The following is a 71603-nucleotide window of genomic DNA, read 5'->3' as shown; positions in this document are numbered from 1 at the left end:
TGGAAAAACATATCAAGCAGAGGGAACAGCAAATGTTCAAAAAGCTATGAAGCAGGAATGTGTTTGGCATGTTTGAAGAAAGCAAGCAAACCAGTGCAGATGAGCTATAGCAGCAAGAAGAAAAGTACTAGGTTCTGAGGTCAGAGAGAAGGCAGGGACCACAGTAAAGAAGACCTTGTGGGCTCTGGTAGGCAAGCAAGGAACCTGGATTTTATTCTAACTATAAAGGGAATGTTGCTATGAGCGACAACTTCTCAGGAAGCCAAAGGAGCATGGAAAACAAATGGTACAGTGTCCATAAAGAAGAAAGCATCTACTCCAGAGGGGCACAGATCCTCAACAGTACATGTAAAGTTTTAAAATACACTTAGTTTTACATATGATTTATGCTGACAAAAGTTTATTTCCAACTTTGTGTGGATAATGTGTGTACCCTCAGCCCCAGGTCTAGGTTTTGTTATGTTGAATGTGATAGTTTCAGGATTTGTCAGTATTCCCCAAATTATTTATTCCTAAAAAGGTAAAGTGGCTCTCAGTGCATGGAGCAGGAGGCTAACCCCTCATTCAGATCCCAAACCAATCCCTTTTTTCTTTAGCTAAGTCCTTTTATGTATTCCTGGAAAGGGTTACTTCTCTATCTCTAAGAGTAGAAGACAACAATAATGCTCTGCACACACTCACTTTAGGCAACAGTGGGTAGACATGAGGAGCACAGTCTTTAATTAGTCTACCCAGATTCAGACATGGGCCTGCCACTTCCTATCCGGGAAGGTGTTTCCCTTCTCTGTGTCTTCTTCATATGTAACCCCCAACGGGTTATTGTGAAGATTAAATGAGAGAATACCTGTAAATAATACATATAAAACTGTGGCAGGGCACCAAGTACATGAAAAGCACGTTTGTAGTGCTGTCATCATTACTGTTCTTTTCCTTAGGTGGAGGAATTGGAGAAATGTGATGGTAAAACCAAAAAGCCTGATGGAAATTGGTCTCATGCTTGGTTTGGGACTTTAAAGTGACCTTCTGAGGCTTTGGATTTGAATATTTAAGTTTTTAACATTAATTCTATGTTCCACAAATGTGCCAAAGAAATCCTTTCAAACATATACTACAGAGAATAGTATAGTGAATCCCCATGTAACTGTCACTCAGCTCCAACGATTACCGTCATTTTTCTCATCTTGTTCCATATAGCCCCCTATTTTTTTCTTTTCCTCTCTTTCCTGAAGATTTTTAAGGCAGATATATTCCAGTCGTTTATCATTTCATTTGAAATAGTTTAGTATAAAATAAACATCAAATGGTCCCACTTTGGGTCATTTGGATCAAGGCATAAGACCTATCCCATGCTGCGGTCCGAGTGTCCTGAGCCAAGGCGGCCCCTGCTGTTCTTACAGCATACCTCCTCCAGTGCTGAGTGCTGAAGCTGAGGGTCCGTTGGAGACTCTGAGTCAGTGGCTCTTCTCAAAGCAGGTGATGCCTTCTGTTGCGGATCTGGGTGACTTCCCAGAAGCTGCTTTGAGATACCAATTTTAGCTTTGAGGCAGCCCATTATTTTTGGTAGCTTGCAAGGAAGTGTCATCCTGTCCTATTAATATTATGAACATTTTTCGAGTTTGAGTGGGGGGGGGAGTGTGTGCTCCGTGGTGGATAAGGCCAATAGGAACAACACCCGGGGCACACAGAGAACCAGCTTTTGAATGTGAAGAGGGAATTATTGTTAGAATTTTCCATTTTAGTGGAAGAACCCAACTGAGCCAAGTTGAGCATTTGCATTCCCTTCCCCTTAGCTTTCCATTTGTATTCTAGATAGTGCTGTCTACTACCAAAAGACTTGGAGGTGGTTGGTTTATAAGCATCACTGGGATCATGTCACTTAAGAATGAGAGCACTGGGGCGTCTGGGTGGCTCAGTCGGTTAAGCATCTGCCTTCAGCTCAGATCATGATCCCAGGGTCCTGGAATCGACTCCCGCGTGGGGCGCCCTGCTCAGCGGGGAGTCTGCTTGTCCCTCTCCCTTTGCCCCTCCGCCAGCTTGTGTTCTCTCTATCTCTCAATAAATAAGATCTTAAAAAAAAAAAAAGAATGCAGAGCTCCTCTGAGGAAAGTAGAATAAGAAGTAAAAAGCGTGGTAACGAATGCTATCCTCTGCCTCCTTGGGGCTGTGTGTGATTGTATTCTTTCTTCTGCCTGGCTCAGCTCAGAGGATGATCCGTTCCTTCTGTATGCCACACTGCACTCGGGGAACCACTGCAAATTTATCACAAAAGATCTGATGCGGGACCACAAGGCCTGTCTACGTGATGCCAAGACCCAGCGCCTCTTCTTTAAGTGGCAGCAGGGACATCAGCTAGCAATTATTAATAGGGTTGCAGGATCAAAAATAACCTTTCAGGTATGTTATTTGTTCTCTACATAATGTCAACAGAGTGTGGCACAGTCAAAGAATGTTGCTACTAGTTGGAGGTTTTAAATGCTTTATTTTTCTCAGCTGTAGGTTGGTATTTGGAATTAGCCAGTTCCTGGAAACAGAAAGTCGGCCAGGGTAAAAGTTTTCATAGACCAGCCCCATATTAATTGACATAGTGAAAACATCTGAGATGTCATCAGTTGTGACTTCAATTATGTCACTGATTATAACTTGTTTTTTATTTTCATACATATTTTTTATTTTCCTATTTATTTGCGATAGCTGAAAATTCCTTATCCTTTCTGGTTCATCATATTTCTGCTAAGCAACTCCTTTTTCCTGTTAATCCGCTTCTGCAGCATGGTCTCAACTGAGTTCTCCTTTGATTCTAGTTTAGATTCCTGCAAATACAAGGAATGTCTCTTGTGTGAAGCAAAGGGAGAAAATCCAAAGGCGAGTTATTATGGAAAAATACACTAGTCAATGGTAAATACGGTCCAATGGTCAAAAAACATACAAAACAACAGATCTATACAAAAAAATCAAGACTTGGGAAACGATATAGGACAACTGGCTTGGTTTTCTCAACAACAAAAAATTACGAGAACAGAGATGAAAAGTAAAGCACTATTTAAAATTAAGAGATAGGTTAGCCTGGTGATGGGTATTAAAGAGGGCACGTACTGAATGGAGCACTGGGTGTTATACACAAACAACGAATCATGGAACACTACATCAAAAACTAATGATGTAATGTATGGTAATTAATGTAACATCATAAAATTAAATTTAAAAAATAAAATTAAGAGATAATTCAGTCATAACCTAATTTCAACTCCTGTTCAAAGAAATCAACTGTAAAAATACGTGTATGCACATGTAATAATTGGGGAAATGTGAATAGTAGATATCTGATGATAAGGAATTATTAACTCTTAAGTGTAATAATAGTATTGAACTTTTATTTATAAAATGGATCTTATCTTTTAAAGGTACATATTGAATATTACAGAAGAAGTGATATAATATCTGAGATTTGCTTCACAATAATCATGGGGGGTAGTATGGATGAAATAAAATTAGCCATGTGTTGGTAATTGTTGAAGCTGGGTGGTACCTGGGAGTTCATTATACTGTTTCTCTACTTTTGAATATATGAAATCTTTCTCTCCCATACAAAGCTGATAAAGGCAAGTAAAGAGATGCTATCGCCTATAAATGTAATACTATAGAGAATCTTTAACCTTAAAAACGAACCCACCCCCAAAAAAGGGACCCCTAATTCTAGGGTTCATCTTCACAGAGCTAGCTGCTCTCTGAAAATCCATTGTTAAGTAAGAGAGAATGCTCCTGAAGCAAGCTGAGAAATTGTCAGAAAAGAAAGGGAAATGGCCAGGTAACCCCTTAGTGTTGTTCTCAATGTTTGGTTCCCTTTTTAATTCAACAGCATATCCCCTGTTATGACACAGTGGTACAAACAACTGGAGACTCGTGGCACATACCATATGATGAAAACACGGTGGAAAGATACTCCTATGAAGTGCCAACCAAATGGCTTTGCCTTCGCCGAAAGACGTGAAGACTCTCCCCCATGCTAAACTTGTGTTGGGGTGCCCTTCTGGTTGGCGTCAGAGCACTTCAGTTGATGCTTGTTTAGCAGTGCTCCTGCGTGATCCACTCTGTCCTGTTTGGTCCAGTTGGTTTGCATGTCAACAGATTGACTTTTTTTAATGAAATAAAATATAAAATCTTTTCATAACCAGTTGCATTTGTTTTTGGAGACTTATCCAGACTTGGGGAACTCAAGGCAGAGTGAAGCCTACGTTTCTGCTGGTGGGCCGGCTACTCCACTTACTTGGGCAACAAGTGCTTCTGATATCCATTTTGCTACTCCTGACCTTACCTTCCAGGTCCCCCAATAGCAGAATCAATGCATCTAGGCCCAGGCTGCTCATGTTGTTGCTAAACTCCTCCCATTTCCAATATCATCTCATCCTGTACAGATTATCTCCTGCTCACACTGAATCACTTAATGTTCTCTGTGATAAACTGGCCAAGGTATCAGAAGCTTATTAGCGACTTACTTACCATCCAATGATTTGGATTGGAGGAAAAGGAGCAGTTCATTCTCTTTAGCCTGTGGTCATTTGTTCTTCATTCTACAATGCCTTTTTCAAGTTGGTTCAATAGTTTGTGAACACTATTAATTCCATCACTCAGTATATGAGAGCTTTTTAAAGGATACAGTTTTTTTTTTTTTTTCATTTAATCAAGTTTGACTTAGTTTAACAAGTCATAACTTTTCATATTTTCCTCTGTTTTACCTGCTTGCCAGCCATCATACACCTCACTGGACCTTGATTTTAACTGGAAATATTCATGTCCCAGTACTTGATGTTCTTTACTTAATCATACATACATACTGTATGGTTTAATATTCAAGAATAGGCCAGGGGTGCCTGAGTGGCTCAGTCGTTAAGTGTCTGCCTTCGGCTCAGGTCATAATCCCAGGGTCCTGGGATCAAGCCCCGCATCGGGCTCCCTTCTCTGCGGGAGGCCTGCTTCTCCCTCTCCCACTCCCCCTGCTTGTGTTCCCTCTCTCACTGTCTCTCTCTCTCAAATAAAATCTTTAAAAAAAGAAAAAAAAAGAATAGGCCAAATCAATCTGTGGTGATAAAAATCACAATAGTAGTTTCCTGAGGCAAGGGCACAAGAGAACTTTCTGGAGGGTGATAGAAAGTTCTATATATTGATCTGGATGATGCTAACTTAGGTGTATATGTATATTAGTCAAAATTTATCACACTAAATACTTGAAATGGATGTATTTACAACAACATATCAAAAAATATTAACATTAAAAAGGTAATCATCTGGGCGCCTGGGTGGCTCAGTTGGTTAAGCGACTGCCTTCAGCTCAGGTCATGATCCTGGAGTCCCTGGATCGAGTCCCGCATCGGGCTCTCTGCTCGGCAGGGAGCCTGCTTCTCCCTCTGACCCTCCCCCCTCTCATGTGCTCTCTCTCTCTCTCTCATTCTCTCTGTCTCAAATAAATAAATAAAATCTTTAAAAAAAAAAAAAAGGTAATCATCTAGGGGTGCCCAGGTGGCTCAGTCAGTCAAGTTTCCGGCTCTTGGTTTTGGCTCAGGTCATGATATCATGGGCATGGGTCTCATGATGCATGGGTCATGGGATTGAGCCCTGTTTCTGGCTCCTCACTCAGCAGGGAATCTGCTTGAAGATTCTGCCCCCACCCCACTCACTTGCACATATGCTCTCTCTTTAGAGCTCTCATAAATAGATAAATCTTTTAAAAAAGAATTATTTACATGAAATAAACAAGTAAATTACCTCATTTACATAAAACCGTCTACACAAATATAAGTAGGATGTGTAGTATGCAGAGAGAAACTATCCAGGAAAAACACAGGAGGGGATGTTTCATCTCCTTATCCATTTACTGGATCCTACACTGCTGCATGCCTAGACAAAATAGCTCTCCAGGAAAGTGTTTAATAAACTGATAATACTGAAGATGCTGAGGCTCAGAAAGTTCTCATAAATCCAATCTGCTTATTTTCTAAATTTCATAAATCACATACTTAGAAAACTGTGCTTTCAGTGAATTAAACTTTTTCTAAAGGCACTGTCCTAGTTTTCAGAAAATTTTTAAAAAGAAAAAAGCATTTGTTAAATCTAAAAGCCTAATGCAAATACCTCACAAGGAGCAAATGTAGAATGGGGGAGGATACAAAAGGAATCCTAGAACTTTAGAGTAGGAGTGAAACTTGAAGAACATAAAGTCCAACAGTAGCATTTTATAGAGGAGGGACAGACCCAGAAAGATGTAAAGGCTTCTGTGGATCCCACAGCTAGTTAGGAAAGACATTTCAACTGTAACCCACCTCTGATTCCCAGCCAAATATTCTTCCTTCTGTACACTGATTTAGGCTAGAGTAGTTCATAAAAATTCAGACTGAATGGTGGAGCATCCAGTATTTAGATTTAGGAACTTTGTTAGCCACATAAAAGAAAGGGGGTAGAATGAGAGCAAAGAAACAAGGGAGTACCTCTCTAAAGGGCCCACGTTTGTAAAATGGCTTATCAATGTAGAAAATTGGGTAGGGAAATTACCTTACTTTTGAACTCTTTAATACTATTCAAAAATAAAACCCTAGGGGGCGCCTGGGTGGCACAGTTGGTTAAGCCTCTGACTTGGTTTCAGCTCAGGTCATGATCCTGAGATCCTGAGATGGAGCCCTGCGTAGGGCTCCACGCTCAGCGAGGGGTTTGCTTGAGATTCTCTCTCCCTCTTCCCCTGCCCCTCTCACTTGTGCTCTCTCTCAAATAAATAAATCTTAAATCAGACAAACCAACCAACCAACCCTCGGGCTCCTGGCTGGCTCAGTCGGAAGAAGATGTGACTCTTGATCTCAGGGTGGTGAATTCAAGCCCCACATTAGGTGTAGAGATAACTAAAGAATAAAATTTTTAAAAATCCTAATTTCTGCTTGACAGGAATTGAGGTGCATCTGTTCTTTGTCCAGGAGTAGGGGAATTCTAGGACTGTTTAGGGTAAATCACATTGACACAGGACCCTCGCGAATGCAGAGATGTGAAGGAAGGAAGGCAGCTGGTACCCAACACTTAGGCTGCCTTTTGTGTTCTGATAACCTGAGTGGAAAAGAAAAAGCTACTTGTCAAGCAAGGTCCGAGACAACGGGAAGAGGAATTCTTTTAAAAGCTGTGCTCTGAAGAAAACAAAAAAAGGAAAGTTGTGCCCTGGATTGACAGTATCTTTTAAGTCAGCTATGAACAAATGAAGGCTTTGAGAGGGCATTGATTCTTACCACTGAAAAATACTTCTGAAGTGCTTTGTGCTTCCCTCTGACATGCTCCTGAATTTATACTCTCTTTTCCTTGCTGCTGTTCTCTGGACCCCAGAGCGAGAAGATCTCAAAGGGGAAGCCTGAGTTAACGATTCACTCAGGACTACATTGGCACTACCTCACCTCTAGTGCCTCGTTCGTCATGTTAAATTAATTTTTGTCTTCAAGTTTGCGCTTCAATAGAATGACTTGCTCTTTGGTTCTATAACAGGTGTGTCACTTTTTAAAAAATTGTCCTAATGCACCATAAAATGCGTCGTGTATGTTCACGTTAGATTTCTTTTTTCCCTAATAGTTTCATTGTAAAGCAGGAATGGAAAGGAAGATTGTGTTATATGGGCACCTGAATTCTGGTCCATCAGGGCGAGTCTTACATTCATTGGCTAAAAATTAATATTATCAGAGTAATTGAGGGCAAAGCTAAATGGAGTTCAGATCTGGTATTTCAGCTGTCCTTCAGTAATTTGGAATTCCTAGAGTGAAAGACATCTAAGGGTGCCCCTGAGGGAATGAGGAACATACACCACTGTGATGAAATGGTGATATTTAGATTTGGGTATTCATCTAGGCTGGGACTTAAGCAGATAGAGCTCTCAGTAAGAGGGACCAGGCAGCTGTTAGAGCCACCTGTAATCCACAGGGTTGAGAGCAGGGTTCCCAGGTAAAGTACAGGACTATGAGTTAAATTTGAATTTCAGATAAATAACATTTTTTTAGTGTAAATATGTCTCAAGTATTGCAGGGACAGACTTATACTAAAAATATTATCTATCTGAAATTCACACTTAACAGGGCACCCTGTATTTTTATTTGCTACATCTGACAACCCTTGGTGAGAATTAAATGAGAGGGTGAGCAGTAGTGGGGAATGAAGCATCGAAATAGCCCAGTAGTCCTACAGGAGGGGAACAAAGAGGTGAGTAAAAGGCACCTGGGTGGGGAAAGAAAGGCAAGAAGACCAGCTTTTCCCTGGTTTGTCCCAGCCAGTGACAAGTAGTCTGCTTGAATATATACTCTATAAGCAAAGAGACTTCATTTAGAGATCTACTTAGAGAAAGCCATAGAAAACAGTGAGATGAAAAAACAAGAGAATACCAATGAGTAAATGCAATAAATCTTGAGAAATAATCTTTAATTTCTCTTATCATGTCTATTTCATGGTGTTTCAAAATTCCCTCAAGCACTTTCTCCCGAGGTTTGTTCTTTGTTGGCAATATTCAATCTGATGGGTGCTTCCAGAGACCCCACATACACCACTTGCGTTCAACTGGGAATTGAAATAAACAGGAAGACAATTATCTAGTCACTGATGGCAGCTAAAAATAGTTTGTGTTGCTACTAGAGTACTCTCAGTACATTCTTACCAAATGGATTAAGTTATTAAGGTAACCATAATTTGTTGTAAATTGCAGTGTCATATGAAGGGTTTTTGGTAGTTTCTGACAAGAAATGTGACATAAATTTCAACCGCATTAAAATAATTACCCCTGGGGCGCCTGGGTGGCTCCATGGGTTAAGCGTCTGCCTTCAGCTCAGGTCATGATCCCAGGGTCCTGGGATCGAGCCCCACATCGGGCTCCTTGCTCAGTGGAAGCCTGCTTCTCCCTCTCCCACTCCCCCTGCTTGTGTTCCCTCTCTTGGCTGTGTCTCTGTCAAATAAATGAATAAAATCTTAAAAAAAAATAAATAAAAATAATTACCCCTGTCTTCTCTTTGGTGTTTGTTAAAATCCGCCCCAAAAAGCAAATACTTGAGAAATCACTGCTAGGGACTTTGATTTCTAATATGGTAGAGACATAAATTCATTTTTGAAGAAACCAAGTCAGATTGCCCTATCACTCTCAGCTGGACTAGAACATACATTACTTGCTATCAGGTTGAGTTCACGTCAAAATACTTAAAATCGATTATTAAAACAGATTTCTCTTGCTTTCTATGACTACATTAGAACAGAGAATGTCAGTGTCCTAACAGGTGCCAATGGAATTCCCTGACAATTCTGCTGTTCATTTGGCTGTCTCAGGCACAGCGGTGACCCAGCCTGGGAGAAGAGAATGGGCCTCCACACCTCCGGGAAATAGGTTCCTTTGGAAGTGGTTATGGCAGGTCTTCCCAAAGGTAAGTCCCCTGCCCAGACTTGTTGCTTAAGATGTACTGTATATACTCTTTTTTTTTTTTTTTAACCCTGAGATCAAGATGCATGCTCTACCAACTGAGCCAGCCAGGCGCCCCTATGACTAAGTCTTTAAAAATAAATTATTCTTGGGGCACCTGGGTGGCTCAGATTGTTAAGCTTCTGCCTTCGGCTCAGGTCGTGATCCCAGGGTCCTGGGATCAAGCCCCGTGTCTGGCTCCTGGCTCGGCGGGGAGCCTGCTTCTCTCTCGCCCTCTGCCTCTCCCCTGCTCATGCTCTCTCTCTGTATCTCTCTTTCTCAAATGAATAAATAAAATCTTAAAAAAAAAATTATTCTTATAGTTTCTTCCTCTTTTCAGTGACCTTAGAATCCAAAAGATTCTAGAATCCAAATCCAAAGCCGCATTTAGAATCCAAAGCCGCATTTTTTTTTCTATCCTCCGCCCCAAAGCTGAGCGTCTAGACTTGCTATTAAGTTTTTATACATATATTTATATGCCTGTTACATATATATAATTTTTTAAAGGATCATTCTCTATAAACTCTTATAACTTTTTTTTCACCTGAGAGAAAAATGAAAACTTCTTTGTTTGTATTTCTACCACTTCTTCTTCATGTACTCTAATCATAATAATGTATATTCCTAAAGCGAGGCAGCCAAGTTGAGCCGGGGCATTGTTGTATATACCATAAAATACTACTTGCAGGGCTGTGTACTCATAAACTCCTTAAGCCTTCCTTGTCTTCAGAAGGAAATTTGTGTTCCAGGAAGCTGTCAGTCTGATAATATCTACTGGTTCAAATGAAGGGTCATGTCCTTTGGCATTTAGTCTTGTTCTGGCAGGCGTGGTTAAATCTTTGAAGAAATGAATCTTTTCCAAGTTAGGCCCTCTAATGCCCAACTACTAAAGAAATAAACTCTAGTCAGACCAAGTTTTTGAAGAGAGGCTCAGGAAGGATTGCTGCTTTACACAGATAAAGAGCTTTTTATCTTTTAAGGCAAATCACATGGCTCTTTTTGTTCATTGACACACCAAGGGAAGTTTATGTGAGGAAATCAGCGTCGAACAGTTTGTGCTTTGTAAGTGTCAGTAGATTTTTTATTCCTACCCACTGCCGTTATCCCCAGAGATTCCAACACCACCCGTATTTTGGTCTCGTTTCTTTTTTTTTTTTTTTTAAAGATTTTATTTATTTATTTGACAGAGAGAGACACAGCGAGAGAGGGAACACAAGCAGGGGGAGTGGGAGAGGGAGAAGCAGGCTTCCTGCCGAGCAGGGAACCCTATGTGGGGCTCGATCCCAGGACTCTGGGATCATGACCTGAGCCGAAGGCAGATGCTTAACGACTGAGCCACCCAGGCGCCCCGTAGTCTCGTTTCTTAATCTCTTAAATTTGGGTCATTTTGGCCCCCTGTGAGATGGCCAACCTGGACCTTTTAAATTACTTAAAAGTGTTCCAGCTTCAGAATTTCCAACTCTCAAGTTCGTCATTTTGACCACAACTCTTTACTCGCCCTACTCCTTCATCCCAACAAGCAGCTCATTGGTGTGTTCTGAGGCCCATCCCTTCCTTACTTTAAAGGCCTCAATTGTCAATCCCCATTTGGGTTTGCTTTCCTTCTTCCCCATCCCACTTTTGGTTTTTTTTGTTGTTGTTGTTTTTGGTTTTTTGGTTTTTTTTGAAAAGCACTTGTTAGCATTTAATGAACACCACCCCACCCCCACCCCCCAACGTGGTTTCGAGCTACTAGAATGCAGGCGCCCCTGACTGTTAATCTTCTCCTTTGCTCTTCTACTGAAGAATTTGGTCTTCACCATGACAGGCTGTTTTGGGAGTTTTCCCTTTCCCAAAACTTTGTAGTAGCCCGATCGCACCACATCAATGATAGGAGCAGCTCCAGTCTTGTTTTTGGCGGCATTTACCAGTGTCTGCTCACTGACCAAGGTCCACAATTTATCAAGGTTGACAGTTGGACAGAAGCTCTGGTTCCTCTTTAAGTGGTAATGTCTCATACCAACTTTTCCAAAGTAACCTGGGTGGTATTTGTCGAAGTTGATCCTGTGGTGATGCATGCCACCAGCATTACCCTGGCCTCATGGGTGCTTCCGTTGCTTGCCAATGCGGCCGTGGCCGTGGCTCACGTGGCCCCGAAGTTTCCGGGTCTTCCTCAGTCTGGATGGCATGTCAGCAGCCCAGACGGAAAAAGCCAATAACACTGCAGATTCTTTTACTCCTTTCATCTCCTGCAGTGCCTTATATACCTCATATTTGGATAGCCCCAAACCATTCCTCTTCATTCCTACACACCAGTATTGCTAAAAAAGTCGTGAAATTATATAGCTGGAACTTCACTCCCATTTAAAGATTCTTGTTTTCATCATCATTGAATTCCCATTAATTTCCTGAAGGAGCTCTCTCAACCTTTGCAAAGTTGACTTGAAAAATAGCTTATCTCCTGGAACTTCCATTTCCTTTTCTGTTAAGTGGGGAAGATGGGCTACAGCAGTACTTCTCAAACTTTAATGGGCATAGGTCATCTGGGATCTTGTTTAAAATGCAGATTCTGATTTGGGTCTGGTGTACCTAGTGATGCAATGCTGCAGACCATATTTTGAATAGTATTTTGAGTAGTGGCAAATGAGCTCAAGCTTACTTTAAAATAATAATACAACAACACTTTTGAGTCTAAGTCCTGAGTCATCACCTCACCATTCTCACTGTAAGCAGATGACTTAACCAGGATCTACAAGCCATCTGTTCTGAGCCTCTTCAGCAATTTTTGCCCTTTCCAATAACTTTCCTATCCTGACACTTTCTCTCTTTTCTTTTCTAGGTTACTTTTTCTATTTGCCCCCATTCTGTCCCTTCTTGGAGACTTGAGACCTTGTTCTCTTCAGTCAATCCCTTTCCGCTGGGTCTTTTCCCATCTAACTGCAAACACCATTAGGCTTGTAGCCCGACAAAACCATGCCTTGCTGGGGTTAGTTTAATAGACAAGTGTCTTAAAGGAAGGTGCCATCTCTACCCCTGGTTTCTTCCCAGTTAGGCATTTCTACCTGGGTGGCCTACAGACCCTCAAACTCAAGCACTTTGTAAACCACTCATCTTCACCCCCAACAGAGCAACTTCCTGCCTTACTTTTTTACTTTTTTCTTGTTCCTTCCCCCTTACTTGCATACTTATTCAATTAGCAAACTGTGTTGATGTCTACCTTTAAAATATCTGTTGTGGGCTTGTCAACTCTTGACTACGTTTCCAAAAGAAAAAGTTATTTTTTAAAAAAGCTTTGTACATGAAGATATCCATAATAGTGTTATTGATAATAATAATAATAGCATTGTAAATAGCTAAATGCTCAAAACAAGGGAATGAAGAAGTAGATATAATTTTAAATGTTACAGTGATTAAAATGATTCTTTGTGTGTTGGCATGGGTTAAATCAAAAAGCATCTACAAAATGGTATGTCTAATGTGATCCCATTTTTTAAATAGGGAGGAAGGAAGAAAGGAAGGGAGGGAGGAAGGAAGGAAGGAAGGAAGGAAGGAGACACCTGGAGAAAAGTATCTTAAAGAAATAACATTTTTTTGATTCTAAAATGTTAATAGGTATCTCTGGGTGTTAGAATTGTGGATATTTTTACTTTCTTCTTTTGTCCGCATAGTCTGAAAGTGTTACAATGTATGTGCCATATTCCACTGAGGCACAAATATAGTAGATACTAAGATGCCCAGGTGAGTGTGAGGCACATACCCCACAGGCAGATTTTACAAAAAGAATAAAGGAGAGGGCGCCTGGGTGGCTCAGTTGGTTAAGTGACTGCCTTCGGCTCAGGTCATGATCCTGGAGTCCCGGGATCGAGTCCCACATCGGGCTCCCTGCTCAGCGGGGAGTCTGCTTCTCCCTCTGACCCTCCTCCCTCTCATGCTCTCTGTCTCTCATTCTCTCTCTTGCAAATAAATAAAATCTTAAAAAAAAAAAAAAAGAAAGAATAAAGGAGAATCTGCCTCACAACCTCTGGCCCCTTAGGCAGGCCAAAGCTGTAAAAGAGTCTGAGGAAGGAAAAAGATAAAGAAGTTTCTTTGGAGAGAGCCGTTGCCAGTCTGAGTTCCTTGAGTGTCCTCTGATCCCAGGACCCGAAGAAAGATGCCTCAGTAGGAGGACTTGGAGATCCTCCTGCAGTATGAGTGACCCAGAGTGCTGGTGTCTGAGAACACTGAAGCTTCTGTGGATGGGGCCTGAGTGTACCTGCAAATATAGAAGATGACAGAAGGGCTGACGAGGGGCATCGGAAAGGGAACCAGAGAGAGCTCTGCCTTGAAAGGTCTGATGGGGGCCAGATGTGGGAGGGGGAGAGGGTTGTCTGGGGCTGGAGGGGAACTTCTGGCTGCCCAGGGGTTTGAAGAAGGAGCTGCAAGTGGCCGCCAAAATATCAAGATATATGGGCCCAGCAGAGAACCACTGAAGGGCCTAGAAGAGTGGCCAAGAGAAGAGCATCAGCTTTAACCATCTGCCAGGCTCACCAGAAACACCAGCTTTAAACATCTGCTAGGCCTAGAAAGTATTAAGCCACCCATTCTGACCTACCCTCCCCATCCTAGCCCTCCACTGCCCATCCTCCACCTTGGCTAGGGACAATTTTGAGCCAGGAGTGATTAGGGAGGAAAGGCCAACCATGCTCCCAACCTCTTTCCACTGGAGGCTTTAATCTGAAACCAACTTAAACTGGCAGATTAGCAATGATGCAGAGCTGTTTGGAATTTTTATTGTTCTGGAACTGTTTCTGGATTGAGACTGCATTTGTTATTTAAAGTGACCATAGCACTGCATATTATCTAAGGAACAGAGAAGTAATGGGACCTGCCAGTTTTCAAGTAGAGGCAAGAAAGAGTGGGAGAAGAATAATCACATTGTAGTTTTATCAGTCTGTTCATCATGCCTGTTACTAGAACCCAGATGCCTGCTTCCATCATTTCTTGCCTTGCCCCCACAAAATTAACCACTATCTAATCCTCTAACAGGATAGATTCATTTTGCATGATTTTGTACTTTATATAAATGGAATCATTCAGGATGTGCTCTTCTGTGGCTGGCTTCTTCCTTTCAGTCGTAGGTGAAGTCCATCCATAGTGTTGCATGTAATTGTATTTCATTCATTTTTGTTATTCTACAATATGTTGTAGTGTGGGGCACCTGGGTGGCTCAGTCGTTAAGCGTCTGCCTTCGGCTTAGGTCATGATCCCAGGGTCCTGGCATCGAGCCCCGCATCCGGCTCCCTGCTCAGCGGGAAGCCTGCTTCTCCCTCTCCCACTCCCCCTGCTTGTGTTCCCTCTCTCACTGTGTCTCTCTCCATCATATAAATAAAATCTTTAAAAAAAATTTTTTTTGTAGTGTGAATGCACCACAAATTATTGATTGTGCTGTTGATGGGCATTTAAAAAGCTACCAGTTTTTGCCTATTACAAATAGCAGTGCTTTGAAGAGTATATTACTTTTCACAATGGGTGGAGAGAAATTGAAAACTCTCTTACAAATATTCTTTCCCTTCCGTTCTCATGCCTGCTACCCCAGTTCAGGACTTCAGAAACTTTCACTTGGACTATTAGCAATAGCCTTCTGATTGATATCCCCATGTATAGTGATCATAAACACTGCCACCACGTTTATAGTCCCAGAGCACAATTCTAATCATGCTGCTTCCCTAACTCAAAACCATTCGATGTCTCCCCATTGCCTTCTAACCAGAGCCTCTAAGTTCCTTAGCTTAGGCCATCAAGTCCTCCTCCCTGCATTTGTATCCTAATCTAGAACGTTTGTGAGTCCTAGTCAAGCTAGGCCATTGCCATGTCCTAAACACAGGCTCTTTTTTCTTCTTCTGCTTCTGTTTTCATGCCACTCCATGTTGCATCGTGGTGCCACTCCCACTGCTCCTAACCATTAACACACTTGTCAGAGTTCTTGTCCTCCTAAGCTGAGCTCAGATACACTTCTTCCAGCAGGCAGCTTACATTCCCTATGGCCCAACGTGATTTCCCGTTTACAGTGCTCTGTTGGACTTGACCTTATGTATCATGAACTGCCTCATGGTAGTGTTGCTTTCATTCATGTTTCATCTTCCCCGCTGAACTCTGGTGTGGCCCCCATCTGGTTCATCTGTGTGTCTCCCAGAGCAGCCCGCCCAGCTTCTTATGCATAGAAGGGGCTAAATACATGTTTGTTGAATGACTTTGGGGAAGTTGTCTGAAAATGTCTTCCTGATTTTCACCTCCAGTTCCCACTTCTCTTTTGAGTGAATTCCCCTCTTGCTCCATGGTAATTTGTGTGTGAACTGGCTAACTCAAGAATATAGTCTCTGGTGTGTGACGCTTTGGCTGATCTTTAGGAAATAATAATTTCTCAATGCCACCCTCTGTAATCATTACCATTTAAACCCCCAATGTCTTAAATGAATTCAATATTTATTAGGCATCTACTATGTATATGGCACTGTGATAACTGGAATGAAATTTGTTCTACACCTGTAAGACATCATTCCAGAATTTTCTGTCTTGAAAATGTTTTAGATCTGTTGTCTGGTTGATTTTTGAAAGTTTCCTTTGTTTCACCACTGTGGACGAAATGCACTCTGGGTGAAGTCTGGGGACCTCAGCTGAGGTTCCTCATGTCATTTCAAAGCAAGGAGAAAATAAGATTGGAGCACTCTCTTGCTTTCCCGCCAATAATTAGCTTCTTAAGAACTAGTTCCTAAATTAATGACTGAAGATATTGTTTAGAATGATCAGAAATCTCACTCATTTGTTCTTTCCCCCATTACCCCAACGAGAGCCTGGCTCTTTTAAGTCAGAGATGACTTAATTTTGTGGTAAGAAAATAGGAATTAGAGGAAGTCAATTAGGAAACCTCAAGGAAGAGGAAGTGTCTTTAGGCTAAAGGGAAGGCTGTTGAGTCTTATTTCCTCTCTGTTCTTAACTCACTCTCTTGGTACCTGGCCAACTTCTGTACCTCCCTTTCCCCACCTGACCAGGGGGCTGGAATGAGGGTAAGGGTGAAGGTGGTGAGCAGAGTGAATAAAGTTAAATAACATTCATAAAGACCCCAAGAGGATGGGCATGAAAATCTTATCAATGAACTGATTGATGCTTACAGTTCCCATCCCCGTCCACAGCCGTGGGTGAAGCTGCATGTGTATGGGATAGGGTGGGTAAGAACTGGCTGCTTTCCAAGCTAAGAAAATAGACTTTCACTTCTGAACAATAGCAGAGTCAGTGCAGGTTGGTGCGGTACTTGGTTTCCTTCTGTACTAGGGAGAAATCAAAGCAATAGCCAACAGTCCAGTCCTTATTCACCAGTGCCCCCCCCTTCACAAAGAGAGCTCTAAGCTGAGTTCAAGTCTATTAGGTGGCTTATTTTCACTGCAGTGGTTAATTTTTTTTTTTCTCTATGCCTTTAAGGTGTGTACAGCATGCTTACCTATTTGAGAGGAGAAACCGAGGTTCATGGTCATCAGGTAGTCTGTGGCAAGGCTCAGATTATAATTCAGTGCTTCTGACACTCAGAGCAGAGCCTGACCATGTTCGAGACTCTGGCCCCTCCCTTCCCCTTCTGATTTTTCACTGGAACGTTTGCTGTTCTCTCAAGCTATGAAGGGCTTCCTGTGTTATCATGTCTAAGGGGAAGTTGTATGTTAAAAACCACCAACGGTTAAGCCCAAGCCAGCTGGGGTCTTCCATTGCTGCTTCCAGTATCTGGGGAGACCTGTGAGAATGCTCAGTTTTTCTCAAGATCTTTGGCTTCCAGAAACAAGAGATCAGTCGAGCATTTGGTCTTCATTTAAGGGGAGTTTGGGAAAACGAGAGAAACATCCAAAGTTGTAAGAGGATACTACTGAAGTTGTTACAGCTAAAAATCAAGGGTGAACTGAAAACTAAGGGTTTTGGCTCTAAAAAAAAAACAAAAAAGATTTTGCTCTATAGGAGGGGAGAGGGTTCCTGGGTAGTTTTAGTTAAATGTCCTTTGGAGGGGGCGCCTGGGTGGCTCAGTCGTTAAGCGTCTGCCTTCAGCTCAGGTCAGGATCCCAGGGTCCTGGGATCGAGCCCCACATTGGGCTCCCTGCTCCGTGGGAAGCCTGCTTCCCCCTCTCCCACTCCGCCTGCTTGTGTTCCCTCTCTCGCTGTGTCTCTGTCAAAATAAATAAATAAAATCTTAAAAAAAAAAATGTCCTTTGGGTTAGGCTGATGCAGGTTAATTCCCTTTCAAATCAAAGGACAGCATTCTCAATATTGTTGATGACTAAGAGAATCCAGGCACAGAATGATATTGACTGGTAAGGAAAGGCTGGAGCAGAAAGGAAATGACAGTTGTGTGACTGCTCTGTTGATAGACATCATCTTGTCCCCACCGTTGCTATTGGAGGATGAGACCCACACTAGATGTTATGGACAAGGGGGCAGCGGAGTGTTGCTTTACTGGAATCTGGTCAGGTAAAGGATTTGAAGGGCTTTCACAAGGGCCTCACGTAAGTCACAGAAGCACACTCCACCCCACATTTGGTGCTTCATTTGTCCTCTTTCGCCCATAGGTTATAGAACTGAAGTATAGAGAAATCATTTTTCTCCTCCTCGGAGACTCAGCCAGAATGACAACTCTCGGGCAGCCAACCGTAGCTAGTGTGGTGCAGGAAGAGCTGCAGGACTGAGATTGCTGTGAGGAAGATACAAATAGGTAAAGCTACAGTTACAGCCAGGTTCTTGCCCTCAGTCCCCCGAGGAGCACCTGATTGGTTAAGTGTGGCCAGAGAGCTGGGGAGAGGTCTGCCTCCCTCCTACTGTTCACCCAAGCTGCTACATTGTTACCTCTGTCCTGGCTGCTGTTGATCTTTGGGGCCCCTTAACATCAAGAAATCCTGACTCTCCTCAAGTACCCTATTACCAGTGCTTATGGCTAACTCACAGGGCATTGTGTTTCAGCATCTGCCAATATCGCATGGAAACAGAGATAAGCTTCATTTTTATATTACCTGGCTCACTGAACTGCCAGCAGAGCAACTTAAGCTCAGGGCGAAATTCTTATCTTGCCTTTAAACACCATGTGATTCAGCATGTCTACAGCCGGTCACTGGGAATCCACGCTGCCACTTTTTACCTTTGCCTTGTGGGTAACCCCAGCCTTCCACCTACCTCCACCCCCAGGGGAGAATGTGGGCCTTGCCAAATGGAGGCCCCCCAGGAGATTTTCCAAGACTCACAAGATGTCAAGTCATCTCTAAAATTTTTCAAAAAACCAGAAAGTCATTTCAAAAAGTCTAACTTGGTGGCCCCACAGAGAGGAAGATCAAACTTTCCACACAGACACAGCAAGTCTGCCCCCATAGGCCTGTATTAAAGCTGCAAGGGCATTGACGACTTTGGCGAAAGCTTCCCCACCCTGGGGGGGGAAGTCCACCTGGGTGAGTAGGTTAGCTGCTGCTTGGTACCCAGTGGCACATATTCAGTCGGCTTCCAGGGGATTTCCCTCAGCAGTGGAATCGGCAAGGGTTTTGGCTTTCTGAAAGATTTCCCAGAGGAATTCACTTGCCTCGGTGGAAACATCTCAAATTCTAACATAATAGATAGAAATAGGCGGATGAAGTAGGAACAGAAGGCTGAAAACACAGGTACAGGTCAATTTATAGAAAACTCTGAACTCTAAGCAAAAGACTTTTATTCAGTAGCGTAAAGAAATCTAGGCAGAGAAGCAACCCAATTGAGATCTTGCTCCAGAAAAAAATGATTTCAAAGAGTGTGGATCAACAAGAAGAGACTATGTGCCAGATCAGACAAACTGGGAAAAGGGTCTAAATTCAGACAGTAGCAGTGGGAATGAAAAGCAGATCTATCCTATCCCATAGGAATAGTCAACAGGATTTGGTAACTGAACAGAGAGGAAAGCAACAATAAGGGCAACTGTTTGATGAGCACTTTTTTTAATGACAAATGCCTAAGTGCTCTGAAATGGTGACTTTCCTTATAAAGAACTTTCACAATCTTTTTTTTTTTTTTAAGATTTTATTTATTTATTTGACAGAGACAGCAAGAGAGGGAACACAAGCAGGGGGAGTGGGAGAGGGAGAGGTAGGCCTCCTGCTGAGCAGGGAGCCCGATGTGGGGCTCGATCCCAGGACCCTGGGATCAGGACCTGAGCTGAAGGCAGATGCTTAATGACTGAGCCACCCAGGTGCCCCTCATGAGCACTTGTTATGCGCTAGTTAGTACTTTGTTACTTTGTTAGTACTCCACTTGCCTTCTCTTATTTAATCCTCACAGCAGCCTCCATAAGGTGAATCTTATCCAAATTTAATAGATAAGGGAATCCAGATTTAGGGAGTTTGCATAAGGTCACATATCTAGCAACTGTCACAGATGGCATTTAAATTCAGGTTTAAATAGAAAAGGATGCACTTCTAACCCTTATGCTGTAAGGGATTCATTCATTCGACTAATATTTACGCTCAGCATTGTTCAAGTTGCCTGAGCTATACTCTGAACAACACAAAGACTTTTGCCCTCATGGAGCTTAGTGGGGGGTGGGGGGCACAATAAATAGTGAACAAAATTATGAATTACAGAACAGAAAAAAAGCAGAATAAAAAATGATCAGGATTATATAGGGACAGAGTAAGAAGTTTTGGAGAATTGAAGACTGCATCAAGGTTTTAGCTCTGAGGACTTGTAAAAGTGTGGTGCATGGGGCAGGAACTGGCTTGGTGGGAGAAGAGATGAGATGATGAGCTCTGTTTTAACACACTGGATTTTAAGGTACCATGTGTCTCAATGTAAAAAACATCCCACAGGCAATTAGGTAAGACTGTGCTCCATGGGGTGCCTGGGTGGCTCAGTCGGTTGAGCATCCAACTTTTGATTTTGGCTTAGGTCATGATCCCTGGGGTTTCCGGGGTCCTGGGACGGAGCCCCGAGTCCCGCTCTGCCCTCAGCAGGTTTCTGCTTGGGATTCCTGTCTCCCCCTGCCCCTCCCCCCACATTCTCTCTCTCTCTCTCTGTCTCTCTCTCTGTCTCTCTAATATAAACAAATAAATCTTAAAAAGAGAGAGAGAGAGACTTCCCTCCAGAGAAGGGTCCAGCTAGAGACCTAGGTTTGGGAGACATCAATATAGAGGGGCTGTGGGACTAAATGAGTTCACCCTCCTTAGCAGCCTTACAGATAACTCTCTATGACTATTCAGGCAGTTTGGGAATTACGGTACACTAAGGTTGCTCAGAGTGTGAGGGGAAGAAAAGCACTGAAAAGATCAGGAGGAGTTGGTCCTGAGGGTAGAGACCTGAACCAGAAGCAAGGGACAACTTTTATCAGTACACTTGGAAAGTAGCCAGAGCTGGAAAGTACCGTGTGCCAGAGACGCTGTTTGCATTTAGTTTTTTTTAAAGCATTTCATTTATTTGACGGAGAGAGAACAGCGAGAGAGGGAACACAAGCAGGGGGGAGTGGGAGAGGGAGAAGCAGGCTTCCCGCTGAGCAGGGAGCCCGATGCGGGGCTCGATCCCAGGACCCTGGGATCATGACCTGAGCCGAAGGCAGACGCTTAACGACTGAGCCACCCAGGCGCCCCTGCATTTAGTATTTTCTTAATCAGGTTTCAGTTTTGGATTTTTTTCAGGTTAATAAAATAGTTTATTTTTAAAAAACATTCTTGAGAATTGGAGCTTCCTTAAACTCCTTAAGAGGTTCTTATACATTTTTTCCCTTTAAATGCAAAGTGAGTTTAGGAGAAAATACATAAAGGAGGTAAGAATCCCTACTTTAGTATTACTTACAGCAGGCACTAAAGTGCCAGAAACCTTGGCAATAACTGGCCTTCCTAGTGCACAAACTATGGGGGGGGGGGGGGGGGGAGAACGACACTAGCCTAACGTCATGTTTTGCATTTTATATTGGTTAAATAGGAGTGTGCCTGCGGGAAAAGTCAAAATAGGCACAATTTTACGATTTGAAAGGCCACCTGCTGTTCTCCCTGAGCTACCCAGTTCTCTTGGAATTACTCCCATTAGTTTATTCAACAACAGCCTGCTATACGCCCTGTCCTTTCTGTTCTTCAGTATCAATCAAGGCAACTTAACTTCATGATTACTCCACTACTCCTCTATTTCCTGTTCCACCTCTAAGACTGTCGGGGTTGCTGGCCAAAAGGATCTTGCCTGGCCAGAAAATTCTGCTCTTTCCAGTGGCTACCAGAACCCCCTCCCTTCTGTACCTAAAATTAACGGTTACTGCCGCAGCGGCTGCAACCCATTTTCCCCTGTAGTAGGAAGGAAAGTGGGTGGGTATAGATTAGGAACAACGCCAGCAATCTAGACACAAGCTGGATATACACGTCCCAAAACTAACGAGGGACTTAAATGCACCTCCATTTAGGTCCCACGGGTAGGCAGATCACTACTCTGGGCCCCCAGAAATCTTTTTCGTCCTTGCTACGGTCAATTCACTTTCCAGACGAAAGCTCCAAAACGCCACAAGCCGAGTTTCACCAGGTATGTGCACAGCGCTCCGACGTGGGGCTGGCGCAAGCGCACACCGAAGGCCTCCCCCTGCTTTTCCCACCCCAACCAGGGGTGGGGCCTCGGAGCTCTCTCGGCGCCTGAACGGACGCTAGAGTCGTGAGTTCGGCGCGCAAGAGCGGATGAAGCCGGCCGGCGCCCCGGAAGTAGTCGTTGCAACTTCCGGGGGGATTTGTACGCCTGGTGCGGGAGCTACGAGGTTCAGAGACAGTGCTTGAAGTATTGGGGGCGGCAACATGTCGCGTGGTTCCAGCGCTGGTTTTGACCGCCACATTACCATTTTTTCACCCGAGGGCCGGCTCTACCAAGTAGGTGAGTGAACCGAGTCTGCCTTTGGTCCACTCGAATTGCTCTGTCATGGTATGGCCTGGAGCAGCCAGACGCGGCCGGAGTGTAGTCCGCGGCTGAGGCATGGCCGGAGCTGGGACGGGAGAAAGGCCGAGGCAGGGTCCAATCCCATGGAATTCCCACTCCTGCGTGGAGGCAGGGATCGGGAGCCCGATGGCTGAAGGCCTCGGGCTCTTCGGGGTGAGCGGCCGCACCGCCTGGACACAATAAAGAGTTAAGGAAGGTAGCCTGACTCTCGCTTCCTGACGCCTCTTCACGTGTTCTATTTTGGCCTGGGTGGGCCCAACGTTTGTACTTTTCTAAAGGATAATTGGCTCCTTAACCTTGCCATTGAAACGCTCCTCTCCGTTTTCCTTTGTTTGCAACATGCACTTTTCGTAGTTAATTCCACACGGGCATTTAGAACCTTTTATGTGCCAGACGCTGTGCTGCTCCTAGGGGATGCAGAGATGTCAGACACTCTCCTGTACTGACGCTCACAGCTGAAAGGGAGTGACAGATACGTAAACAAACGAATAAAAAGAAAAATAAAAAGGGCCAAATTCAAAGTATCTACAGGGTTCAGGACATCTTTGGAAAACTGCAGATTGAATGAGTGGTTGTCAATTCTAGAGAAACTAGCATCCCCTTTTCCCACATCTGAATGTTTCTAAATAGTTTAAAAGCTGGTTCTGAATTGTAGGTGAGGTACTGTGAACTAGCTGTTTCCTGAAAAACAGCTTTAGTGGAAATAAACCCTAAACTAGTTATCATTCCTTCAATATAACAGTATATTTTGTTGGATTGAAGCGCTGTCAGCGTTTAGGTTATAATTATAACCCGGATCCTTAACCTCTTGCCATCTGGAGAATCTGATTTATATCTGGCCCCGTGATCCTTTGATTTTTGAGTGAGTTTAGCACCTCAGTGCTTTGGGGAGGACAGTAATATCATCTGTGCTTGGAAATCATAAGGAGAGAGTTGGCATATAAATGAGGTTCTCTTCACCTGTAAACTTTAGAATTAGATTTAAAGATAACTTGGAATGAAACTTATCCTGTATATGGCTACATACTGTGTATAATGTAGCAAGAAACAAGGGTAATTCAGTAACCCTTTTAACTCATACCCAGTTGAAAAATAGGATCAAACAAGAGAGATGATAACTGTATCCTCAAGAAAGTTTCATTTTTAGTTTTTTTCCTGAGTTTTAAAGAATTTTTCTGTTGGGTCACTGCTTTGAATGTTCTGTTTTGTGGTTTTTAAATATGTGAAACAGGAAAAGTCAGATCTACACTTTGCTTTTCTATACCATATTGTGAAATCCAGCCATAAAGCGTAGTTTTTAATGCTTCCCAGATTTGGTGAGTAGAAAGGCTGGATAGAGTGTCAGTTAAATAATTTTTTAAAATTTGGAATAAAACATGTGGTCCAAAACAAGCTTAATATATAGACAGGATGATTTTTCAGGTCTTGCTTGTTGAATAACACATTGTCTCTGCTATCAGGGCACTAATTAGACATTGCTAGGAAAAGGAAAGTGAAAGAATAGTTAGTATGAGCAAGCAGTATAGTGGTGAAGCGTTGAGGCCCTGGAGCCATACCTGGATTAAGATCCCTGCATGCTCCATACTAGCCAATTTGGGCAAGTGATATATAACGTTAGCCTTAGTTTCTGTTCGTAAAGTTGGGTTAATAATTCCTTCTTGTGTGGTTGTTTTGAGGACTAAATAAGATATATGTAGAGTACTTAGCACAGTATTAAGTGATCAGTAAATGTTATTAGGTGCCTCTTTGATTATTTGGCTCTTGTTTTGGTGTATTAGATTAGTAGCTTTGTAGACATGGAGTATTTCCTTTTTTATGGTCCATCCATGCTTTGTTCTCTAGTGAAATAATTGTACATTATGATAATACTGTAAATGCTGTTTGAGTTTATAAACTTTAGAATCCATCAAAGCATATAAGAATTACAAGTGCAAATTGTTAACCTTGATAATGGGAAAATAATAGAGCAAAAATGGGGAAATAACAGGGAAGGAAAGATTAATGGGAAGGTGAGTGTATGCTCCTCATCCTCCATAGTTGGTACTCAAAAGATAAATAATCTAAAATTGATAAATCAAAAAATAAAGGTATAAATTTAAAGTTACAATGCTAACCATAATTATAAACAAACTGTTGACAGTGTTTGCTCCCAGGGAGTAAGAGAAAGATTTTTTATTGTCATTTGTGCATTTGTACTCTTTAGTAACTATGGAAAAATTTCTTTTAATGAATGTATTCGGGTGTGTGTGTGTATGTGTGTGTAAACTGTAGAGCTATACACAGAGCCCCTAGCTTTAATGAATGTATTCGGGGTGTGTGTGTGTGTGTGTGTGTGTGAACTGTAGAGCTATACACAGAGGCCCTAGCTTTGAAATCTAACTAAGGCCCAGGTGGGACAAAGTAAACCTGATTAATGGGCGCCTGGGTGGCTCAGTTGGTTAAGCTACTGCCTTCGGCTCAGGTCATGATCCTGGAGTCCCGGGATCGAGTCCTGCATCGGGCTCCCTGCTCGGCAGGGAGTCTGCTTTGCCCTCTGACCCTATCCCCTCTCATGTGTTCTCTCTCATTCTCTCTCTCTCAAAATAAATAAATAAAATCTTAAAAAAAAAAAAAAGTAAACCTGATTACTTTCAGGCTTTTCTCTTCTGCTTGCTGATCCTTTGCTGGATAGATCTGGCAAGGGAGGGGAGAGGAGTGGCACTTGAATTTACCTGCCAGGTGGATATGAGCATTGCCTCGTTGCATCTAAGGGAGCATATTGATAAGGAACAGGAAAGAAATGGACTAGTAGAAATAGACTGGAGAGGACAGTTTTCTAATCTAGAAATACCAATCTGGCATTGGTATTGAAGCCAGGATTCCTGGGTTCAAGTCCTGCTCCATACCAACTATGAGAACTTTTCTTCATGAAAATAATAGGGCTTACAGGGCTCTAAGGATTTAATGACTTAATGGATGCAATGTACATAGAACAGTATCTGTCACATAGTTAAGTGCTCAGTGGCTGATAATGGACTGAGAAGTACTTACTGTTTGCATCTTTTGCTATAAAAAAAAAAAATACTCGTTTTAAAGTAGTATTTCTGAACCCAGACTTCTCATGCCCTCTTTGAGTTAGATTTGAAATGAAATATGTGTCTTTACATAAATACATATGTATTATAACTACACAAAAAAGTAATGAGATCAAGCACTATGTTTTCTTTTTTTTTTAAGATTTTTTTTTTATTTATTATTTGACAGAGAGAGAATGAGAGAGAGCACATGAGAGGGGGTAGGGTCAGAGGGAGAAGCAGACTCCCTGCCGAGCAGGGAGCCCGATGCGGGACTCGATCCTGGGACTCCAGGATCATGACCTGAGCCGAAGGCAGTCGCTTAACCGACTGAGCCACCCAGGCGCCCGCACTGCTATGTTTTCAGACCTCATATTCTAACCCCCATCCCCATGCCAGTGCCAGAATTTCTAATGACCCCACCTGCTTAAAGATCAGGGTGTTTTTGTTTTGTTTTTTAAGATTTTATTTATTTGAGAGAGAGAGAGAGCACATGAGCAGGGGGCAGGGCAGAGACGGAGAATCTCAAGCAGACTCTGCGCTGAGCGCAGGGCCTGTTGTGGGGCTCGATCTCACAACCCTGAGATCATGACCTGAGCCAAAACCCAGAGTCGGACACTTAACCAACTGAGCCACCCAGGTGCCCCAAGATCATGGTATTAAAAGGGTAATATTAGGTGGCACTATGAAATGAGATGCACTTTCCATTTAGGTTACAAGGTTAGGAGAAGACCAAAGAATGAACAGCTTCCAAAAATCTTAATAACAAAGAGTTTCTAACACGCAGCTTTGAAATTAAATAGAGACATATTCTGTAGAATACCTACCTTGCCCCAGTAGAACAACCGGTTCTTTTTAATAACTAAACTTCATAGAATGTATAGACCTCTCAATTCATTTTTATTTTTCCAGCCTAAGTTTATGTGGGGGAAAAAAACATTATCTTAAAACTTAGTACAGCATTTCAAACAAAATTATGGGCGGGAAAAATCTTGAGTTACAGTCTTGTAATTGGCAGAACCTCAGAATCACCTATAGAGGCCTTGCAAAGCCAGTGTCCATAAGGGGATGTGCATCTCTGTTGTTGCTAACGTCACACTGAGGAGGTCATACTATGAGCCATTGTCTGGCATTGTGCTTGTCCTCAACACTTTTGTCTCAGTATCTTTTATATTGAGCCCCCATTTTTTCCTAGTATTATACAAATGACTCCCAGAAAAGTTGGGAAAGTGTTGGGGAAAAGTATAAGGAAAGAAACAAAGTGAGTAAGAGATTACTGGGAAAGAGAAGTCTCTATACAAAACAGTGATTTATTTACCATTTTGTTTGTGGTCATGGAGGCAATGTACATTCAAACCTAATGACTTATTGTTAGGTTGAACCATATGAAACTGCTGATGTTTGACTTTTTTTTTTAACCTATAAAAGTGGCTGTCTCATGGTTCAGCCTAATACTTACAAATAGGTATTTTACTATGTATTTACAGTTACAATTTAAGAAATTGGAGGCTTGGGATTGAGTGTAATTCATTATAACTTATTCCATTTAAAATGGGAAATGGGCTATCAGTTATCATTGTCTTGCATAATTTTGGACATTCAAGAACAGATTATGGAGATTAACGTAATAGTGTTTGTTAGTTTGTAAGTTTCTGAAATTTTATCCAAAAACCCCAAAACCCCAGTCTTTAGTGATGGAAGTAGTGTTTAATATTTCCAACATTTTAATTCTGGCTTTAAAAAACAAATACACCTTTTAAATGCTCCCCTTATGCTGTTCTGTTTTTTTCTTAATTGGCCTTCATCCTCACTTATGCTGTAAACTATCATATTTTTACCCTACCAGTGTTTCTTTAGAGGATACTCTCGTTATTATGTTATCTCGAGATTCTTTATTCCAGCAGCTTCCATTTTTCTGGAAATTATTACAAAATATTTTATGGTGGTAATGTTATGGGGATTTATTTATACAAAATTTTATTGAAAAATACAGTGCAGCATGGTGAATACTAAAATAACAGTACAAGAAGGTTACTATGGAAAGTGACACCTGGGGCGCCTGGCTGGCTCAGCCAGGGGAGCGTGTGGCTCTTGATCTTGGGGATATGGGTTTGAGCCCCATGTTGGGTATAGAGATTACTCAAAAAAAAAAAAAAAGGAAGAAGGAAAGAAAGAAAAAAAAAAGTGACACAGCCAAGAAAGATTCGACAGAGAAGGTGAATTGATTAGATAAAGAAATTTGGGGGGAACCAGTGCATAGGTCAGTCAGGATAGCCAGAGCATAAAGAGTGACAACTGGAAGAGCAGATTATAGCAAGTTTTGAAGAGATCTGGGTGCCATGGTAGGGTTTGGACTTTGCTACTTGAGTTTTGGACATAGCTGGAAGAAAAATGACAAGATTATTAAGTAAGGTAGCAGGAGAGTTGAGTAGAATTAGAGTAGAAAGGGACTGATGACAGGAAGACCAATTAGGAGAGACTTGTTCCATAATCCATGTAAGCCCTAATGAGTGAACTAAGGTACTGAGAAAGGGTGGAGAAGAGGAGACTCTTGAGTTTTATTTTTAAAATTTTGATTATGGAAAATTCCAAACAAAAGTACATAGAATAGTATGATGACCCTTATATACCCATCACCCAGCTTCATCAGTTGTGAACATTTTGTCAGTCTTGTTTTCTCTTTATTCCCTTTTGCTTGCCCCCTCTCTGTTAGAGTATTTTAAAGCAAATCCTAGATACAAATGAACATTTCTCTGTTGAGAGAGAAGAGGAAGTCAAGGATGGTATGCAGGTTTGTAGCTCGAGTGGTTAGTAAAACTGTTGAGATAAAGACTGTAAAGAAGCAGGTATACAGAGAAGATTAATTTTCAGAAATGCCTGTCGGAGAAATAGTCATTTGCAAGTGTGGGTTCAGAGCTAAAGATGACACAGTTAGTAGTGATCATATAGGATAAAATCATCCCGGGATAGGGAGAAATGATAGAATCCCGGGGAATACCAGTATTTAAGGACCTGGCTGAGGAGGTAAAAGCAGTGAAGGAGACTGAGAAGGGAAGTTCAGAGAAGTAGGAGATGAAAAAGTATTCTTAACTAAGAACTTTAAATTAAAAATCAGTTCCTCAGTTGCATTAGCCACATTTCAAGTGCTCGTTAGCTACATATGGCTGATGACTATTTTATTTGACAACACTAATCTATATAGAGAGGGAGATAGAGGACTTCTTTTTTTTTTTTTTTTAAAGATTTTATTTATTTATTTGAGAGAGAGAGAATGAGAGAGAGCACATGAGAGGGGGGAGGGTCCGAGGGAGAAGCAGACTCCCTGCTGAGCAGGGAGCCCGATGCGGGACTTGATCCACGGACTCCAGGATCATGGCCTGAGCCAAAGGCAGTCGCTTAACCAACTGAGCCACCCAGGCGCCCGGTAGAGGACTTCTTTAATGAATCCTGGCAAATTCACAGTTGTATTCTCTAGTGAGAAGCATTTTTTATATGTAAAATATTTTTTATTTTGTGGGACAAAATTTTATTTATGTGGTGATGGGAGTAGCTCTTTTATGACTTTTATCTAATGCATTATTTTTTTAAATCTTTTTGCATTATTTAAGCAGATCAGATAAGTAGTGTAAGTGAATGAAAGAGGCTGGGTGAGATATGACAAGGAGTGGTGGAAACTGTGAAAAACTGCAAAACATGTGTCAGCCCTAGGTGATGTTCACTGTGTAAGGATGAGGGTTGGGGCACCTGGGTGGAACAGTAGGTTGAGTGTCTGACTTGGTTTTGGCTCAGGTCTTCATGATCTCAGGGTCATGAGATGAGCACTAATCAGGGAGTCTGCTTCTCTCCCCTCTCTCTCTCCCTCTGTCCCTTCCAGCTTGCGCATACTTGCACGCATGTGCACTTTCTCTCTCTCAAATAAATAAATCTTAAAAAAAAAAATGAGGGTCAAGTGTTACCCCAGCTTTTTTTCCTGAGAAAAACTAAGTTCTGATTTTATTTTCTCTGACTTTTAAAACCTTCCTAGAAAACCCTGCATTTTAAACCAACTTGAGTAAGCTGGATTGGGCCCATGGCCAACCTTCAATTTAGTATATATTGGTTGCAAATGTAATTTTAAATTTCCTTGGTTCCTACTTTATTTCACTGTCCAATCTGGATGTGGAGGGGCAAAATACACACTTCTAAATGCTAAAACTAGCGGTGAAATAAATGCTATAGAAATTCAGAGAAGGGGTTGAAGGATCCCATCGGTGATAATCAGAAAGTATCCGTGGGAGCTGGAAGAGGCTTGGGGAGGAAGGGCAAGCGCTGGCTAAGCGGAGATAAGAGTGAAAGGGCACTTGAGGCAGGACATGAAGAAGCAAAGATATGGGAAAGATCGGATTTGTAAATGAAAAATATAACGTAAGAGGAGAGTTGGTAAATGTTGCAAACTAATATCCCTCTACAGCCATAGATGGATTATTTCTTAGGCCAAAATCATGTTCTGAGCAATTGGGTAATAACAGCAGGCATTTGGAAATGTGGTGCTGAAATTAGGCAAGGTCAAGGATAGTGACCCAGATAAAAGAATCATCTGTATATAAATGACTCTTCTTAATATTGCCTTATTTCTGTAATGTCTATAATGATAGCCCCTTTCTTATTCCCAGTACGAGCAATTTGTATTCTCTTATTTATTTATTTTTTGTATTCTCTTATTTTCTTGATTAGTCTGGCTGGGGGGTTTATTAGTTTCCTGTGGCTGTCGTAACAAATTACCAGATTTGGTGGCTTAAAAAAGAAATTTATTTTCTCAACAGTTCTGGGGACCAGAAGTCTAAAATCAGTTTCCCTGGACCAAAATCAAGATGTTAGGCAGGACCTTAGGAGAATACATTCCTTGCCTCTTCCACTTCTGGAGGCCACCAGCATTCCTTGGGTTGGGACTGCATCGCTCTACTCATCAAGACCAGCATCTTCAAATCTCTGCTCCCTCTTCACAGCACCTTCTCTGTGTAAAATCTCCCTCTCCATCTCTTGTATAAGGATACATATGATTGCACTTGGGGCCCAATGGGATAATCTCCCCATTTCAAGTTTGTTGTTTTTGTTCAAAGAATCAATTTTTTACTTTCCTGACTTCCCTTTTTGTTTATTTTACTGATTTCTGATCTTTGTTGTTGCCTTTTTTCAAATCTGGGTTTATTTTACCTTTCACTAAACTTCTTAAAGTAGAAACTTCGATCCTTGATTTTATACCTTTTCTAATATAAACAAGGCTAGCATATTAGTTTTCTATGATGCATAAAAATTACTACAAACAGCAGCTAAAAATAACACACACTTATTAACTCCAACAATTTCTGTGGGTCAGGAGTAGCCTGCCTAGGATATCACAAGACTGTAATCATAGTGTTGTCCAGGTTGTGTTCCTGTGTGGAGGCTCAACTGGAGAAGACTCTGCTTTCAAGCTCACTGAGGATTTTGGCAGAATTCCTTTCCTTTCAGTATAGAACTGAGGGCCCCAGCTGCTTGCTGGCTGTTCACTGGAAGATACCCATGGTTCCTTGCCATACAGCCACTTAGCAAGCCAGTAAGAGGAATCTCTAGAGTTAGTCTGCTAGCAAGACAGAGTCTTTATATATAAATGTAGTTTTATTGATAAATGAGGCACATACAGGTACAGTTAAGGACTGAAATTAGACTCATTTCACAGGTAAATCAATTTGTAAGTTCACTTAATATCTATAAATGCCATAATTGTTACCTCTGATAATACTTTATTTTATTTTATTTTTCTTAAGATTTTTTATTTATTTATTTGACAGAGACACAGCGAGAGAGGGAACACAAGCAGGGGGAATGGGAGAGGGAGAAGTAGGCTTCCCGTTGAGCAGGGAGGCCGATGCAGGGCTCGATCCCAGGACCCTGGGATCATGACCTGAGCTGAAGGCAGACGCTTAACGACTGAGCCACCCAGGCGCCCCTACCTCTGATATTTTAGATCCAACACTATCTGCCTACATTTCACTTATATTTATGAAGGAATTGGAATTAGTTTGGGTTTGCTCAAAAGCATTAAACTGTATTAGCTAAACATTTTTATTTTTAAATTTTTGCATATTTCTCATATTTGGGGCAGACATTTACCTTTGTAAGACAAAACAATGTGTTAGAAAAAGATGATGGTAGAAGAAATTTTATCATGCTATGGAAGATAACCTACTGCTTTTATTTTTAAAGCAGTCTTCTATAATGTAATCAGGATAATGACATCCCATCACCTTTGCCATATTCACTTTGTCAGAAGCCAGTTACAGGTTCTGTCCACACTGAAGATGAGGGCATTACACAAAGGTGTGAACACCAGGAGGCAGGGATTGTAGAGAGTAGGCCACTTTAGGGTCTGTCCACCATAGCCATGAAATTCCTTCTTTCAGCTGCATCCTACAAATTCTGATATATTATTACCAGTCAGTTCAAAATACTTCTAAATGTCTCTTACGATTATTTCTTTGATTCATGAATTACTTAGAAAGGTGTTTTAAAATTTTCAAATATTTAGGGATTTCGGTACTTTAAAATCCATTGAGACTTGTTTTATGGCCTCTAATATATGCTCCATCTTAGTAAAGGTACCATGTGCATTTGTATTATACCATGTGCATGTATATTCTTCAGTTGTCCTCAGTAGTAGTCTACAGATAGTAGTGAGGTCGAGGTGCTTGATTGTGTGGTCCATATAGTGTTTGTCTATTTTGTGTGTGTCTATCTATGTCTATTTCACTTGTGTGGTGGTGGTGTTAAAATGTTTAACTGGATGGGTTTGGCCATTTCTCTTTTTAATTTTGTCCATTTTCCTTTTATGTATTTTGAAGTACTCTTACAAGGTGCATATACATTTGTGATTGTTGTATCTTCCTTATGAATTGATTTTTCTACTTTGGAAATGTACTTGTTTATCTCTGATATATTGCCTTGAAGTCTCTACTTTGTCTGATGTTAATATATATAGTCCCTTCAACTTCCTGATGCTTACTGTTTATATGGTACTCTTTTTACCATCCATTTATTAAACTGTGTCTGTGATAGATAACCATGTTTGAGTCTTGCCTTTTTATCCATTCTGACAGTTTCTGCTTTTATTTTTATTTTTTTTTTTAAGATTTTATTTATTTATTTGACAGAGAGAGAGCGACAGCAGGAACACAAGCAGGGGGAGTGGGAGAGGGAGAAACAGGCTTCCCGCTGAGCAGGGAGCCCAATACGGGGCTTGATCCCAGGACTCTGGGATCACGACCCAAGCTGAAGGCAGGTGCTTAACGACTGAGCCACCCAGGTGCCCCCAGTTTCTGCTTTTAATTGGAGTCTTTTGTCCATTAATATTTAATGAAGTTGTTGACTTGGATTCTGCTCTTTTCCTCCAAACAATGTTGATTTGTTCTAGCAGGCAGTTAATTTGGATGGCAACTCAAATCTCATTTTCTTTTATCCTTAGCTAAGCTGCCTAGAGTCTGTCTTGTGCATGTGTGGTTATGGAATCACCCAGAGATTTGGATAACATATATAGGTTGGGACTCTCCCTCTCTGGCTCTCTCCTTTCTTTCCCTTATTTTCCTGCAGCTGTAGTTACCCCCAAACTGTTCTCTAGTTCTTCATGCCAAAGAGACTGAATTTTCTATGGGTGTTTAGCCCTGACCAGGGCCTGCACTCGGTCTGTAAGCCATGAAGACGGGAAACTCACTTCATGCCATTTCCTTCTTCCAAGCATTGTCTCCCCCTCCAGAATCTGCCCACCTTTGGCCACTTTCTGGTGCCTTCAGGTAGTTGTTTTGTTTAGAGTTTACAGTTTTTAGCTGTGGAGTTTTGATCTAGTAGAAGCTTTTTGGCCATATGAGAAACAGAACTGAGAAGCATTTTGAAACATTGTATTTTAGAAGTTATTTGTGGTGTAATGGGGTGGTAAAAATAAGCAATTGTAATCTAATTAAATCTGAGCTAAATTTGAGGATTTCCCTTATGGTAGAGTCATTTTACTCTACTTTTCTGTCTTCAAAATATAGCCATTTTGAAATATTTGATAAGGGGTTTTTATTATAGCTCCTATTAAAGGAAATTCTTTGGCATAGATAGTATCTTTTTTCAGCTGGTCCTCATTACCAGTTGGCTTTTGAAGAGATGATGAGGCCAGGCTTCAGACCCAATGCCCGCAGTAATACTTGACAGAATTTTTAAAACATCTATTATGTCAAAATATAGATAATGATTGGAGTTACGAGTATTTTTTTCTTTTACATTATCTTCTATATTCCCCATATTTTCTACAGTGAGCATGTATTTCTGCTGTTGTTTTTATAATTACAAAATACATGTTTAAATTAGATTTAAATATTATAGAAATACATAGCATAGAAAGGAGTAGTCTCATCTGTAATTCTGTCTTCCAGAGGCAGTCACTATCAGCTATACTGCATGATGCCAAAGTAGTTTGTTTGCATTCTACCACTTTGATTCATCTGTTTTAACCTAGGGAATGGTCTGACAGCAGCTGGAAGTTCACAAGCTGAAGTTTGTCATAGACAAACTCAAGGATCCTTGTTTTAGGTATCATGAAGATTGGAAAAACCATGATCCAGAAAATTTCAACTTGGTAGGGAGAAAAAAAACAATGCAGGGTAATCTAACAGCAATTAAAATTGCATAGAGTCAAACTAGTTACTGGCCAAAATTAACAGAACTAGTAAATCTGGAGAAAATTTAGAGCAACTGGAATTTGACCCAGGAAAACCAGATTTGGTAGAAATAATGGCCACAAAACAGACTTTTAAAATGATAAGATGTAATTGATAAAGATTTGATATGATAAATTAAGTCTTTATTGGAAATTTGGTACTTGATCCTGATGAAAATGATTACAGTAAACTAAAATGGAAAGAAATGGAGTTGGTTTAACTATGATTTATTATTATCATTATTATTATTATTATTTTGACTTTGCAACTAACTCCGTGTTAGTTCATATAGCTCTAGCTCATTCTTTTTAATGACTGCTTTTATGCCATTGCATGAATCTAATAATTTATTCCACCTTCTCAAAACACTATTTTCCAGAATATGCTTTTAAGGCTATTAACCAGGGTGGCCTTACATCGGTAGCTGTCAGAGGGAAAGACTGTGCAGTAATTGTCACACAGAAGAAAGTACCTGTAAGTAATACTGCCCAGATAGCCAATTGTTACAGAATATAATGCAAGGATTTTTTATGAGTTTGTGCAAAGGCATATGACTACCTCTATACATTCACATTATTCTTGCTTTGCCTCTATTTTCCTGTTTCATTCAACAAGTATTTACTGAGTAGCTATGGACGGTTTAACTGAGTAGACAGAGTTAATATATTGAGCTTTGTGGTATGATTATAAGTACAGTGGGAATTCTAGGTCTTTTGTCTTCGGGGACCTTGAAACAGGCTTTGGTGAGCTATAGTTCTTTCCCACAGGAAACCTGTCATCTAAATAAGGAAGACAGAGTCTCCTCCCTGCCTTTTTTAAAAACTGATTTTATCTATAAAATGAACAGAAAACATATATTACATAGTTTATTGCTACAATTTTATAGTATTTTTTATCACTGCACAGAGACCTCTGGTTTTTAAAAAGTTATCTTGATTTATTTTGTTCATTAGGACAAATTATTGGATTCCAGCACAGTGACTCACTTATTCAAGATAACTGAAAACATTGGCTGTGTGATGACAGGAATGACAGGTAATTGGCTCGATGTCTACTTAGATTTGTTATTTTCTTCAAATTATTTTTGAGTTTTGTATTAATTTTTAAAAGGCTCCATTTAGTGCCTCATTGGCAAATAATAGGAGTAGATTTGCAGTCTTCCAAGGCTAATATCAGTATATTCAGAGTACTACGAGGTTTTTGAAATTATAAGTATAATAGAATTAGATCTCTGTTGCTACTGCTTTCAGTGAAACTGGGCTGAAGCCCCTCTCATGGACATTGATTTCATATATAGTTAATAGTTAAAGGAGATGCAAGTATATTTCAAACCTGGTAATAATGACACTGTTAGAAGTAAATGAGAATTATAAAAATTACTTTGGGTTTCTATTTTCTAAAATCAAGGGAAAATTCAAGCCTACAGAAAAGATCAAGAGAAACATTATTCTCTCTCCTTAAAACTTGTTCTTTTGGGAATTATTAGCTACCTGCAGGAACTATTTTGACAGCTGATGAAGGGCTCAGCATGAAAGTCCAGTGCTGTGTGTGGAACTCCATCTTTTAAAAATGTTTTCCTTTTTTGTCATGTACTTGTTGCTGAGTCATTGACTATTCATTAGTGATAGAAAAAGCCATAGTGGACCACTTCTGCTTTTGTTAAGTCATAGTGGAGATTTTATATATGTGTGTGTGTGTGTGTGTGTGTATTTTTATATATGGAAAATTGAAAATTGTCTGATTTTGAGGTTCACTCTTTCCTCTAAAGTAATAAACTTGGGTTTTTTATGCTCTAAGCTGACAGCAGATCCCAGGTACAGAGGGCACGCTATGAGGCAGCTAATTGGAAATACAAGTATGGCTATGAGATTCCTGTGGACATGCTGTGCAAAAGAATTGCTGATATTTCTCAGGTCTACACACAGAATGCTGAAATGAGGCCTCTTGGTTGTTGTAAGTATGCTAAGAAGACTCCCAAAGAATTGATGAATTACATGGGTTTTTTTTAGAGAATATGAATAAAGTTATTGCAATAACACTTGGGTTCTGAACATGTGGTTTTTGGAAATTATATAAGATGAGGAGCTCTTTATAATAAATCAGCAATGAAGAGTAGGTTTCACAGTAGTATTTTAGGCATTATCTTTTTTTTTTTTTTATTCTTATGTTAATCCCCATACATTACATCATTAGTTTTAGATGAAGTGTTCCATGATTCATTGTTTGTGCACAACACCCAGTGCTCCATGCAGAATGTGCCCTCCTCAATACCCACCACCAGGCTAACCCATCCTCCCACCCCCCTCCCCTCTAGAGCCCTGTTTGTTTTTCAGAGTCCATCGTCTCTCATGGTTCGTCTACCCCTCCGATTTCCCCCGCTTCATTCTTCCCCTCCCGCTACCTTCTTCTTCTTCTTTTTTTTTTTTCTTAACATATATTGCATTATTTGTTTCAGAGGTACAGATCTGAGATTCAACAGTCTTGCACAATTCACAGCGCTTACCAGAGTACATACCCTCCCCAGTGTCTATCACCCAGTCCCCCCATCCCTCCCACCCCACCCCCCACTCCAACAACACTCAGTTTGTTTCCTGCGATTAAGAATTCCTCATATCAGTGAGATCATATGATACATGTCTTTCTCTTTTTGACTTATTTCACTCAACATAATACCCTCCAGTTCCATCCACGTCGTTGCAAATGGCAAGATCTCATTCCTTTTGATGGCTGCATAATATTCCATTGTATATATATACCACATCTTCTTTATCCAGTCATCTGTCGATGGACATCTTGGCTCTTTCCACAGTTTGGCTATTGTGGACATTGCTGCTATAAACATCGGGGTGCACGTACCCCTTCGGATCCCTACTTTTGTATCTTTGGGGTAAATAACCAGTAGTGCAATTGCTGGATCATATGGTAGCTCTATTTTCAACTTTTTGAGGAACCTCCATACAGTTTTCCAGAGTGGCTGCACCAGCTTGCATTCCCACCAACAGTGTAGGAGGGTTCCCCTTTCTCCGCATCCCCGCCAACATCTGTCGTTTCCTGACTTGTTAATTTTAGCCATTCTGACTGGTGTGAGGTGGTATCTCATTGAGGTTTTGATTTGGATTTCCCTGATGCTGAGCGATATTGAGCACTTTTTCATGTGTCTGTTGGCCATTTGGATGTCTTTGGAAAAATGTCTGTTCATGTCTTCTGCCCATTTCTTGATTGGATTCTTTGTTCTTTGGGTGTTGAGTTTGATGAGTTCTTTATAGATTTTGGATACTAGCCCTTTATCTGATATGTCATTTGCAAATATCTTCTCGCATTCTGTTGGTTGTCTTTTGGTTTTGTTGACTGTTTCCTTTGCTTTGCAAAAGCTTTTTATCTTGATGAAGTCCCAATAGTTCATTTTTGTTAGGCATTATCTTTTAAGCTTTAGATGCTATTAGACTTTCTACCAAAATATTTCTTTTAAGGGTGTCTGATTTGAAAGATCCGAGTCACTGTCATATTGGGCTGTTGTTGTTCTGGGGGTTTTACTGTAATTCCAGATTACGCTTTCAATGGAAATGCCTATATTAGGCATCTTAACACTGTAGATCTTTTTTTTTTTTTTTTTTTGACCACCCTAAAGAATCAGGCTCACACACATATTCCTGTGATTCATATTTTTAGACTACATTACCTTTAAAAAAAATAAGTAAAATTCTCTTGGGAGAGAGATGAGATTTACTGATTTTAGATTTAATGTAGTACAGTAGCCTAAAAAAATCAGCACATTTGTTTCTGTGTTGTGTCATTTATGAGAATTATCACTGTAATGATTTTTCTTCAATATCTGACCCTATTTTTGGACTCTCATATGAGAATGCTCCCTCAGTTTCTTCAGTGATACTCTTCCTCACTCTCATCCTCTTTTGCTTTTCTTTTAAATGTTTTTGCTCACCAGGTTTTCTCTGTGGTCATTCTCTCCCTCTTGGTTCTGTCTGGGTGAGATCACCCAGAGATCACCCTTGAGTTCATGCTTTCATTTACTACCTGTATACAGGCAATCACTGCCACATTAGCATTAGCCCAGTCCCTTCCTCCGTGTCCCGCAGATACTTCAGACTTGAAATCATTGCTATTTTCCTACTTTCATCCTCAATTTCTCTTTGCTATGCTCACTCCACCTTCCCTGGTCATCTGGTTAGTCATTGAGCCTTACCATAATATCTCTTCCTTCTTCATCATCTCTTACCTTTGCTGCCTAATTTATTTGTCTCTCTTCTCCCTTCTCTCTCTTTCCTCATCTCTCTTCCATGTTGCTACGTAATTATCATTTTTAAATCAAATTTTGGTTGTTGCTCCCTAGAAAAACTGATTCCTCGTTGGATATAGTGTAAATTCGAAACTCCTTAATACGATGTGCAAGACCCCTGATAGTTTATTCCCAGGCAGCCTCTTGCACGTCCTGCTTTCCTTTCTCACCTGACGTGCCAGTAGTATATGGGTCTTTTGTCATGGTCTGGGTGTGCTGTTACCTTACATGTCTTGATGCCTTTGTACGTTGTTGTTCCTTGTGCCTTGATTGCCTTTCATGTCCTTATCACCTATGAAACCCTGTTCATCTCGCAAGACCCAAAGTAGAGAAGTGTTTGTTCCCCCAGAGCAGTAAGTGGGTACCTCTTTTGTGTTGCCATGTACTTTGTGTATATCAAGTATAACATGTAAAGAAAATTACAGGGTGACATAACCTTTGAATAAAACACAGTTACCTGATCACTGTCATAGTGTTTATCAATTAAATAAGGTTGAAAATTCCTCATTAGTAGACTCTATAAGACATCTATAAAAGTGAATAAAGTAATTGGTTAATACTGAATGTTAAAAGAGAGGACACTCCAAGCATAGCTTGGAGATATTGCAGGTTCAGTACAGACCCCTGCGATAAAGCTAATATCACAATATAGTGAGTCAGATGAATTTTTTGGTTTCCCAGTGCATATAAAAATTATGTTTACGGTATAATCTTTTAAGTACACAATAGCATTATATCTAAAAAGATAATGGACCATACCTTAATTTTAAAATACTTTATTGCTAAAGATGCTAATATCTAAGCTTTCAGCAAGTCATAATCACTGACCATAGATCACCATAATACGTATAATAATAATGAAAAAGTTTGAAATATTCCAGGAATTACCAAAATGTGACACAGACACAAAGTGAGCAAATCCTATTGAAAAAATAGACTTGCTCAACACAGGGTGGTTACAAACCTTTGTTAAAAAAAAAAAAAAAAAAGGTATCCGCGAAGCGCAACACACTATAAAACGAGGCAGGCCTTTATATAAAAGAGGTTCAGATCTAGAAATAGAAGAAAGCAGGAGTTAAGCCATTCCTTAAATACTTTATTACCTGCTTTGCTGAGTAGAAAGAAGTTTGGGGGCGGTATTTATTTTAATTATATGTCATTATAACAATATGATTAGATTTTTAATAACAAAGTTTATGTACAGAATTTAGAATTTGGTTTCTCTTGACTACTGGGGAGTGTATACCAGCAGTATCAAAGTTGGGCAGTGTGAAGATAAGGAAGTAGCCTCTGTATTTCACTTGGTGCCAGCATTCCCAAGGTGTATTCCATACACTTTTAGTTCCCTGGAGCCCAAAATTCTTAAGAAGCTTAAGCTCTTAAATTAAAAAAAAAAAAAAAGAAAAGTCTTCCATGGTCAAATAAATTAAAGAACTACTGAAGTTCTAAGTAAGTCAACCTACGTAGAATATTTAACATACTATTATATATTATTTTCTCTAAAAGAAAGTATATGAAAAATATGCTTCCCAAATTTATTTGGTAATATTTCAGGGGATCAAAGAAACATGTTTTGGGTAGTAGCAAGGATTAGAAAATTGTAAATTACACTTGTGATAGTTCAGATTTTAAAAACATCTGTGATAAACCTTTGGCGAAATGGAAGTTTCTTGGTTACCTAATTTATCTATAGTAATAACCTGTATTTCATCAGTTTTTTAAAGCAAAATACCTATCCTAAAATAGATGGCCAGAATAATGATCAACAACAGCTTTATGACAATACTAAGAGAGAAGAAATTGTGTTGTACAAAAGTATAAGCTATTTAATGAGGGTCTTTCTTTTTAGGTATGATTTTAATTGGTATAGATGAAGAACAAGGCCCTCAGGTGTACAAGTGTGATCCTGCAGGTTACTACTGTGGGTTTAAAGCCACTGCAGCAGGAGTTAAACAAACGGAGTCAACCAGCTTCCTTGAAAAAAAAGTGAAGAAGAAATTTGATTGGACATTTGAACAGACAGTGGAAGTAAGTTAGCCAAAAGGAGCTGACTTTTTTTTTAATGCTATTAGAATAGTGAAAATCATTGTATAATTGACAATTTATAAAGGCTATTCCTGGGTTTATCACATGAGCCAGGTTTGTCAGCTTCATAGAATTGGTGTCATTCAGCCGACATGGGAACAATGAGGACTGCTTTTATTGACTTAATTCCCTATCTCATTTCATAATGTATTTGAGACTGCTTTCAACAAAACACGTATAAAATGGGAAGATGTAACTAAAAATAAGAATCAAAACTAGGGCATAAGACCTGCATGGTTGTGACTCAAATTAGGCTTAACCTTCCTAGTAGCAAAAGTGAAAAAATTTAGTGATGTTACTCTTATGGCCCTAAAGGGAAAACAGCCACATACCAAATTCTCAGGGAAACAAACATCTGGGTAAAAGAATATATGCTCATAGGATAACTTGGCAGAGAAAATCTATCTGGGATGCAAAAGTAGAGCTCACTTAATGCAGGGATCTTAAGGGGATTATTCATTACGATTGGGACATTTTAAATAGACACAACAAGCTAAAATTCTTATACAAATATTTAGTAACCTTAGACTAAGGAAGCCTCTTATTTACTGCCAAGAGGTTAAAAACAAAAATTTTAGTGGATTTTGGAAAGGAGGAGCTGAGATGCAGCCATTCTAAAGACTAACAACATGATTCTGATAAATGACAAAAGAAAATTGCTATCTGATACTTTTATGTTTGGTTGGCAGTATTATCTCATTTATACTAACAGGAGATATAAAGCTAGTTCTCATCTGGGAGGTACTGTGCCCTGTTTAAATGTTTCTAAAAGGTCTTTTTTACTTGCAGTTCATAATTACATAAGTAATTAATCACATCAGATACAAAGCCACTTAAATACATTCTTAAATTTTTTACTGTAAATTTTCCATGAAGGAAGACTGTATCGTTCATGTTTATCCTCTCCCCCTTCTCACCCCAAGTGCTTAGCATAGTCCCCAGCATGTAGTCGTCATCACGCAAATAGACTATTATGTGTAAATCATCCTGTTTCGTTTGATGGACCCCTTTCATTTATCTTGAATTCATATAAGCAAGTTCTTCTCATTGGCAGGCAACATATTAGAATTAAGCAATATGCCAGTAACGTGGCTATAGAAATGTATCACTGAAACATGAAGCAAAAATGAATAGCTTGTGGTTAACTCATGTTTTGAATAAGCTTGGAATGAGAAAATCTTGGAATCTCTGGAAAATACAATTTTAATCTTGGTACTTTTTTCAGACTGCAATTACATGCCTATCTACTGTTCTATCAATTGATTTCAAACCTTCAGAAATAGAAGTTGGAGTAGTTACAGTTGAAAATCCTAAATTCAGGTGAGTTATATTTTCGGCCAAGTGCTTAGAGAAGTTTGCCAAGAGGTAAATTACAGCCTAGAAAGGTAGAGGTGTATGGGTCCGTTTATCCTACAACTTGGGGGGAAGGCATTTTTTTGACGTAGATTTACAGTTTTTTCCTTCAATATTTGAGAGATCTGTTTTAAAATTTATTGGAAGTCCCTTTAAGACAGACATAACTGCTTTTCTCATTTCAGAGTGGTTTTATATCTGTATCAGAGGCAACATAAAATAACCTTCTCTATGTTAGGAGTAAAGTAAGCATAAGTGTTTTCCTTTTTTTAGCCTAAGGCCAATAGAAATTCATCTCCCAGAGTAGTAGTAGTATTTAGTTTTTTGAGGTGGAGCTTTGATTATTTAGTGGTTAGTTAAGTGGAGCTTTGAAGAGCAGTATGAAATACTGATCTACATTAGACCCTATCTGGAGATCTTGGGAAACCCCAAATTTTGAATACAGCTAATTGAATTACAGATGCTGGATGCTTGTCTGTTCTTACTAAGTGACTAACTCCCGAAAATCAACCTTATAGCTTCCATGAGTCAAATCTGTACTGGGTGCTTAACATATACCATCTCACTTAATTCTCCCAGAACCCTGCAAGGTGGTTTACTTATTACCAGGAACCTGGATGTGCTTATGAAAAATATTTCAGTTAAATCCATAGATGCAAGGAAGTGCTGGAAGGCATGTTAGCTATTATTTGTATCTACTCTTAGGTCACAGTTACACGGACACTTGGTCATGGTTAGGGGTGGGGAAAAAGGTGGTAAACTAAGCTTAACTGGCTTGAAGAGTTTTTTGTTACTATGCTTTTTTTCCCCCCCAATTTACTCTTTTTGTTGCCTGCAGGTAAGTGATTTAAACATGAACGATATAAGAAAAATTCATAGAATTAAAAAAATTGTGAATCCTCTTTTTTTTTTTCCTGTAGAAAATAGTTGTATGTTTTGTTTTGTTTTAGCAGTACTGTTCTAGCAGGAGCAGTTTATGAATCTGCTTAAAGGACCTGCAGGTTCTTTTTTCTTTTCTATTCTGAGACCCTCTGATAGCTTTTAACATTTTGATTTCCATCTATTAGTTAAATAGGTAAGAAACCAAAGAACTTGTATCTTCAGAAAGTTCTGAAGAACTTTATAAATTTGATGGTAGGAAGTATGCTTAAATAATAACTACAATATATAACATAAGCATCAACAACTACTATATAAATTACTTATATTGCCCCAGTCTGCACTAAAAAATGTCACTTTGACGAATTTCACTGTTTAGAAGTCCAGCAGTAATAGGTCACATTAAAGGTTGCCGAGCATTTGATTTCTTTGGAGGAAATATGTGTTCATCATGAAGTGCCTTGTCTCTCAGCTGACAGAAACTTGAGTTACACAAAGTGTAAAGGCATTTTGACATAGGAGCTAAAATAGAATACATGAATACATTATGTATAGTTAGCTTTATATTTAGTTTAATTATTTTCTATCATAGCTGCAACTAAAAGGTCTTATTTTCAGAAGACCTAATTTTTGATCTGATGTCAAAGAAGTAAATGTTTTTGTATATAGATGAAGTTGATAAAATATTTGGGAATTCTTTCAAAATAATCTGAACGGATGAGTGGTGGGTATACAGATTTTTAAGATAGTAGCTATAAATTATTGATAATTGTTGAAATTGGGTGTTAGGTACACAGGAATTCATTACTATCTATTCTTCCATGTGTGTTTGCAATTTTACATAATAAAAGTTTTCAAAAAGTAAAATGGTTGTGGGTTTTTTCCCCTTGCCTTCTAGGATTCTTTCAGAAGCAGAGATTGATGCTCACCTTGTTGCTCTAGCAGAGAGAGACTAAACATTGTAGTTAGTTTACCAAATCCATGACGCCACTTGCCTGTGTGGTAGCAACAGACCAACATTATGGAGGCCCCTGGATTGAAAAAGGAACCTCTCCCACTCCTGCCCTGCCGCTGAAGTGGTTAGGACTCTGTATAAATAAAAACAGTGCTTTTGGAAAATAATTGCATCTTGTCTTAATTTCCCCTCTAGTTTTAAGTAGTAAGCCTCTTGGTGCATGCAGACTGTTAAATGTTCACCATCCCCACATTGTAGCTTTACTCATTTTGTTGACAGAGATCCAAGTTTCTTTGGCTTCAGGAACTTAACGGGCAGAAGTTTAAACTATAGTTATACGGCCTAACTCATAAATGGCAAACTAAAAACTCTGGTTTCAAAACTTGCTCTGACTGTAAGCTGGCGTGTAAGGCAAGGCCTTTATTTTCAATACTTCATTCATTCGAATGGGATATTTCTGAACCTAGACTCCAAGTGCTCTTGGAGGTTTTAACTATAGTGAAAAGATTGGCATTATTATTATTCAGAGGTTTTGACATACACATTTAATCTGTACTCCATAAGATCCAGTATTTTTAAGAGCAACATTGCAGTTACCTTTGAGAAACAGTAGGGCTTGAAAGTAGAATATGTGTATGCTGCCTTAAAATTATTTAAAGCAGACTTTAAGGAATGGGTCTATAGTAGAGATGCCACTATAAACAACATTAAGGGGAAAAGTATATTCAGAATAATTATTAATGAATAGAATTAGGTTTTTAAAGATTTAGTTATTTTGGAGAATGTGGAGGGGGGGGGGGTGCAGAGGGACAGAATGTTAAAGCAGAGCACCTCTGAGCACAGAGCCTGATGTGGGCTTGATCTCAAGACCCATGAGATCATGACCTGAGCCAAAACCAAGAGTTAGATGCTTAACTGACTGAGCCACCCAGGCACCCCCTGAATTAAGGCTTTTTTTAATCCCCATAGTGGTTCCCTGGTGACCTGAACCACTAATTGTTATAGATGATCCAAAAATCTTGAATTTCTAAGGTTGATACATTTCATGTCCTCATCTGTCCTGGGTGAGACCCAGGACACCTCACACAGGTGAATATGGCTGCTGGTCTAATACAAATCCCTGGAGTCAATTGCTCCTGTTTCTATAGCCACCAGACCAACAAAAGGGAAGGCCATGTGAACTTGTGACCACTAAAAGCAGGAAACTTCAACCACATCCTCTTCAGAGCTGAGTCATTAGTTGTAAAGTGTCCTAAAGGGGAAGCAAGGGGCTGCTGGTCGGATTACCCATTGGTATCCACTAGGCTCTGTAAAGGTACTGCCATTTTGAAAGTGGGGTCTGTATAGACTCCAGGCCTACTCCCCTGAATAGACAACTGTACCCTTGGAGCCTTGACCGACTTCACCATTATGGAGTCATGGATGAGAGATTAGCAAATAACTTGGTTTTTCTGTAAGAAAATACCTTCTAGTGATAGAAAATTAAAATTACCTCATTTGTTAGAAAAGTAAGTTTCTACATTATGCAAGATCTAGATGAATTAATAGGGGTTTTTAAAAAAGATTTTATTTTTTTTTTATTTTTTTATTTTATTTATTTTTTTTTTTTAAAGATTTTATTTATTTGAGAGAGAGAATGAGAGAGAGAGCGAGCACGAGAGGGGGGAGGGTCAGAGGGAGAAGCAGGCTCCCTGCCGAGCAGGGAGCCCGATGCGGGACTCGATCCCGGGACTCCAGGATCATGACCTGAGCCGAAGGCAGTCGCTTAACCAACTGAGCCACCCAGGCGCCCAAAAAGATTTTATTTTTAAGTAATCTCTACACCCAACGTGGGGCTCGAACTCACAACCCCGAAATCAAGAGTCACACGATGTTACTGAGCCAGCCAGGCACCCGAATACAAATGAATATTTGACATTTAAAGGGATATGTTGAGACACTCATGAAGGTGAAGCTATTTGGATAGACATCCAGCTTCTCTTGGTACCCATCTTCAATGAAGAAACAGCTCTGAACCATTTAGGCTATAAGGGAACAAACCAGGTACTTGTTTCCTTCCTTAGATCCCAAATCTAAGATTTAGATTTATGCCACAACCAAATTACCACATTAAGAATATTCAGTATCTCCCTTAAAAAATGCTAGAGTTAAATGTGTTCTGACCCTCTACTGCATTTCCAAAATAGAAAATCTTAACAGCTAATATCATGGTGAATTCATGTTAGGCACTTCCACTGAAATCAAATGTGATCCCAGAATGACTGCTTTTTTCCATTTATTTTACTTACATTTCAGAAAATCCAGCTAAAAAAATAAATGATTTATCAGAAAGGAGAATTATAATTTGCTGTTTAGACTGTTCACCTAAAAAGAAGGCAAGAGAATGGCCTAATGAAGTATTAGCCTGTATTGAGGCAGGCCCTATCTTCCATACAATATCCTTTAAACTGTTCTAAGTTTAAAGTTAAAGTGAGTTCAGGCCCCTAATCATGTGCCCACAAATTTAGGAAGCTGTTAAAACTCATTTAGCCTGACCATGACCTTTGCCTGGCACCCTTGAGTCCTTTCATATTCTAATTCAGAATTAATATCCAATAAAAGATGACCGGTACTTGGGAAAAAAAAACCAAAAAAACTCATTTAGCCTCAAAATGTGTCCTGAACTACTGTGAGGCCATTTACACTCTTCGTTTATATTACTTTATCTCTGCAGAAATGTTAATATGTTCAATTATAGGGTGCTACTAGACTCCAGTGGAAGAGTTATGTAATATATTACCATATTACCTTCCTAAAATCCAAAACAGCAAATCCCAAATTGAATGCACTAAGGCTTCTTGATAAAGGATCATAGACCTATACTATCAATAGTCCCCTACTGCAAGTGAAAAAACTGAGCTCAATAAATTAATTTGTCCAGGATCACACAAGCAGTGATGACAGACCCACAACTCTGACCCCAAGACATCTTTTGTCCAGGCATTAGATGAAATCTACAATCACTTTTGTCAAGTTCTCCCCTCCCCACCATCAGGAAAGTAGCTAGATTCAAAATTCTAAAAAATACTACTACTGTATACCAAGAATAACTGCTTCAAAAATAGAATATATCCTCTCTATAAAGTAATTATATGATACATATAATAGAATATATTCAGGTCAACAGAGGGAGTATTCTCTCTCAATATATTTTGTTGTCGCTGCTGCTGGTGTGACTGTAACTTTCTCAGAGATAGTTGTAGTCACATCAGCAACAAAAAAATTAAAGTCCCTAGGAATAATTCAAACTGGAAATACTGAACCCATATGATAGAACTAAAAAACTTGGCTGAGAGACATCCTGCTCCTGAATGGGAGTACTGAGTATTGTAAAGTCAATTCTTTTTCCAAAATAATGTATGGGTTTTAAGTAATTTGAGTCAAAATGCTAGAGGAAAGTTTTTTGAAACTTGCCCAGAAACAGACTTTGGCATATATGAAAATTTAATATATGATAAAATTAGCACCACAAGTTGATGAGAAAACTGGGGGTGTGAGGATGAGGAATGACTGTATTGGGAGAAAATGTTCCTCATCTTACATCAGAATAAAATCCAGGTGGCTTAGATAAATCACACACACACACACACACACATTTTTAAAGCAAACTACACCCAACATGGAGCATGAATTCATGACCCCAAGATCAAGAGTCACATACTCTATGACTGAACCAGCCAGGTGCCTAGAGATCATTTTTAAAAATCTTTAAAGAGAAAAAAAAAAGGAAAAAGGGGGGCAAAGTTTCAGTTAAAAAGGATCTCCAGATGGTGAAGTACTTTCTAAGCAGAAATAATAGATAAAATCATGAAGGGAAAAAAATCTATATATTTTGCTACATACAAATTTAAAGTTTTACTAACAACAAAACATCCACCATAAACAAAGTTCAAATAGTAAGAAAATATCAACAAGATATAAAAGTGTAGTAACAGGGGCGCCTGGGTGGCTCATTTGGTTGAGTGACTGCCTTCAGCTCAGGTCATGATCCTGGAGTCCCCGGGATCGAGTCCTGCATCGGGCTCCCTGCTTGGCAGGGAGTCTGCTTCTCCCTCTGACCCTCCTCCCTCTCATGCTCTCTGTCTCTCATTCTGTCTCAAATAAATAAATAAAATCTTAAAAAAAAAAAGAAAAAAAGAGATACTTTGTAAAAAAAAAAAGTGTAGTAACAACACAGGTCATGAAACTGTTCTAGTCAATAGACTTGAAAAAATGGTAAATCTCAATTTTAAAATGCACATTACAAGATACTATATTTTCTATCAAATTAGTAAAATGTTTACATTAAAACTATAATACATAATATACTTGGTACATTTCAAGTACACAAACATTTTTTGTTGCATGAAGGAATGATGAAAGTATATTAAAAGTTGGTTACTCATTCTGCTGATGGAAGGATAAACATTCAGTCTTTCTGGAGAGCAACTTGGGAATATGCATCAAGAACAACAACAAAAATATTCTATTTGTAAGAACTTATCCGGGGGCGTTTTTTAGAGATGCAGAATTTATGTTACAGTTATTTTTATGTCCAACAATAAATGACATTGCATCCAATATTGTAGAATATTGTGCAGCCATTAAAATCCCTGTTTTGACGAATGTTTAATGATATAGAAAACATTTACAATGAAATATTATGTAAGAAATAGGACACAAAATATCCAGTGTGATCCCTACAGCAGACACTTCTTGTACCCAAAAAGTGTTATGGCTCCTGCCAACAATATCCCCCCCTGTTGCTTCTCTCTCTGTCTCAGGGGCTTCTCTGAAGCCTCAGGCCTTCTGCAAAGTCAGGAAAGCCTGCTCAGTCTATGCAGGCCTAACACAGCCTGGAAGTGTGGTGTAAACAATGCCAACTAACGCAGGTTGATAAACGCCCCAGCTTTTTTGTTGTTGTTGTTAATTGCAGGGCCGGAGGGGAGGGACGAGGCCCAGCTCACCTGCAACAGGAGAGCCATGAGCTGCATCTGCTGGTAGCTGTCAAAATGCCTGTAGCCCAGGAGAGATGAGGAGGCCACCCCAGCAGAGAAGAATGAGTAGGAGGAAGAGGAGGAAAGCCCTCACGCTGGTGCCACTGGGAGGCAGGCAAGCAGGTAGGGGCAGGGTACCAGAAGGGGATGGGCACTTGGTACAGGTAACCATCCAACACCTCATCCCCTAGGGTAGCCATAAGCGTAGCCCTGTCCCAGCCTCTTGTGGGGCATTTCTGGGATGGGCCATAGAGGCCTCTAGAGTTCTGGAACTCTGCAAAATTTAGTACATGTCTTAATTTCCTGGAAGAGACCCATAGCTTTCATCAGATATTCAAAGAAGGCTAATTCCCAAGAAAGGAGAACCACTGGCAGAAAAAAACAGTAGAAGGAAAACAATAGAATATGAACTGTGGTTATTTCTGGTGGAAATTAATTTGGTTATTTATGGTAGAATTATGAGCACATTTCATTTTTTTCTTTATACTCTTCTGTATTTTTAATAAGGAATATACATGAAGAAGTTAAAGATGGATCTGTTAACTAACGTGTTAACTAATCATACCTCATAAAATATTTTGCTGCCATTAAAAGTGTTTAAAAAATTTTAAACGGCATTGAAAAATGCTTACGACATAATTGAGAAAAAAAAACAGGGTATAAGATTGTTTACAAAGTCTATGACCTCAACAGTATAAACAATGAATGGAGGAAAAACTCCTGGAATTACTAAGTGTTTATAGGAAGGTTGCAGATATGGATTAACATACAAAAGTCAGTTGCTTTCCTATACACCAGCAATGAACAATTGGAATTTGAAATTAAAAACACAACACAAGGGGTGCCTGGGTGGCTCAGTTGGTTAAGTGTCCAACTCTTGATTTCAGCTCAGGTCTCCATCTCAGGGCTTGAGTTCAAGCTTCTTGTTGGGCTCCACACTGGGCATGGAGCCTCCTTAAGAAACAAAAACAAAAAACAACACCACAACACTACCACTTAAACTAACATCCCCCAAAATGAAATACTTAGACATAAATCTAACAAAATGTGTACTAGATCCATAACTATAAAATCCTGAGGAAAGATTTAAATAAATGGAAAAGGAAGAGTCAATATTGTCAGGATATCAATTCTTCCCAACTTAGAGATTCCACACAATCCCAATAAAAATCCCAGCAAGTTAATTTTGTGAATATTGACAAACTAATTCTAAAGCTTATATGGAGAGGCAAAAAGACCCAAAATAGCCAACAATACCAAAGAAGAACAGAATCAAAGGACTGATACTATCTGACTTCAAGACTTACTGCCTACAGTAGTCAAGACAGTATGCTATTGGTAAAAGAACAGATAAATCAATTAATAGAACAGAATGGAAATCCCAGAAATAGAACCCCATACGTATAATCAGCTGATCTTTGAAAAAAGGAATAACAGCAATTCAATGGAGAAAAAAGAGTCTTTTTGATAAATGGTGCTATAACAACTGGATAGTCACATGCAAAATATGAATCTAGACACAGATCTTCACCTATCACAAAAAGTAACTCCAAATGGATCATAGACTTGATGTAAAACACCAAACTATAAAACTTTTAGACAACAACATAAGAGAAAACCTAGAAGACCTTGGGTTTGGCAATGAGCTTTTGAATACAACACCAAAAGCATAATTCATGAAAGAAAAAACTGATAAACTAAATATCATTACAATTGAAAATTTCTGCTCTGTGAAGACACTTAAGAGAATGAAAAGCCATAGACTGGGAGAAAATATTTGCACACTCGTATATGGTAAAGAACTAGGATCCAAAATATATACAGAAGTCTTAAAACTCAACAATAAGAGGGGCACCTGGGTGGCTCAGTCGGTTAAGTCTTCGACTCTTGGTTTCGGCTCAGGTCATGATCTCAGGGTTGTGAGATCGAGCCCTGCCTGCAATGGGCTCCATGCCCCTCTGCCCCCACAAAGAACCACAACAACTCAACAATAAGAAAACACCCAGTTTAAAAATTGACAAAAATCTTAACAGACACCTCACCAAAGAAGATATACATATGGCAAATAAGCATATGAAAAGTTGTCCAACATCATATATCATCAGGAGTAGCAAATTAAAACAACAACATGAGGGGCGCCTGGGTGGCTCAGTTGTTGAGCGTCTGCCTTCGGCTCAGGTCATGATCCCGGGGTCCTGGGATGGAGCCCCGCACTGAGCTCCCTGCTCAGCGGGGAGTCTGCTTCTCCCTCTCCCACTCCCCCTGCTTGTGTTCCCTCTCTCACAGTCTCTCTCTCTGTCAAATAAATAAATAAAATCTTAAAAATAACAATAATAATAAAACAACAACGTGATAACCACTACACATCCATTAGAATGGTTTAAAACAAATTAACAATATGAAGTGCAGGTGAGGATGCAGAGCAGCAGGAACTGGTGGGAATGACTTTGGAAGACAGTTTGGCAGTTTCTTATAAAAGTAAACATCGTTTTACTGTAAGATCCAGCTTATGCCCACACAAATCCTACACACAAATGTTTTTAGTAGCTTTATTCATAATTGCCCAAAACTGGAAGCAAGATGTCCTCAATAAGTGGATGAAAAACAAACTGGTATATCCAGACAATGGAATATTATTCAGCTCTAAAAAGAAATGAGCTATCAAGTGATGAAAAGACATGGAGGAACCTTAAATGTATATTTTAAGTGAAAGAAGCCAATTTGGAAATACTACATACTGTATGATCCCAACTATAAGACATTCTGGAAAAGGCAAAACTATCGAGACAGTAAAAAGATCAATGGTACTGGGAATTTGGAATGGGGGTGAGGAAAAGTGGAGGAGGGTAGAGATCAATGACAGGTTTAGGGTGGCCCAACTATTGTTTGATACGGTAATGGCGGATGCATGACATTATGCCTTTGTCAAAACCTGTAGACATGTACAACACAGAGGGTGAATCTTTATATAAACCATGGACTTTAGTTCATAATAATGTATTGATATTAGTTCAATAATTGTAATGTACCACGCAAGATATTTGTAATAGGGAAAACCAGGATGTGTGTGGTTGGAGAGGGGGTTATATAGGAACTCTCAGTACAATCACTGAATCTTTCTGTAAATCTAAAACTGTTCTAAAAAATAAAGTCTATTTATTTTTTAAATGCATGGGGAAAATTTCAAGAAAAAATCCAAAATGTCCATACCGGTTATGAATAATTTTTCTCATTTCTTATACTTCAAGGTATTTTCCACATTTTTAAAATGGATTATGTATTACTTATAGAACCAGGCAAAAATTAAGTTCTGAATTCTAAACAGCTATCCTGGAAAGCATGGATTTTTAAAACCTGATTAAAGTTTTCAGTTTTTTAATGAGCAAGTAGGCCCAAATTTCCCCAATAAAATATCCAAAGTGAAGGTATGGCTAGTCTTACCCCTTTTTGAAGTGTTTGCACAGCCTACATAACATTACCCAGAGAGGGGCCTTGCTCAGCTAGTCGTATGCTGGTTAGGACCCCTTGTTCAAACTCTATGTGGGTGCTTGCTTTCCTCAGTTCGGGGCCACAGACAAGCCCTACCCCAGATGGCCCAAACTCTGAGCATGCATGAAGTATGTTCACATTTCCTGGACAAAGTCATCTCGGCTACACACAGCACACATAGGGGAAAGCAACCTACAAAGTTCCCTGGTGCCCAATCTCACCCTGCTCGCCTGTTATCCATCGGACCTCACCTCTAGCCCTAGGAACTTGCCTCGCCTTAGCCTTAGATGAAACATCGGGGACCGGCGCATGCTTTTGACTCAAGAAGAGCCACCTGGGTAACAAAAAGCACAATTTGCACACTGACCTCTCTACCAAGAGCTCAGTGTGGTTTCCAATTCTCTGTATTACCACTTTTCTATGCCCACATCTCATGAGGGGGAGCAGTGAACGTTGTTAAACTGAAATGTCTTGAATTAGCCATTCTTAGCCAGGGTTTCACATCAGAAGCACCAGGGGACTTTTTTGAAGAACGCAAGCCTGGCCACCAAACTTGATCAATCAAATCAGAGGTTCCCAGGATGCTGCTCTGGACACGTGTATTTGGAGGTGCTCCCCAGTAGGCCCGGTGTCTGCCACGGCTCAGGAAGCAGCTGTGGGCTGTCGCATTCATGTGGTGCATTTATATATTGCAAGTGGCATGATCATGGGCTGGTGTATTTGGGGCCCATCTCCCCTCGACTCATTTTGTGGTCAATAGGCAGCTTACGAGTGTGCTGGGGAGTCAAGAGGGTGTCCAGGAAGTGACCCTGTGCCTTAGGTTCGTGTCATTTGTGCCTTTGCGGACCTCATCCTCAGGTCCTGAAGCCAGTCAAGGGGACAAAAAATGCAAATGTCTAACAATAATTAACCCGCCTCGGCAGTCCAGCTTGCAGCCGCCTCATCCTGGGGCTCCCCTGGCCAGGGCTCAAGACCCACAGGGATCTGAAGGGAATAGGGGGAAAGATGCATGTGGGAGAAGGGAATGTGGCCTCGTCCCGGAAGGCAAGTGGGGCTGCAGAAGCTCTGGCGATGGTCTTGATGCCCCTTCGGAGAAGTCACCACAAGAAGCCTGTCGGCATTAGACAGCTCTTGCTCAGAAATCAACATCTGGCCTTACTGCACGAGCATGACCTGCAAACCTCAGACTGAACCCTGTCATGACGGTTTTACCCAGAGCTACAGTGATTAAGCCTCCACTTGGGGCTGGAATAAAGATGAAAAGGAGAAGCAGAAGAAGAACAGGAAAGACCTGGTTTCCCTGGGCAGAGTAGGGATGAATCGGGGGGAGCCCCAGCTAACAGCCGCAGAGCGCCGGGTTGAGCTGGGGTTTTCCAGGGATAGAGGCAGAACCTGGGTTATCCACGGCTCCTAGCTCTCGAGCTGATAACCACCATCGGAGCTTGCTTTGCCTGGGTCAGGATACCTGGCACCGTCCTGCTTGGGCTGCCTCCAGGGGCCTGGTGGGCCCATGTTTCGGGGAGCTTTATGGGAGTTCTCACCAAGAAGGAAGGCAAAAAAGCTTCTGTGAGGATGGCCATGCTGACATTTCTTAAGTGACGGTGGTCAAGCTCTAAGTCTTGGATGGATGCAACGGGACAGGAGCACCCCCTCCAAAAAAGTGCTCATTGATCCTACTAGAATGGCTGTAGAGACTTACGGAGTGCCTTGGAGAGGCCTACCAGCTTCTCTGTGCCTCTGTGCCCAGCAGCCCCCTGAGAACCATGCTTCAGGGAGGCCCAGGGGTCAGACATTGCACCGTCTCCTGTCAATGTAGGGAAAGCTCTCTTCATTCTTATTTATCAGCAACTATTTTTGACCCGTTCTACTAGCCAGAGCCAGCCTTCGGGCCTGGGGACACAGTGAGGAACAAGGCAACATGGACTAACTCTCTCCAGGGGCTCAGACTTTGGGCCCTCGCTTCTCTCTCGCTGAGCAGCTCCTGCGAGCGAGCTGTCGCTGAGATATTTGTGGCAGCTTCGCATCCTGTCTCCATGCAGCAGGGTAGGGGCTTGCCTCTTCACAGAAGCAGATCGGGCACGAAGGCATTTGTGCCAAGCCAGCCTCCGGGCCCCCTTCCAGATGGGCTTTGTTGGGGCACCCCCCTGGGACCAGCAGCAACCTGCCCATGATTGGTGAGAAGATGCGTCTAAAAAACTCTCATTTGTCATGAGCTTAATGCGCTCCTTTCCTACCACAAACTACGTGGAGATCCCTTCTGGGTTTTTTTCTTTTCTTTTTCTCTGTGTTCTTAAAAAACAAAACGTCATTGTAAAACAGAGCATTGTGCAGTTTCTTCTAAAGCAGGAAGAGCTGCAGGTGCTCATGGCTGATTTCACATTTCTGAAAAACCCCAGTAGCAGGCCTCCCTTACACAAAGTGGGGGGGGGGAGCTGATGGCCTTAGAGGGGGGTGCTTTCCATGGAGGGGGTCACAGGAACCCGACCCCAGACAACAGAGCAAAACTGGGCATGGGGAGGATCCCGCTGAAAACATGGCCAACAGCGCCTGATGGCTACACACCCAGCGCCGAAGTCTCAGCTCTGCATTTGCTCCATTTCACACTGGGCCCCAAGGAGACCCTGGTGACAGAGGCAGATTAGAGAGGTGGGGGAAGGGGACTTCTCTCTGTTAGATTCAAGTGCCAGGGACTTCAACCCTCCAACAGAGAGCCTCATCGAATTCTTGACCCACAGCTGAGTGATTTACAGCCTCAGTTTTCTCTTCTGTAAAATGATATAATCATGGGATCCATCTCAGAAGGGATGCCATGAGGATAAACGACATCATGCATTTAAAGTGCTGAAAAGAACGGTAGGTGCTATCTACCAGCAGGATATAGTGTAGCTCTTACAGAATGGCTCTTAAACGCTTTCAAGTTTCTAAGGCATCCTGACCTTCCAAAATATGATTTCCTGAGAACGTTTTCACCCGAGTTGTGGGGTGGGCAGGGCAGGAGCCAGCCTGCCGTTAAACAGGCTCTCTCCACAGCCAGAGCCGAGCAGCTATGGCCCATGTCACTTGCACAAGGGCTCATGCTTCAGCCTGGGAGCCAACCTCCCACTTCTTTCTGGGTGAAGAGGTTCCTTCCTGGGAACCCCATTGCTCACTTGCTCATGCCATCTACAGGCTGTAACTTTTCCCCATGGGGGGTCCCTGGCCTTTGGGGCCAGTCCTGTCCTGGCTAGAGCCTTCTTGTATTAGAAGAACACACAAGATGGCATTAGGAAGCAAGCAGCTTCTGACCCTTGCATGAGTCCCAGCAGTCTCCTGGAGCTCTGAGGGGAACCCGGGCTCGGATCTCCTCCAACCTCCACCCCTCGGGCCTGCAGTCCTCAAGAGCCCTGATGGCCCTGGGTTAGCTGGCCCCCAGCACAGAGCTGTCAGGCCCGTGGCCTCTACCCAGAGCCTGCCTTCCCAGGGGATCCTCACCCGGGTGGCCTGAGGATGACAGCAAAAAAGATGGAAGGAGGCCAGACGGCAGGTGCCTCACCCAGGGAGTGTGTGAGTCAAGGCCGGTTAGGGAGGGAGAGGCAGAGCTGGAGGGGCCCTGGGAGGCCAGAAGAGGGCGGGGAGGAGAGACGGGAAATCCTCCTGTGCTTCTGAGTTCCTCCCTGTAGCTCTGGGCCATGCTCGGGGGTCCTGAAGGGAGCCAGCCCCTATAGAACGTGCAGGGCTCTTCCACCTTCTCTTCAGATCCTTGTGGAAAGAGCATGGCCTCTTAAGCCTGCTCGTGTGGGAGGGTTTTGCAACCTCCTCGTGGCTTTATCACCTATAGAAAACTATAGGTTAGCTAACAAAGCAACTTGATTATCAGGTGATTGGAGCCAGATTGCAGGCCTTGAGGTGGGGGAGTCCTAGCTTGCATGTCTTCCTTCCTTCTTCCCTCGACTGGGCCTCCTGCAGCCTCCCCACAGTGGGGACACACCCCCTGACAGATTCTCCTCATCTTCCTGGAGTCGAGGGAACCTGAGGCTCCCGCTCTGGAGACTGACTGGACGGAAAATACCGGCATCCCCAGGGCCTTGGAACAGCCTGCCCTAGCCTGGCTTCTTGGGGGAAACTGAGAGAGCACACTGGTCAGGAGCATTTTGAAGTTGCCCTCTATGGCATCACACATCTCCTCCTGCTTATGGGGCCTTACCAACCAAGGACTGAACGAGTGACTCTGTGAACGTGTCGCCACACAGCAGGGGTCCTATGGGGGTTTTTCCTCAAGGCCCAAGGGCCAGCAACACCTGGTAGCCGTCAGGATTTGTTGAACCTCGGAGTGTCTGCATCTGGCCTTCAGTAGTGACTGATATGCTTGCGGAATGCTGCTTGATTTCTTTAAACCGATATGGCCTGCTTTTTTTTTTTTTTTTTTTTTTTTTCAGATTCCCAGCCTATTTTGGACCACGGTCAGACCTTCTTTATATTCAGAAACAGGTCTGGCTTTCCTCATGTCCTAAGGCCTCCCCGTCCCACCCAGCGCACACGAACACGAAGCCCAGAGTCCGGCCAGTTCCCAGGCCGCGAGAACAAAGGGGAAGGTCAAAGGCCAGGTCTCCATCCCCTTCTCCTTGAAGTTGTCCAGCTGCCGTTGCCAACCGCAGCAGTTGGGCTCCTCCTCCCTCTCACAGTGAGGGCGCGAGCGCCGTGCCCCCATCCCCACCTGCTGCCTCACGGGCGGGAGCACCGTGGGGATTTTCCATCTTACAGCCTGGTTGGCTCCTCCTTAGATCATCACCCTGCCACTGACACAGGCCTGCGATGGGCAAGCTTTCCCTCAGGTCAGCACGGGAGGTAGAGACAGTGCCTGGGCCTGCTCAGGACCTGGCTTCTCCCTCTGCGGCTCAGAAGGGTGGAGGAGGGGTGCAGAGCCCCAGAGATCCCTCAGGCCCGCGCTCAGGCCAAGCTGCATTCCCCCCTGGCTGCCTGCGGCCTCGGCCTCTGCCCAGGCCTGTTTCTTTCTGGGCTCCTGCTCTCCTGTTTCCTTTAGCTTTCTCTCTGGAAGGCTCCCAGCTCTTCCAAAAACCCCCTCCAGGAAATTTGCTTGTTGCCACAGAATAATGCAAATGTGCTCCTGGGACTGCTCAGGCAACTGCAGTGTCTGTCTCCAAGAGACCTGGGAAAGGAGGATGAGGCAGGCCTGCGTCCCTCGGTGCCCTCTGCGGCCATCCCCATGGGGCCAGCAACTCTCAGCAGGGCCACGTGGGGGCCAGACAATGCCTTGGCTTTGCTAAGGGAACAGAGCCCAAGCCAGAGAAAGGCCACACAAAACCCTCAGATGCTCTGAGGTCCTTTTGTCTGTTTAATACATAAAAATGGTTTGTATAAAGTTTGTGTTCACAGTGAGCCTTTATCTGTTTCATTTAAGCTCGTTGCCCTGTCCAGAGCAGAAAGTGACGACCTGTGGCCAGACACCTGTCAGTCCCACAGGCCTGGCTAGTGGCTAATGCAGGGACACAAGGGAGGACCGGCTGTATGGCTGTCTGGGGGCCAGGCCCTGTCATAGCGGCCAACCCTCCTCCTCTTACAGCTGCTGTCTCTCCTGATCTGGTCATGATTGCTCAGGAGAGGAATGGAATCCTGGGGTGCCTGCTCCTATTAAGGCAAGGTGGCAGGAATACCCACTGACTATCTACTGTGTACCAGGCCCTCAAATGGGTGCTTAAAGTAAACACTACCTCCGCTGACTATCTCAAGAGCAATCCTAGTGGTAGATGTTGTCATGCCTATTTGACAGATGGGATTCTGAGGCTCAGAATGATTAGTGACTTGCTCAAGGTCACACAGGTAGTAGATGATGATTCAAAGCCAGGTCTGTTTGGAACTCCAAGGCCATGGAGTCTTCCCTGGTTACACAGGGAGCCTTGTCTTGTGAAAGCCAGCATGGTTCATCCTGTTCTCACCCAGCTACCAGCTTCAAGTCTCACAGCATCGGGCACCTACAAAAGGGAGCCCAGAGCCTCTCTTGGGGCCCGCAGAAGACATAGGTATGAATGGGCTCAGCTTTCTGGAATGGCCTGGAACTGAAAGGTGGGAGGGAGCAGACAATGGCAGTTAAGAATAATAAGGCAGGGGCACCTGGGTGGCTCAGTTGGTTAAGTGTCTGCCTTCAGCTCAGGTCATGATCTCAGGGTCCTAGGATCAAGCCCATGTCGGGCTCCCTGCTCAGCAGAGGTCTGCTTCTCCCTCTCCCCACTTGTGCACTCTCTCTCTCTCTCAAATAAATAAATAAAATTTAAAAAATAAAATGCAGAATTCACCTTAAAAAAAAAAGAAGGCAGGCAAAACTTTCCCATTTTCACACTGAGCCCTCCAAATTAGGATGTAGACCAAATGAGGTATAAGGCCTAATAAGAAACAAGTCAAAGGAACCTTGCTTTATGATTTCAAAGTGGAATTTGCTCATGTGGGATGGTATTAGGCTGCTAACTGTATTCATTGTAGTCAGCAATGTGGATCTCACCAGGCAGGAGCCAGGGAGGAGTTTGGGGCTCTGGAGCCTGTCTCCTATTCGGGCAGGACAGCCCCTCTTAACCCCCCACTTGATAGCTCTTATGGGATGAAAAGCCACAGGCCAGAGCTAGGATTGGGGCTGGGAAGGGGAGAGAATTATCAGGGCAAAAGCTCTGCCTCCCACAAAGGATCTTGAAATACTGATACAGTTTTGTAAGTCCTAACATAGGCCTCCTTCTGCCTAGCCTCCCAGCAAAGGCCTTAAGGGCAAAGACCCCCCCACCCCCGGCAGGGCTGCAGTTCACGATTTAGGAAACAGTGGGTTGCAGGTGAGTAAGAATCTTAATTGAGGCCCTAAAGTTTGTGCAATGAGGCCCATCTGCTCTCAGGCAAGCACCGTGCCTCTGCTCCGTCAGCCTCTGACCCTGGAGAGGGGTGGCCAGTTGAGGGCAGCCCCCTTGCCCTGCCTGAGGTCCTCCTTGGGCCTCTCCATCCCCTTCTGACCTTCCCACCAACCAGGATGCTCAGAGAAGTAATGCCTTGATGCCTCCAGGTTCTCAGCAGCCGTGAGCTCTCTCTGTTGCTTGGGTTTCAAGTCTTTCTTGTGGAATATTCATCTTTGTCCACTGACAACATCGCCATCAGCTGTGAGTACTGGGGGGCCAAGGACTTTATGTGAAGGTAAAATGCATCTCAGGTTTGGAGTCCCAGACCGAGACCACCCCAAATCCTCATGTTCGCTTTGTTCAGGCTGTTTTTCTGGTGGAAAAAAACGTTATTGAAAATACGGGGGAGGGGGCCCTTGAGCTTCTAGTGTGGACATGGAGTCTTCATGCTAACAGGACCCTCTGCCCCAGGCGACTTTTGTACCCTCAAGTTTGAGAACCATTGCCCCGCATACTCAGGCCAGACCCAGACCAGGGGCACCTCTATCCAAAGCCTGTTTCCTTTTCCCAAGCAGCCCGTCCGTCCCCGGATTTCTGTGTTAATGGCCCGATACTCAGTACAAGCAGCATTTCTCCATATCCTGGTGCTCTCTGCAGAGGAATGGGTGGTTGGCCTGCGGAGAAGCAGCCTGTCCTGCTGGGGGCTCCTCCCTAGAGTCCCCCGCCCTGTAACCCTGCCTGGACCTTGCCTCATGGGACTCTGGCCAGGCCGACAGCCTGGGAAAACCCCGTGGGAGCCGCAGAGGCGGCAGGAGGGGGAGGTACCCCGGGGGGGGAACGGGTCCTTTCCTTGGGTGCTGTCTGACCCCCCTGGGGGGAGGTTTTAGGTGTCTCTCCCCAGGGTGCCCACTGCACCCCACTCCAGCACACCCACCTCCTCCCGTTCCCTCCTCTGCACCTCCCTTGCAGACCTGCAAATCCGAATTCATCTTTCAAAACCAGCCTCACCTCCCTCATCTTCTCTGTGAATCCTTCCTGCCACCGTGACAGAGACCCGATCTCGCCCTCTCCCGTGGGGCCCGCGAGGTGGCACGGCTCTCATGTCTGCGGTCCCATCACGCACGTCTGTGAGCCCTCCTGTTGGCACGCAAAGGCTCCCTGCAGGCCTCTCCTCTGGGAGCAGCCGCAGCTTGGGGCTCATGTGCAGGCGAGTCGGGTCTTCTCCATTTAGCTCTGTGGTCTGGAGGTCGTGTAGGGCTTGTTCTACCCCGACAATGATTTGGGTGGGTGTCCTATGATCTTATTTCAGAAGTGAAGTGAGACCAGCTCAGTCACACCCTCGACACTCACGTAGGCCCGTTGCTCTCCACTTTGCTCCCTAGTGCTTATTGCAATTTGCAATTATTGTGTTCGACATTTTCTTGCCGTTTTGGTCTGTCTCACCCACTAGAACGTGAGTGGCAATGTAGTGCAATTGCTTCCTTACTGAGTCTTCAGGAACAGCGCTGAGTGAGACCCAGGAGGTGCTCAGTTAACGTTTGCTGACCGTGTACATAGGGCTTTGAGATTACTTTTTGTAAGTCCAAACATTCTCGTGAATTATGTCATAGATATGAAATTAAATCCTTGATCCTGACCCCATGTACTCCCTTGACAGGTAATTTGGTCTCCTGGTCTCTGTTTTTCAGATCAAGTGCAGGTGCCACGCTAGCCCCTGGCCTCCACTTCCATGGGCTCACTGGTGAGCCACTGCTGATGACACTTGATTGGTTTAGAGGTGACTCTGCCACGGTGGCGAAAGTTCGAACACGGGCAGGGAAGGATGTGGAAGCAAACAGTGTGGGGAGGAGGAAAGGGGTCTGGGCTTTCTCAGCCGGAGGGCTCTCAGGCTACTCCGCAGACCTGCGGGTCCCCTCCTGGGCTGCCTGATGACGTGATGCGCCAGGTCAGATTCGCGGTCCAGACAGTGGCACCCCATCCTCTGGGGAAGGGCCCCAAGGCCAGCCGCCACCCCAATGTACAGGGCTCATCTCTGATGAACAGCACGGGGCCTTTGTGTGAGGTGGAAAAAGGTGACCCATCATCCAGATAGACACAACCCAACACCATCTGGGTTAGTCCCCACTCATGCCTCGGGCCCACACCTGCACGGTCATACACAGCGGCCTCGACCCCAGGAAAGTCCCCAAGATTTGTAGGAAAAGGAAAGGCAGACACAGTACATTCTCCACCAGGCCCCTTCTCTGGGCCTTTCCCAAGCATTCCATCCCATGTGCGTTCGACCGTATTCCAGCTGGGCAAAACTTAGACCCCCTCAGTAGGCCCCTGGACCCTGGGGTGGGGGGCAGTGAGCCGGCCCCACATCCAGGGATTCTAAGTCAAGTTCCTAGTTGGAGCCAGCATTGGCTGGGCTCTCCCACCTGGCTCCCCTTCAAGGCCTGACTTGGGCTCCTGCCCGCACCTCCCCACCCTTTGTCCCCACACCTCCCCGCAGTGTTTACCACACAGAAGGAGGCGAGGCAAGCAAGCTGGGAAACTCCCGGCCACGGCTGCCGCCAGCTGAATATAATTAGCCCTACTGCTCCCACAGAGGCGACACTCTGCCTGCCAAGGCCCTGCCTTCTGCAGCTTGTTGGCAGCTCCTCGGGGAGTCGAGCCTCCCAGCCTGCCCTCACTGGGGGAAAGGCCAGAGCCCGGGACAGGAGAAGAGGGGAACAGAGCCAAGATGGGGAGGCTTGAGCTCAGGACTGGGTCCTGGAACGCAGGGGAGCCCTGGGAGTGGCTGTGTCCCCAGAGTCGCCTCCTTGTCCTCCTCGGTCCCTAAGCCCCTTGCCCTCGGCCATCCTGGGCACTGTGCAGGGGTGTGGCGGGAGATGCATCTCTGGGCATCTCCAGTCAGCAGCTGCCCCTGTCGGCCGGGGCTTTCCACAGCAGAAACCTGGGCTGTTGGGGGCTGGCCACAGGGGCCTCAGCTGTCCCACATGTTGTGTTTCAAGTGGTTTTGCTTTTGAGGAACCTGCTGCCCAGGACTTCAAGGGCCTCCCCTGCCCTGTGCATGTCCCAAGGCCTCCACTGGCCATAGCCCCATTCCCCACAACCCGCCTGGCTTCCAGCTTCTTGCTGCTGGTCCTGGGCTCCTGTGGCCAAGGAGGGCTGGGCAGACATTTGAGAATGCATCAGCCTCACCCCTGGAGTGATTCCAGGCTCTGCTGGAACTCTGGAAGGCAGGCAGAGCTAGGGGATGCTCCATAAATATGTGTTGAATGAAGGAAATGCCAGAGGCGCCAATGTGTCTTTGAGCCTCTGGCCTAGCCCTGTTCTCTCCTCCAGGAACAGGGAGGGATCACTCAGGAGCTTCATTTGAAAATTTGAAAATGGCCATTTGATTCCAGAGAGGGTCTTCTTACCACCGAGGCCGTTTCGGGCAAGGGACTCGACCCCTGCCCCTTCTCTTACCCAGGTGTGAGGAGCACCCTGGGGATCATAGGCATCATAAGTCATCCCTGTGACGCTGTAAGAGGCCACTGACTCCTTGATCTACATTCTTATTGATAAAGATCCCATCTGCCCAGCACTGGCCTTTGCAGACAAGAATCAGAAACTTCCGGTCGTGGCGCTTTGGCCTCCTTACCAGCATGCCTTTCTGCGTACATGAATGGGAGGGGCCGCCACTTCCTTTATGGTTGGTCTTCTCCCTTATGTCCAGTTCAGTTTGAACTTTGACATTCAAGGCAGGACTGGAGAGAGCAAGGGAGAGATCGTCTAGAATCTTCTGTTCTTGTGTTGTCTCAGCCCCTCAGGATTCAGCACAGACAGATTGTCTCAGGTGGTTGAGAATTATCCACTGGGTATCCTGGAAATATGCTGAGGGTTATACAAGCATGTCTGGATGGATGTTCTGGCCAGGGTCTGCCTGCTTGGGAGAAGTCTCGGGGACTATAATGAAGGACCCAGTGCCTCCCATCAGCCACTCAAGTAGAGGTCAGAACCTCACCTCAGAAACAGGGCCAGGGGTGCCTGGGTGGCTCAGTCGGTTGAGCGTCCGGCTCTTGGTTTCAGCTCAGGTCGTGATCTCAGGGTCGTGAGGTGGAGTCCCACATCGGGCCCTGAGCTCGGTGTGGAGTCTGCTTGAGATTCTTTCTCGCCCTCTCCCTCTGCCCCTCCCCCCCCCACAAGTGTGCGTGCACTCTCTCTCTCTCAAATAAATCTTTTTTTTCCCTCTTTTTTTAAAGAAAGAAACAGCACCAAAATCAGAGGAGGTGTGGTACAGTGGCCTTGGTGTCCTCCATTCTGGGCATGAGGGAGATGTCGAGCTTCAGACAGGTCTTGACTTAAGAATGAGTCTCAATACCACCCCCTGCCTCTTGGGAGGCAGGTGGTGTAACTGTAACACTGAGAGAAAAGCCTTCCTCCCCACTGCCTGACTTCCCAGGTGCTGCCAAAGGAGCCAGCTTCTCTCCCATCCCTCCCTCCCCTGGGCACTCAGTTCGGGCACCCACCAGATCCTACCAGTTCTCTCTCAGGCTTCCTTCCCTTTCTTTCCAGGCCTTCCCAAAGATGCTGTCACCTTGAGCCCCCAAATGGTGACCCTGACACAAGTCGCTTCTCTAAGCTCCCCTTGGTGAGATAAATCTCCTTAAAGCCCGAGTCACATCACTTTCCTGTCCCAAGCCCCAGTGGCACTTTACCACTTCTTGGGTAAAATCCTCTCTTCAGCCTCGTGTCACAGCCCTTCCCGCGTAGCCCAAACTGGCTTCTCAAGGTCCTCACCAGTGCTTGTTTTCGTTGGTCTATTTGTCCTTCAGATGTACCATTTGTCCATCCACTCATTCATGAATTTATATTTACCATGAAAGGAGACTGATAGGGATGAAAATTATCTTTTATTTTGTGAAGGGACAGGGGCAGGGAGCAAGGAGGTGACCCATATGTCCATTGACAGATCCTGACATGTGGCGTGACTTGGACTTTAAAATTTTTTTTAAGTATCATTTGACCAACAAACTGATTTTATTATATTGGTGCACTTACAAAATACATTTAAAAACTTTTCAAAAATAAAATTATTTTAAAAGATAACATGTACAATAGAGCAAATACAAAACTTACTTATATTGATTATCCCAATATTTAAAAATAACAAAAGAAAAATATTCTTGGTGCTATAATCACTTTAATATTGCTCTTGCTTTTGTACTTCACTTTCTTAACTGAATCTGTCTCTAAATACCATACCATTGATATTTTTCTGAAAAAAAAAAAAATGCATTACTTTCAACCCAGGCCTTATTATTTTTAATTTTTCATAAAATTACCTGCAATCCCCTTTAAAGTTGCATTTTAAAGTTAATAAATTTGACATTTTTGACACTTTTAATGGACTCTTCTCTACTGCCCATAATATTTTTAAATGAGAATTTGCCCTCTGTATGTGTGCTGAGAAGCTCAGGGAATTTCTGTAAACAGAGGCTATTTTTAATTCTGATTTTTTTTTTTTATACTGCAATGTGTGAATCTTTTCTTGGGCTCTGAGTTTCTCAAGGAAGGCTTAGCCGCCGGGAAGGCTGTCATGGTGAATGCCGGCCAAGAGTCACTCTCCTTAGCTGTGTGGCCCTGGGCCGGGGCTTCCCTTTCTGAGCTGCAGTGTTCCTCAGCCATAAGGCGAGAAGATCCACCCAGCCACCCTGCGTGCCGAGGGGTTCATGACAGTGGACACGGCGGGCCCAGCAGAGGGCTGACGGCAAGAGGTGCTGGATTAGTAAGTATCTGTGACTCGCAGGGGCCGGCCTCAGCGGGACGCTCCCGGCTTCTTTCCCCTCCTGACTCTCAGGACCGGCCTGCTCCCTTGCGTCCAACCCAGGGCCACATGGCTAGGGGTTCTCACGTGCACGGCACTCTTCGGAGCACATGACATGGATGTGAACAAACGCAATTCTAGCAGCCTTCTAGGAGAGGTACCCTTGGTACCCGTGTTGAGGATCAGGGTACCTAAGCACACCCAGGTAGGAAGGGGTGGAGCTGGGCTCTCGCGTCCAAGCAGCCTGGCTCACCGGCTTGCAAGCAGTCTCAGAGACGGTCCCTTTGTCTCACCAGACCCTCTCTGCGCCCTTTGCCCCCCTGCACGGTGTCAGAGGAGGCTGACCCCCATGACTGGCCCTGCACTGACAGGCGCCCTTGCCCTCCAACGGCCGGGGAGCCCAGGGGAGATGAAAGTGAGGGAAAAGATGAGAGTCAGGTTAACTCCCTGACAGGCTCCCTGCAGGGTCCCCCAGGCTGGCTGTGACCTTCCTTCCAGGGTCAGGCAGCCTCTTCCACTGATTCTCTCTTTCTGTGTTCCAGGAAGTAGGGTGAGTGCTGTTGGAGCGCTTGCACCCCGCACCGGCCCTACGCTCTCCTTCCCCCCTTTCCATCTGTGTAAATAGTTCCTTTTTTTTTTCTTTAAAGATTTTATTTATTTATTTGACAGAGACAGAGACAGCGAGAGCAGGAACACGAGCAGGGGGAGTGGGAGAGGGAGAAGCAGGCTTCCTGCCGAGCCAGGAGCCCGATGTGGGGCTCGATCCCAGGACCCTGGGATCATGACCTGAGCCGAAGGCAGACGCCTAACGACTGAGCCACCCAGGCGCCCTAAATAGTTCCTTTTGTAAATGAACCAGCCACAGCCCTGGACCTGAGCCTCAGTCCAGCTCAGCTTGTCTTTGCGCCTTGTTAGTCTGCTGCTGCTTTTATTTTTAATTTTTCTTATTTTTTGAAAAGATTTAAATGGGTACAAAAGGATATAGTAGAAAGTCCCCCTTCCACTCTCTCTCTCTCTCTCTGTCTCTCTGTCTCTCTCTCGAACACCCTGCTCTCCCCACAGGCAACCACTGAAATATTTGGGGGTATTTTTATTGTGGTTAAATATTCGTAATATAAGGTTTATCATTTTCGTCACATATTTAAGGCCACAGTTCTGTGGCCTTAAATATATTCACGTTGTTGTGCAACCATCGCCACCATCCGTTTCCAGAACTTTCTCCTCTATCCCAACTGAAACTCTGGACCCATTAAATATGAACTCCTTAAAATGGTTTTTTGGTGAATTTCTCCAGAGACATTGTACACATCTTCAAGCAAACACGTATAAATAAAAACACGAATGGCAGCTTATTTTGTACACTGTTTGCATCTTGCTTTTTTCACTTAATAATAGATCTTGGATATCATTTCACATCAGTGAATAATGCAGTTCTCATCCTTCTGTTCAGCCTTCCCTTGTGTGGATATTCCCTATATAACTGGGCCTTCCCACATTGATGGAAACTGAGGGTGTGTTCACTCTTTTGCTGGACAGATAGCCATGGTTTGCTTCTAATCTGTCTCCTTTCCTAGCCCATTATCCTGCATCTCCCCCTCCACGTCCCTACAAGGGAGACCAACCAGCACTGTGACTTCAGGGCCTTCCGGGCCTCTGGGTTCCTGACTTGCTGTCCCTTCTCTGGAGACTACCTGTTCCTTCCCCCCTGGCTCTGCAGTGACCCCAGCCTGTGCCTAGGGGCCCAGTACCCTCCCTGGCAGCCTATGTTCCAGATGTGACAAAGCATAATGACACAAAGTAAAGGAAGAGAATGTCAGTGGCCCCGTAGCATCCATGGGTGGGGTTGCCTTCCTAACATGGGCTCATGGGGAGCACCCACATGGCACCTGCAGGGCGGCAGGGCAGGGGGCCTGACCGGCATCTGGAGGGGTGAGGAGCTCAGCCCCAGGTTTCCAAACTTGATTCAATCCCAGCTGAATGTGCGGGCAGCTACTCTAGGAGGCCTGGCTGCCGCTAGCCTATTTATCTTTCCATCCCCACCCTCTGTGGATTTTCCTCCCTAACACAGCCACCGCCACCACCACCTTCTAGGTAAAAGAGGAATTGTAGACAAAGGAAAAAGAAAATGGTAGAGAAACACACCCTTCTCCTCCAACAACAACAACTGTATATATATATTTAAAATATATTATATTTTATATATATATATATATAAAAGACTGAAGATGGATGCTAGATGGGGCTGGGCCAATTATGAGAAGTGCTTTTCACGTTACACTACTACTAAGAGCACATGTTTTTGTTTTTATTATTTATTTATTTATTTATTTGACAGAGAGACAGAGAGGGAACACAAAGAGGGGGAGTGGGAGAAGGAGAAGCAGGACCCTGGGATCATGACCCAAGCTGACGGCAGACGCATAACGACTGAGCCAACCTGGCGCCCCAAAGAGCCCATGTTTTAGAAATATGCACATGATGCCTGTGGAGTCCTCGCCGCCCTGCGAGGTAGGTGCTGTTGCTTGTTTGTTCGTTTTCTCCCACCATTTTACTGATGAAGAAAGAGGCTCAGGGAAGTGAATGCCAGGCGGGGGCTGGACCCTCCTCCAGACCCCAAATCTCCATCACTGCATACATTTCCCAGAGCTCGGCCTGTGGTCCCGAGATAAGCTTGCTGGTGAGTGGTGCTCCTCAGAGATGCTACTGAGGAAAAGATGAATTAACATGAAAGAACCAGTGGGCCCCGGCAGTAATGGGCAGCAAAACTTGGTCAGATTGCAGGCTGAGTCCCTGGAGGATGTTGGAGGGGACAATTAGAAATGGCTGGAAGACTGGAGACCAGCTGAAAGTGTGTTTGCACTGTCCTGAGAGCCGGCCCTGCTTGGGGAAAGAGAAAGAGAAGGAGGAGCAGGGCGAGGGCGTTCTGAGCAAGGAGGGTTCTCTCAGTGTACAGGTCACTGGATTACATTGCCATGTCCACTTCTAGGAAATGTGGCACCTCACAGAAAGGACCTTGTCCTCACCAACAGAAGGCTTAGAGGTGGAGTTCTTATCTAGCGAGAGGCAAAATAAAGACGGAACCAGGGGTGCAGTAGGGATGGGATGAAAACTCCATGAGGAATGAATTCAGTTGTGCTCAGTTGAAGACTGGTGCCTGGCACCTCCTCTCCAACTCCTGCCTCCAGCATCCCTTCCTGAGGACCCGGGGGCTGAGGTCATTTCACGCTATCCAGCCCCCTGGCCTGAAGGAACGCCAGCAAAGCAGGGATGGAGGCGAAGGGAGACAAACTTGGGTGGGGAGGCCTCATCTGCAGGCAGTGCTCTCTGGAGGAAAACTTTTTTCCCCTGGCTTCTTGGGGTCAGCTGAGGAAAGCTTTCAGGAGAAAGCAGAAGCCGAGGAGGCCATTTGGGGGACACCCTAAGAACCCCCTTCACTGATGCCCCACCTTCCTGACTTTCTTGGAGAGCACCAAGGACAAGGACAGCCTGGCTTGTTAAAACCAGCAGATGCTTCAATGCCATACATCTTAAGTGTCTGGATGTGCAAGGCCCGTGGGGCTAGATGCCACAGAGGATAGCAAGATGGGCCAGGCCCCACCCGCAAAGGAGGCACAGTAGCCTCAGACGGTATCAGAGAGGGCCCAAGAGAGGACAGGCACCCAGCAGTGTGGCGGGTGGCTGAGACTTGCTGGGAAAGGCTTGGGAAGTTCACAGGGTTTAATGGCTGGCTGCTTTCCTCCTGGGGTTCCTGAGAAGCTTTGGCCTCTCCCTCCCCAGGAACCACACACACACAAACACACACATACACATTTCTGGCCATTCGGTGTGCACTGCCTCAGGGAAGGGATGTGACAACAGAAAGGGAAGCAAAAGTATAGGAAGAAAGTCTTGCTGACCTCTGAGCTCCACAGTTACAACTCTTTAGAGGAATGGAAGACATAGGAATCGACGTGGAAGCTCCTTGACAAGGGATAGCGAGGCTTGTAGTCTCTCCAACCAGATAGAGTCCCTGGGCTTGGGAAGAGGGCAGAGGTGGGGGTGTCTTGAGATGTATGTGGATGTTGGCGGGGTCCTGAGAAAGGAACCCTGCCTGAGTTTCCCAGGATGAACCCAGAGGAAGTGGCAAAGGTCTAGGTTAGAAATAGCTGTGGTGTGTCAGGGAGATGGGCCTCTGCTTCACTGTGGGCGGCACAAAGCGTCCTGTGTACTTGGTAGTGCAGGGGTGAGGAGGAGAGAACAGCCATGGAGGGACCTTGTGGACAAGAAGTGACAGCCCAAAGTGACCAGACAGGGAATCCCAGTAGACGTTCCATGGACAGCTGGGCTGGAGGATCAAAGGGCCTCCAGCGTCCCCTCATGTACTGAGTAAGCCCACCTGAACCCAGGACCATCCCAGGAACTTTGGGGGGGCGGGTGACAAAAGGACCAGCTGATCTCTGAATTGATGAAACGAAGTGTCTGCCACCTTAGAGGAATGGGGACTGAAATGCAGAAATGAGGACACGATATTAAAGAAATCAATCCTTGCACACCCAAATACGTGTATTGAATTTCTAATCTGCTGTAAGGCAGAATCTATGAGGGCAATATGTATATAAGAAAAGTCTACAAACAAACGACACAATAAACTGGGGGAAATTACTATACCATACCTAACAAAAGTACTCATTTCCTTCCTATGTGAAGAACTCTTATAAATCAGTAAGATAAAGACTGGCAACCAACAGGATAGTTCACAAAGGATATAAGTAGTTCAAGAAAAACACAGATGACTTCTTAACATTTGAAATGCATCCCTCAGCCGTAATGAGAGAAATGCAAAGTGAGATTACAATGAGATGCCATTTTCACCGACCAGACGGGAGGAGGTTTACGCGTGTAACAGAGCTGGATGTTGGTGAGAGAGGACAGGGGATACCCTGTTTCAGCAACTGCTGCCAGGAGGGTAAATTGGCACAGCTCCTTCAGAGAGCAAGGTGGCAATGGCTATCAGAGTTAAAGTACACATTTTCTTTGACCAGCAATTCCAATTTTTGGAATTTTCTGTAGCGTATCCCCACAGATCCACAAGGCTGTTTGTTCAAGGCTGTTCGCAGTAGCACTGTTGGGAGCAGCAAAAAAATGCCAACAACCCAAATGTCTATTGATATGGGACTAGATAGATAAATAAATAATAACACATCAATGGAATACTGTGTGTCATCCAAAATGAAATAGATCTGTGTATGGTGATATGGAAAGATCTTGGAAATACATTGTTAATTAAAAATTAAAGCAAGGTCAAGAAGACTGTGTAGAGTTGTCCGTCAGATGCATTAAGAAAAAAAGAACCTATATGCAAATATATGCATGTTTATGTGTGGATATTTCGAAAGAGGCGCAGAGGTTAAACACATATCCATATATTTTCACAGGATAACTTTGTAGTTTGAATGGTTCGTGTCTGTGGATGTTCCATTTGTATAATAGCATTATGAGTTAAAGGGGCGACCAGGCGAGAGGAGCAGCGGGGGGAAGGCGCATCCAGAACTTCTGCTGGCCTCAGGCTGAGGGGGGCGGGTTTGTGCCAGGGAATGAGTGCTCTCCATGTGGACAGCCTCAGACTTCAGGGACCCGGGCTGAGTCACAGCCACCCTGGAAATTGTGACAAAATTCCACAACAGGCAGGCATTGCTGACGTGTTCTAGAACAGTTCATCCTTGAGGAAGGAGCACAGGAAGGGCTCTCGGGGGGACTGGGAAGGACGAATAAGGAGGTGTCTGCAAGGAGAGATGGAACATGAGTCCTCTTGTCCCCAGCTGGGCTGCAGTCACTCTGCCAAAAGAGCTCTGATTTCTCAGCAAAATCGACCTAAGCTCAAAGGTGAGATCAGCAAAGAGTTGTAAAGAGTCATTTTAGATGATTATTAGGAAGGATGCAAGTGCTTGCACAAGATAAAAGAAGAAATTCAAAGTCTAGTAACAGATGAACAATGAGAAAACTAGAAACATCAATTCAAAAAAAAGTTCAAATTCAAACCGGGAGATTCCATTTTCCACTCATCAGATTAGTAAAGATCTTAAGGATTGCTACTATTCAATATTGGTGAGATTGTGGGAAAACAGGTGCTTTTAAGCACCTCTGGGGAGAGTGAAAATCACTTCAATCTTTTTGGAGGACAATTAGGCAGTAACAACGTATTTAATGTGGAGTCACTCTGATCCAGAAATTTCACTTATGGGAATCCACCCCTGATGCAGGCTAGTAAACACACATATGTCTTTTCTGTGACACGTGAGAGCCTGAGGAATGACACCCCCAATAGCAATAAGCACACTGAGCAGCCAAATCTTGGTTTCTAGAACCATTATCTAATCACAGAGCTCCTTGGAGAACAGTCTGACTCTAGGACTGAGGAAGATGAGCCTGGAGCATCTTGGAGTGCTAGAAAGTAAGGAGGTACTTACAAATCCATTGATAGGGATATGTCAAAGGGCTGTGGGAGCCAGATGAAAGAGTTCCTAATGGCCTGAGCTGGAAGATTTTAAACAATACAGTTAATTGGAATATAACCCAAAATATAAAATGAGCCCGTACTGATATAAAGAAATGATTAAATAAATTAATAAATGGAGAAAAAGAGACATATCTTCTGTACAAAATGATTTAAAAACAGAAATGCATTCAAAGTCCAGAAATGCTCAAGACAGTGTCTTGGCATTTTTCAGGGGAAAAAATGTGTATATACTTGTGTTACGTGTCTA

The 71603-nt window shown here is 43.0% G+C and overlaps 2 protein-coding genes and 1 pseudogene across 5 annotated transcripts in view; 2 read left to right on the top strand and 1 right to left on the bottom strand.

Annotated features, from left to right (window-relative positions):
* Positions 1-4163, top strand: part of LOC118002826 (mitochondrial ribonuclease P catalytic subunit-like) — a 128960-nt gene extending 124797 nt beyond the window's left edge. For all 3 annotated transcript variants that reach the window (XM_034993424.1, XM_034993423.1, XM_034993425.1), the window contains 2 exons: positions 2199-2394; positions 3857-4163. In XM_034993424.1, the coding sequence (XP_034849315.1) occupies positions 2199-2394; positions 3857-3988 (328 nt within the window). In that variant the 3' untranslated portion in view covers positions 3989-4163. The remainder of the gene's footprint in view (positions 1-2198; positions 2395-3856) is intronic.
* Positions 4164-11135: 6972 nt separating this feature from the next.
* Positions 11136-11748, bottom strand: LOC118002843 (annotated as a pseudogene).
* A 10276-nt stretch (positions 11749-22024) lies between these two features.
* LOC118002818 (proteasome subunit alpha type-6) lies at positions 22025-43857 on the top strand. 2 transcript variants are annotated; one of them, XM_034993414.1, is made up of 7 exons: positions 22025-22294; positions 34504-34598; positions 35078-35159; positions 35922-36077; positions 40268-40446; positions 41729-41823; positions 43634-43857. In XM_034993414.1, exons 1-7 carry the CDS (start codon positions 22219-22221, stop codon positions 43689-43691), a joined length of 741 nt encoding a protein of 246 aa, XP_034849305.1. In that variant the 5' UTR covers positions 22025-22218; the 3' UTR covers positions 43692-43857. The 2 variants fall into 2 exon arrangements, with proteins under 2 accessions (XP_034849305.1, XP_034849306.1); XM_034993415.1 differs by lacking the exon at positions 34504-34598 and having other exon boundaries at positions 22215-22294.
* The last annotated feature ends 27746 nt before the right edge of the window (positions 43858-71603 follow it).

The sequence above is a fragment of the Mirounga leonina genome, unplaced genomic scaffold (assembly GCF_011800145.1).
Source record: "Mirounga leonina isolate KUSES-001 unplaced genomic scaffold, KU_Mleo_1.0 Mir_83, whole genome shotgun sequence".
NCBI classification, from domain to species: Eukaryota; Metazoa; Chordata; class Mammalia; order Carnivora; family Phocidae; genus Mirounga; species Mirounga leonina.
The sequence above is the reverse complement of the archived record's forward strand: the minus strand, read 5'-3'. Positions and strand labels throughout refer to the sequence as shown.

Excerpts from the sequence above, each read along its gene's own strand:
- LOC118002818 (XM_034993414.1), top strand. The coding sequence starts at position 22,219 with ATGTCGCGTGGTTCCAGCGCTGGTTTTGACCGCCACATTACCATTTTT. Across the intron at positions 35,160-35,921 it reads TGTGATGACAGGAATGACAG|CTGACAGCAGATCCCAGGTA; the intron begins GTAATTGGCTCG and ends TTATGCTCTAAG. Across the intron at positions 36,078-40,267 it reads AATGAGGCCTCTTGGTTGTT|GTATGATTTTAATTGGTATA; the intron begins GTAAGTATGCTA and ends CTTTCTTTTTAG.